This window comes from Leopardus geoffroyi, chromosome D3, assembly GCF_018350155.1.
Source record: "Leopardus geoffroyi isolate Oge1 chromosome D3, O.geoffroyi_Oge1_pat1.0, whole genome shotgun sequence".
Classification (NCBI taxonomy): Eukaryota; Metazoa; Chordata; class Mammalia; order Carnivora; family Felidae; genus Leopardus; species Leopardus geoffroyi.
Window position 1 is genome coordinate 370,063 of NC_059339.1, and position 68,290 is coordinate 438,352.

Below are 68,290 nucleotides of genomic sequence, written 5' to 3' on the forward strand. Positions count from 1 at the left end.
TGAGGACATAGGAGCTATGGAGACACCACCAAAGGTTAAACTACTAGCAAAAACAGAAGCAGAACTGATATTAGCAAAGGAGAAGGGAGACGGGGCACCCAAGGAGAGCCTGCAGAGCCGGGTCGTGGTAGCTCAAGCGCAACAGCAGCAGTAATCAAAGAGAGGAAGGCACAGAGGAAGCGTTCCTTCCCAGTTCTGCTGCTGAGAATGAGTGAGGAAGCCCGGCTCTCTTATGAGCATTTACAGCCAGGAAGAGAGGGCGGAAGAAAGAGGACAAGGATGTCCACAGGATGCTACAACACGGGGGAAAGAAAGCTTAAACCCTCAGAGTGCAAGAGACTTTCAGTCGTTACAATATCGGCAGGAAAGAACAGGTAAATTTGGGAAACTCTGTATGACTCCGAAGGGAAGAGTAAGGAGCCAGGACATGTAAGGTGACAAAATCACTTAATGACACAGGTGAGTCCGTGGTAGGTTTTGGAATCCTTTTAAGAAAAGCGCCCAAGAAAGCGACAGTTGTAATCAAGGTGACCAGTTTGAGAAAAGGAAGCACTGAAATAACGCAACACAAGGATGCTGAGCAAAGGACGAAAAGACTGAGGGCTTTATCTGTGGAAGGAAGAGAGGAAGTACACATAAGGAGAGCAGAGGGCACGAAGTCACACAAAAGGAGAGGAGAGAGGACTGCTCAGAGGCTGGGATGGCTGAGGCGGCCCTGGACCATGGGGGGAAGGAAACTAACCCAGAAAGCATCTGAGCAGAGTGCAGATAGGAAGGGCGTGCCTGCCCCTCAGAGCTAAGAGACAAAAACCCACGCGTGGACAGAGCGATGGTCCCTTCCTTTCCTAGGAGCTAGCTTGTGGGCCCATCCCGAGTGCCCCCCATGGTTCAAGGGCTTCAAAGGAAAGTTTTTGCACAACACGGCCCAAGTGCAAGCTGTGCTTCACACGCCCACCCACATCTTCCTGGTTCCCACTCACCCACCTGGACAGCTCTGACGGGAAACTTTGGCATTTATTATCCATGGCTCCTCTCCTTGCTCCAACTTGAAGATTAAATCAGGTTTGGTACCATGATACCCTGTTGATGGAAAATCACAGAGGATGTGGGCCGAGCCGCTAGGAATTCAGGGGTCTGGAACTACAAAGTGAAACTGCTCACTTGCACTTGGGGGGAAGATTACAATTAGGAGATGAGGGCCAAATAGGGACTAGGAGCCTTTGACCTCCAAAGTTCAAGTCCATAACCATTAAGTACTTTAGAGACCTCAGGGTGGATAAAGAAAAGACAAAAGGACGGCAATTTATAATTCGTGATCGGAGTTCAACAAAGAAGGTGCACTTACCCACAGACACCAGGTGGCTATAGTTCTCCAGTATCACATCCCTGTACAGGTACTTCTGCGCAGAATCCAGTAACTGCCACTCATCCCAGGTGAACTCCATAGATATATCCTTGAATGACAACAACCCCTGTAATAATATACATCCCATTCAATCGGATGCCACTGTATTAGGTGATGTGGACAGATGTACAGGAGCTGGGAAAGGAGAAATGTTCCTCCATAGACTGACCGCCTCCTGTGCCCAGTTCAGCACAGGCTTTTAGAATAAAACCAAACCAAAACAAAACAATTTTTGAGCTTCCATGTTCAAAATACTGTTTTTGATCCTGAAAATATCAGGATGAACACAACCAGCTTCCGCCTTCAAGAAGCTTTCAGTCTTGTAGAGGGAGATAAACATCTATACATGCATATGAAACAGGTGTTTCAAATCTTTGATAAAAAAAAATTATCCAGGATACATTTGGCCCAGGAATGGAGAGAACAATTCTAAACACGTGGGAAGGGCTACCCTCCAAAGTAGCTGTCATCTTCACAGCTACTCAACCCATCTTGAGTCTCAGAGGGAGTGAGAGCCTGGCACCATAAAAAAATTAAATAAATAAATACATAAATACATACATAAATAAATTAAAAAACAAGGGGCCCAGCAGCACGTGGGTGGCTCCATTGGTTAAGCATCCAACTTCAGCGGCTCAGGTCGTGATTTCACAGTTTGTGAGTTCGAGCCCCATGTCGCACTCTCTGCTGACCGCCCAGAGCCTGGATCCTGCTTCAGATTTGGTCTCCCTCTCTCTCCGCCCCTCCCCCATTCGTGCTCTGTCTCAAAAAAAAAAAAAAAAAATTAAAAATTTTTTTGATTAAAAAAAGAAGGGATCCATTACTGAGGCCAAGCAGGGTTCCCTCCAGCAGACTCTGGGCCTGGAGCTCGTATTGCAGAGCTGAAGACGATGGAGAGCCACTGTGGGTGGGTGTGGGCTGGCAGTTCTGTGTGAGCCGTAAGCGCGAACTACCCAGTAGGCTCGTAATAAATCCTTTCATGGGACCAAAAAAGTACTGGTCGTTCAACAAGCATTTATGAGTCACCGACAGTGCCAGGATTGTCCCAGGTGCTGGGGGCTCAGCAATGCACATTGGGTTTCTGTTCCTTCAGTGGGAGGTGACAGTAAACCTGTAACTACCCACCAAGCAGGTGGGGACAGCGCTCTGCCAAGACTCAAGCAGGGTAAGGGGACAGAGTTCAGGAAGCAGGCATAGGAAGATGGAGTGATCAGGGAGCCCTCCGGTGAGGCAACATTTGGCAGAAACCCAAGCGATGTAGGAAGGAACGTCAAGATTTCTGCAGGAAGAGCCCTCCAGGCTACATGAAAACTGAGACACAGTCCTGCATGGCTCAAAGGGAACGGTAGGGTCTTGGGGTTCCATTCCAAGAGAGGAGGGGCCGTCGGAAGGCCTCAGACAAGAGCAGAGTGATCTGACCCACACCTGACAGCATTCTCCCTGCCACGGAGGAGGGAGGGCCCTGGATCTGGGAGCGATGAAGGTAGCTGGTGCCAGAGTGAGAGCACTGGAGTAATAAGCAGTGGCTGGGTTCTGGGCATCAAGTGAGAACAGAGCCAGATGACATCCTGGCGGGTATGACATGGCCAACAGAGACGGGTGCTGAGGAGGACGGCAAGGACGCGGCCCTTTAACAAGGCGAGGATGCCTGAGGGAGAAGAAATGAGGGGAACGAGAGGCTGGAGAAGCAGCCGGACACAATTCCCTGGAGCAGGCCACCGGGGGAAGGGCGGGAAGGAAGAGGCAGTGTGGATGTCCACTGAGCCCAGTCAGAAGGAACTGGTCTGTGTTCAGGGATTTCGGTAAACCAGGAATCTGGTACATTGCACTCTGGGAATTCCTAAAGACGAGGATTCTGGAGCACTCTGCAAAGGCAGTGGAGAAGTGACACCTAAAGATTCCTGAACTTGATCCCCCTTGACAGGATCCCAACCCAACAGCGCTGCCTGCAGGAAGACCCTGCAGTGGGAAGAGACCGTGAATTCTGGGGGAACTTGCAGAGGTGAGTGAGAGAGAATCGCTTCACAACATGGAAATACAGGGCGGGGCCCGTCTCAGGCTCCAAGCAACCGCGTTGGTGCTGGGCACCGACCACATGACAACAGGAGCTTCTCTGGTCTCAGCACTGATCTTCCCAACCCAGGAGGAGCCTCCACAGGAAGTGGGAGTAAAGAGATGAGCCCTCCCATCTCTCCTCCACAGCCTAAGTCGGGCGAGAAGAGGAGGCGGGAATAGAGCATAGACTGGACTCTCCAATGTCTGAAAGTGACCAGAGAATCATGAACGCTCGCCGACACAACCGCCGGAGCCACGGACAGGGAGAGATGACAGGCATATCTGAGGTTGTGATGGAGAAAAATGAGGCCGTGACTTCCTGCATCCAGATCAAGCCCAGGCCACTCATCAAGCCAGCAACTTTATGACGGAGGAGAAACCAAAGCAACGCACACCAAAGTGACTGTGTAAAAGCTACGGCAGGGCCACAAGAGTGAACAGGGACCAAAATGGCTGAGTGTGGACACAGGATGGAAGAAAAAAGGTGCAGAGCAGAGAGTGGAGGCTTATTTTAAGCTTTTTACTATATTTTGAGCTTGATGAGAATAAAAATAAAATACAAAGAAACTATTTTAAAAAGCTTTTATTGGCCAAGCCTGGTCAAGAAACGCAGGAATTAAAAAAAAGAAAACGATTATGACCAGGACAGAGTCCGTAACTCTGAGATTGTTAAATTCATGAGATTATTATACAGAGGCAATTCTACCATAATGTGACAGGTACGCTGCAAAAAATCATCACTATGCAAAGTCACACAGCAAACTCACAGGGCTTATGGGGAGAATGGGGTTGGGGCACAACACCTTTGTCAGCAACACATAAAAACGAACACCAGGAACCTACCAAAAACAGAAGTTTTATGAAATATATAAAATATGTAAAATTACATTTATGAAATATATAAAAATATTTCTTTTATTTAAGAAATATATAAAATGACAGTATAGCACTTCACTTTGCAAGACCTGGTGTTTGGATGTCAGAGGGGCTGCAGCTGATCATAAAATAGTGGAAAGAGGCCTGTCTGAAGTCAGACAGAAAGTTCACGCTGTTCCCTATGGTACCAACTGTGTTGAATTCACGTTTCTAAAGCAAACATGGTGGCAGACCTAACTATGTTTACAAATTTGTTCCAATAAATTTGAAAACTTAAGAAACAAAAATCCGCTAAGAAAGTAAAAGTAATCTGTAAACTAACATGGATTTAAGTAATTGTTTTAAAAAAGTAAAAGTAACCAAAATTGGCCCAGAAATAATTTAAAAAGCAAGCTTGACTAATCAATGGTCACAAAATAAGTAGTGGCACGCTGGCTGGCTCAGTCAGAAGAGCATGCGACTCTTGATCTGAGGGTTAGGAGTTCGAGCCCCATGTTGGGTACAGAGGTTACATTAAAATCTTTAAAAAAAAAAAAATTAAAATAAATAAAAAACCAAATAAATAAGTAGCAATCAAAGGCATATCCTCTTGGGGCACCTGGGTGGCTCAGTTGGTTAAGTGTCTGGCTTCAGCCCAGGTCATGATCTCATGGTTTGTGGGTTCAAGCCCTGCATTGGGGTCTGTGCTGACAGCTCAGAGCCTAAAGCCTGCTTCGGATTCTGTGTCTCCCTCTCTCTCTGTTCTTCCCCTGCTTGCATTCTGTCTCTCTCAAAAAATAAAAAATAAAACACACTAAAAAAATAAAACAAACAAACAAAAAAAAACCCCAAAAAACCCCACAAAGGTATACCCTCTCCAGAAAGGCAATGGACCCACACTACATTTAAGTAAGTTCTACCAACATGGAAAGAACATAAAATTCCCAAAATGTCTAACTGATATTGAGCCAGGAAACCATGGGATGCCACACAGTATATCACACAAACTTACACAAAACCCCACAGACAAAACCAGGCAAGTACAGCACAGACTGTAGTGTTAACTCATTTATTATTAACTCTGATCAAAATATCTGGATAAAAATACTAGTGAAGTAACAAGGCCTGTACACACACACATAGCACTAGGACGAGGAAATTTATCCAAAAAATTAAGGGACAATCCAAAATTAACAAAAAACCCACAAAAATCTATCCGTGAAGTCACACTAGTATATTCATGGAGAACAGCCAACCAATCATTTTAATAGATGAAACAAAGTAATGTGGTAGAATTCAACACTTAAAATTCAGAATTCAGCTAAAGGTAGAAAGGAATTTTACTCTGACACATAACCCCAGACACTTTACTTAGAATTCCAATTACATTAAGTTTAAAAAAAAAAAAAGGCAAGATTTACGGTGCAACAGAAAAAAAAGAAGTGGCCCCTGGTGGGGGGGGAGGGGGCAGTGGTGATAGGAAACACAACGGAACCTGCTAGGGGGTCGGAAATCTTTATTTTGATTTTGATTTGTCTTCAGTGTATGCTTCAGTCTTGTGATTTGTAAAAATATCTGGTCATTCAAATGTTCAAAACATATTTCTCACGTGTATTTGGTCTTCATCCAAGGATTCCTGGCTCACAGCTCCTAAAACCCTTGGAAATTCCCTGATAAGTGTGATTAAGGTATCTTTTGTTATGCTAATGCGGCAACTTTAGGAAACCCTTAGGTAATCTACAGATGGGCAGCTGGTTGATGGAAGAGTGCCCCCCCACTTCTGCCCAGTCTCCAAGGAGGGGAGAAGGGCTAGAGGTTGAATCAATCACCAGCAGTCAATGATTTAATCAATCACACCGATGCAGCAAAGCCTCCCTAAAAACCAAAAGGCCTGGATTCGGAGAGCTTCAGATTGAAGACGTGGAGAGGGGAGACTGGCACACCTGGGAGGGCGCGGAGGCTCCAAGCCCCTTCCCCATGTGCGCTTCTAACTCTGGCTGTTGACTTGGTGTTCTTTACCATATCCTTTAATAGACGGGTGAATGTAAATTAAGTGTTTCCCTGAGTTCTGTGAGCTATTCCAGCAAATTAACTGAACCTAAGGAGCAAGTCTTTGAAACTTCCCATCTGTAACCCTGGTAACAACAGCCTGGGCCTTGAAACCTGTGGCTGAGCTTGGGGGAAGAAGGGCAGTCTGGTGGGACTGAGCCCTCAGCTTGTGAAATCCAGCGCCATCTCTGGGCAGACAGTGCTGGAATTAAGTTGAATTCTCAGACAACCTGCTGGTGTCCAAGAGTTGCTTGCTGTTGTATGTAGGGGAACTGCACCCCCACCCCTCTCGTTGGAATTGGGTCCAGAAACCTAAAAGAATATAAATAGTCTATTTAAGATTTATGCATTTTACTATCATTAAGTTAGAACTCAATTAAAGAAAAAAAAAGTCAGAAGTCACATAGGGATAAATATGTATAAAACCATTACAGACACAACTATAAATATATTTTTTAATGGAAAAAAACAGAAATAATGTTATATAGAGTGAAACCCATTTAAATAATAACCCACACAAATAAACCAAATGTTTTAAGGATATAAACAGCTATACACAAAGGTATGTACAAAGATCTAGAAGAATATACACCAAATTGATTACCTCTAAGGAGAGAAAGGGGATTAGGATGGGAAGATGATTATAAGAAACTGAATTGTGCATTTTTTTTTAATTATTAAAAATAAGTTTACTTATTTTTGAGAGAGAGGGAAAGAGCGCGTGCGAGAATGCAGAGAGAGCAGGAGACACAGAATCTGAAGCAGGGTCCAGGCTCTGAGCTGTCAGCACAGAGCCTGATGCAGGGCTCCAACCCATGGGCTGTGAGATCATGACCTGAGCCGAAGTCGGACACTCAACCGACTGAGCCACCCAGGCGCCCTGTGACTGCACTGTGTTTTAAGAGAATGTAGAAGTACCATATCTGTCACCAAAAATTAATGATAGGAACATCCATACATGTGCAGAGTTGTTCACTGTTTCAAAGTCTGTAAGAGCAACACGCTCAACAACCTAAATTTCCATCAATAAGAGAATAGCTAAATGAGAATATGGTACGTCCATTCCATAGTGACGTTTTTTCAAATTGGAATATAATTATACACAGTGTGATGCAATTCATATAGAAACAAAACTTTTCAAATGTTGAATTAAGCACACCTGACATTCCACCCCATCACCCATAAAAATCATAATTTTAATCAACTATTTTTAAAAATTTAAACATACTTGTCTCTCAAAAGAATAAAGAAACACAACAATCTATATGTATTGCCATAAAGAATTCTAAAACAAATGTAGGGGAAATGGCAAACTGCACCATTTACAGAAGAGAAGAAAAACATAAAACCACGTTTCCAGTAGAAAAGGTCTGGGGGCACCTGGGTGGCTCAGTCAGTTGAGTGTCCAACTTCGGCTCAGGTCATGATCTCATGCTTCAGGAGTTCGAGCGAGCCCCAATTCGGGCTCACTGCTGTCTTTGGATCCTCTGTCTCCCTCTCTGCACCTCCCCTACTCATGCGCGCTCTCTCTCTCTCTCAAAAATAAAAAAAGCATTTAAAAAAAAAAAAGGTGGGGCGCCTGGGTGGCGCAGTCGGTTAAGCGTCCGACTTCAGCCAGGTCACGATCTCGCGGTCCGTGAGTTCGAGCCCCGCGTCAGGCTCTGGGCTGATGGCTCAGAGCCTGGAGCCTGTTTCCTATTCTGTGTCTCCCTCTCTCTCTGCCCCTCCCCGTTCATGCTCTGTCTCTCTCTGTCCCAAAAATAAATAAACGTTGAAAAAAAAAAATTAAAAAAAAAAAAAAAAAAAAAAGGAAAGGAAAGGAAAGGAAAGGAAAGGAAAGGAAAGGAAAGGAAAGGCAAGGCAAGGCAAGGCAAGGCAAGGCAAGGCAAGGCAAGGCAAGGCAAGGCCAGGCAAGGCCAGGCAAGGCAAGGCCATGTCTGGATGGGAAGCCCCCAATCTGACTACCTTTTATAAAGCTTTTTAAATTTTATTTTAGGTAGGCTCCACACCACTATGGGGCCTGACTCGACCCTGAGATCGGGCACCCGCTACTGACTACCTCTTGACAGAAGAGGAAGCCAAAGGGGGGTTGGCTGTGTCTTACAATCCCATTTTCTAAAAGGATGCAATCAAAAATTGTTTAATATGGGGGCGCCTGGGTGGCGCAGTCGGTTGAGCGTCCGACTTCAGCCAGGTCACGATCTCGCGGTCCGTGAGTTCGAGCCCCGCGTCGGGCTCTGGGCTGATGGCTCAGAGCCTGGAGCCTGTTTCCGATTCTGTGTCTCCCTCTCTCTGCCCCTCCCCCGTTCATGCTCTGTCTCTCTCTGTCCCAAAAATAAATAAATGTTGGAAAAAAAAAAATTAAAAAAAAAAAAAAAAGGATAAAAATATCCTGGGGATCCTGGGGCACCTGGCTGGCTTAGTCTAGATCTAAGGGTTGTGAGTTTGAGCCCTACATTGGGTGTAGAGAGTACTTAAAAAAATAATAATAATAAATAAAGTAAAATATCCTTACTTTTAAGGTCAAGTGTATCACTCAGGCCACCTCAGTGAACTCCCTTCTTACTGGCACCCAAACTCTTGTCACACACGAAGTGTCACACCACCTAAGAAAGGTCTCTGCTGTCAGTAATTTTCCTTACGCTCCACTGTCCACGATCTTATGTGATCCACTTTACAACACTCCCACTACCTCTCAGGAAGTGACCATTCCAACGTTCTCTCTGGTAGGGAAAAACTGCTTAGGATTTATAAATATCCAAGTCCAAAAGATACCATTTGTCTCATGAAATACTGCTCTGAAGTCTTTCATTTCACGGCTTTTATGAAGCTCTCTTTTCTCAAATTCACAGGGAAACAGCCACTCTCCCAAACTTCCACCTCTCTTGCTCCCTGGCCCTTCTGCACTACAGTCCTTCCTGGTCTTTGCCACAAACCCTCCATTTGGCCCTTTGAAGGGCTCTGTGACATCATATCCTGAGCTCCAACTAACATAGGGACCTTTAATCCGGACATTTCCAATTGAGAACTCCCACTCGAGCTACAGATTCAACTGTAGGCACCACATGTTCAACACCTACAAAGCTACACTCTTTTCCTGGATGTCGCTTATGACGTTCCCAAGACTGGAAGCATCACCACCCTGTCAAGAGGTCAGAAGTTCAGCAATCACTGTCAAGTCCCCTCTCGCTCCCTCCATCAATCACTTGGCTAGTCACCAGCCAGATCCACTGGCCCTCCCCAGCTCCAAAACTGCTCCCTCCTGCTCCCTTAACAAGGACCCTCATTTCCCCCAAAGTTCAGGGTCTGCGGCTGGCAATAAAGCATAACTTTCAAAGGAGAGGACCACCGGACACAAAATGCCAGAAAACAGGGAACGTTTCTAGACACCAGAGACACGGGGAGAAGGGGGCGGGGAGGGGTGAAGCGCGGGAACACGCGAGCTCGGGCCCCGGTTGTGGCCATAAGATGAACATGCCCATCCTCAGTGCCGAGTCATCTTTTTAAAAACGAGAAAGTCCCTACTTACCCAACACGAAGCTGTCCGGAACCCGGCGGCCATCCCGTGCTGTTTCGTGCAGACTGCGGAGCAGAGAACCGAACCGTGAGGGTCTCCCTGCTGGTCTCACCCGCGCCCACCCAGGACGGACCTCCCGCCCCACAGAGGGTGGGTCCGCGGGCACCCGTCACCTACCCGTCCGAGGCCTCGGGCCCCGGGCAGAAGAAGTCGGAGAGGAGTTTGTACGGTGACGCGGCCCTGACACGGGAACCCCCGAGGCCGGCCTGGCTCCGACCACGCCCCAGACCGACCGTAGGGCTTAGCTGGCCAAGCTCCCGGTCTGCACAGGACGTGCCGGGCAGGGCTAAGTCTGTGCTTTCGCGGGTCCAGGGCCCCGGGAACTCGCAACTCCCGGGCCCGCTCCGGTCCACCAACACCGAGCCGGAAACAGCCCTGCAGGAGAGTACCCGACTACAGCCGCGGGTGCGGCGCAGCGGAAGTACGTCATGCGTCGATGCACCTGAAGGAACGGCCCCGAAGAAAACTACATCTCCCAGAATCCTCTGCGGAGGGTCCCTGTTCACTGGCCCGGCCTCCAGCAGAAGGTGGCTGTGCAGAGCGGACCAAGCCTGGTGGGTTAGTGTCGGTCCCCTCTGCGTTCCGGCCTCAGTGCAGGGACCGACTGGCTGAGGTCTGCTGTCAAACAAGACAGGGTTCAGATCCCAACGCGTAGCAGAGAAGGACACTTTGTAAGGCCACCAGCTGCCGTTCCCAGCGTTATAAAACAAGTCTTGAATAGCAGCGCACTGAATAACACAGTAACTCCATACAAGAGAAACTACAGTAGGTGAAAAGAAATAAATAGAAGGGCACCAAGAATAGACACGAATAGATTCCTGGTCCAAGATCAAACAATTATCTCATAACAATACAGTAAAACTATAATGGGGCTCCTGGCTGGCTCCTGGTGGAGCAGGCGACTCTTGATCTCGGGGTTGTGAGTGCGACCCCCACGTTGGGTATAGAGATCACTAAAAAAAATTTTTTTAAACCCCCCAAAACTATGAATAGCATATTTTTAAGTTTATTTTACTTATTTTGAGAAAGAGAGCATGGGAAAGGCAGAGAGAGGGGGAGAGAGAATCCCGAGTCCGATGCAAGGCTCAAACTCACAAACTGAGCTCATGACCTGAGCTGAAATCCAGAGTCCATAGCCTAACCGACTGAGCCACCTAGGTGTCCCTGAACAGCATAATTTTAAAAGGCCTTTCTGCCTGAAAATCTTTTTTTTTTTTTTTTAAGAAAAGCTTTCTATTCAACAAATATTTGAATGAAATAGGGAAGTAAAGACAAAAATGTAGGCACATAATTATGAATAAGGAGACCTGGATTAGCAAGAGACTAAAGTCCCTATGGAAAGATCAAGGAAGACTGTAGGATTAGAGCCTGTGCATTTACATTTACTTACATGACATAAAATGGCAATCCAGATTGGAGGATTGGAGGCCAGCCTAAGAAAGGTTTTACGTGGTGGTAAAAATTTACATCAATCAGAGAACTAGGCAGAGAATATATTTTTGAGACTTGCTAAAAATATAATCTGCTTGGCAGTTTTATGAGTCTATAACTGAGTAGCTCTGGACTCAGATAGAAAGGGAAGATTAAATTGGAGGTAAGTGGAATAAAGAAAAAAGTTCAGGACTTGTATTTCTATCAGTTGAGACTTTTTTGGTATGTTGAGTTTTGTCTTAATTGTTTTCATTTCAATCCTTGTAAATCTATTGAGACTAACTTTGTGGTCCAATATAGAACTTATCTGGGACAGTGTGCCATGTGCACATAAAGATTAGCATGCTTAACAGTCTTTAGATAGTGTTGTTAAAGAAAAATCAAACCAACTAAAATTTAAAGATCTAATGGCTTTATTAATCAATTCATGAATCAGGCAACATTCCATCTAACAGGTAGAGGGAGCTTCAAATGGCTACCGAAAGGAAAAGGTTTTAAAGGGCAGGACAGGGGCGCCTGGGTGGCACAGTCGGTTAAGCGTCTGACTTCAGCCAGGTCACGATCTCGTGGTCTGTGAGTTCGAGCCCCGCGTCAGGCTCTGGGCTGATGGCTCAGAGCCTGGAGCCTGTTTCCGATTCTGTGTCTCCCTCTCTCTCTGCCCCTCCCCCGTTCATGCTCTGTCTCTCTCTGTCCCAAAAATAAATAAATGTTGAAAAAAAATTAAAAAAAAAAAAAGGGCAGGACAAAGAGGTCATAAACAAACAAAAAAGATTATTTTAGGTAAGGTCACCTTCATTTGAGGACAAAGGATGTTTAGTGTGGATTACCTCCTCTTCCTTTGGGGGATGAAAAGGGCTATGTGACAGATTATCTTATTGGTGCTGACCTATTAGGATTACATTTCTAGGAAGTTGGGTCTGTATTAGGTTAGGTATTACAAGTGCCCCCACTTTGGGCCTGTGGTTTTCTAACAGTGTGTTCTCTAGATGTCCGTTACTTTCTGTCTTTTAGTTCTTGCCAGTGTTGTCTGGTTGTTTGCCTTTACTTTTAATATATCCTTTGCTTTTTTTTTCGGCTTATTTACTTGTTCTTTCACCAGGTTTTTGAGACTTTAATTTGCCTTTTTGGTGTTGTTATAATTACTCAAGATCGTGAGATTTTCTGTCATTGCTGCTTTGTTTCTCCCATAAATGCTTACAGAATGTGGCTCTGTCTCCTTCTCTCTCTGCCTCTCCCCTGCTCACACTCTCTCAAAATAAATAAACTTTAAAAAGTGCTCTTATTTGTTTTTGTTCCCAAATCTGGAAACAATGGGCTCTTATTAGATATTGGATTGGTTGGTTAATTTATATGAAACACACCTAGAATAATTATTTCTTCATTTTTGGAATTGTCTTTTACATCACCATTTCTTCTTCTTTTCTTTCCTCCTCCTCCTCCTTTTTGGGTAGGCTCCACGCCCAACATGACAGTTGAACTCAACAAGCCTGATTTCAAGAATCACGTGCTCCACAGACTGAGCCAGCCAGGCGCCCCCGTAATAGTTTCTTCTCAGTCTTAGCTTTTCTACATCTTCCTATTACTGTGCTCTTGTAGAATATCTACTATCTAAGTCTATTCCCTTAAGGGACTCAGCAAAGAATGAGACAAATTTATTTTTCTAAGATTTATAAGCTACTAGGACAGTAAGTCTACACATGCAGTAGGTTGAATTTTGCAGGAAACAGACTTTATAATAAACGGGTGGTGTATTAGGGACGGCTCTCAGGAACGACCACCGTGTGGGAATGAGGGAAGCAGGACCGGACAGAGGGGTAAAGTTGAACGGTGATGCTTGCACAACACAGGCCTCAACTAATTTCACAGAATCTCTGAAACTGGTTGTTCAGAGATGAAGAAAATTGAGGTAAAGGGGTGGGGACTTTGTAACCTTATATTGACCAGTTTTTGGATATGGGCTGACCCCAAGGAGGTGACTCTTGGGTGAGGCAGCCCCCTTCAGCTGAGGGCAGACACTTAAGTGACTGAGCCACACAGGCATCCCCATATCTGAGAGTTCTTACTTGAGAGAAATTTTATGAGCATTTTAAATGTGAAAAAAACTGTAGCTATAACACAGTTCTTTTTTTTTTTTTTCTAAGTTTACTTATTGTGTGAGAGAGAGAGAGAGAGACAGAGGCAGAGAGAGAACCCCAACCGCACTCTGCAATGTCAGTGCAGAGCCCAAACGGGGCTTCAACTTAGGAACCGTGAAATCACGACCTGAGCTGAAATCAAGAGTTGGACGCTTAACCGACTGAGCCACCCAGGCTCCTCTGTATGAGTAAATTCTTTAAAAATACACATTCCAGGGGCGCCTGGGTGGCTCGGTCGGTTAAGCGTCCGACTTCAGCCCGGGTCACGATCTCGTGGTCCGTGAGTTCGAGCCCCGCGTCGGGCTCTGGGCTCATGGCTCAGAGCCTGGAGCCTGCTTCCGATTCTGTGTCTCCCTCTCTCTCTGCCCCTCCCTCGTTCATGCTCTGTCTCTCTCTCTGTCTCAAAAATAAATAAATGTTAAAAAAAAATAAAAAAAATACACATTCCAGATTGAATTTCATTGAATGATTTTTCAGTATCCATTGAGATGATGATGCACGTTTCCCCCTTTAATCTTTAATAATTACATTACTAATTACATTAGTTTATAAAGTCCTGCAATGCCTTCTACTTAGTTGTGATATGTATTTTTTTTAACATTTTATTTATTTTTGATAGAGACATAGCACAAGTGGCGGGAGAGGCAGAGAGAGACGGAAACACAGAATCCAAAGTAGGCTCCAGGCTCTGAGCTGTCAGCAGAGCCCAACGTGGGGCTCGAACTCAAGACCCGCAAGATCATGACCTGAGCCAAGTCGGAAACTCAACTGACTGAGCCACCCAGGCGCCCTGATATGTATTTTTAATATCGCTTGATTTCATTTGCTATTTTTTCATAATTTTCACAAAAATATCAGAATTGAGATTGCTTTATAGTTTGTTTTTTTTTTTTTAATTTTTTTTTCAACGTTTATTTATTTTTGGGACAGAGAGAGACAGAGCATGAACGGGGGAGGGGCAGAGAGAGAGGGAGACACAGAATCGGAAACAGGCTCCAGGCTCTGAGCCATCAGCCCAGAGCCTGACGCGGGGCTCGAACTCACAGACCGCGAGATCGTGACCTGGCTGAAGTCGGACGCTTAACCGACTGCGCCACCCAGGCGCCCCAATTTTTTGGTTTTTTTTAACCTTTGTCTCGTTATGGCATAAATATTTTGCTACCTTTGTGTTAAGAAGAACTTCCCTTCTATCTAGATTTTTCTGGAAATTGGCAAGAACTATGTCCTTTGATAGTGCGGAGGATTCAGATTCACCCATTAAAACATCTGAGCCGGGAGCTGAAAGCATTTTAACACTGGCTTTAGTTCTACATGGATATTATTTTAAAATAAGCTAGTTACCTAACTATTCCTTTAAACGTGTACTTCATTGGTTTCCAAATTTATTAACATACTACAGAGAATTGAGTAAAATATTCTTTTACAAGTATTTAATTTTTTCAGTTTATTTATTTTTTATTTTTTTCCAATTTTTTTTAAATTTTATTTTTGGGAGAGAGAGAGAGAGAGGCAAAGAGAGAGGGAGACACAAAATCCAAAGCAGGCTACAGGCTCCGAGTCTCAACAGAGCATGACTTGTGGCTCAAATCCATAAACCACGAGATCATGACCTGAGCTGAAGTCAGAAACTTAACCAACTGAGCCACCCAGACGTGCCTAGTTTATTTTAAGTAATCTCTATACCCAATGTGGGGCTTGAACTCACGACCCCAAGATCAAGAGTGACACCCTCCTCCAACTGAGCCAGCTAGGCGCCCCTTAAATTTGTTTTTTATGGCTGTTTCTATTTTCTCTTTACCAGCTGTTTTTGCTGTTCCTCCCCATTTTTTGATAAAAATTTCTAGTATGATTTTATATTTTATTTTAAAAACGTGGCTTTTCAAGTTTTTGCTGTTTTAATTCCTTAACTTCTGTTTCAAAAAAAATTTTTTTTAATGTTTATTTATTTTTGAGAGAGATAGAGACCGAGTGCAAGTGAGGGAGGGGCAGAGAGAGAGGGAGACACAGAATCCAAAGCAGCTCCAGGCTCCGAGCTGTCAGCACAGAGCCCGCCACCGGGCTCGAACTCACGAACCGTGAGATCATGACCTGAGCCGAAGTCGGGCGCTCAACCGACTGAGCCCCTAACTTCTGCTTTTATATTCGTTAATTTCTTCCTCTTTCCACAGTTAAAGTTTCTTTCTCCCTAAAGCCTTCATTTCATTTATTTTCATTACTTTGGTCAGTGCTGAGTTGGATGCACTAGAATTTACCTGATTCACTTATTTTGACTTTGCAAATGACTTCGCTTTAGCATCAGAAATGTAAAGGATACAGAAGTTTCCTCCTGGTGACACATTTATGTTCACCCACAGGCCTATTTTGAGGAGAGCGGCTCCGCCTGACGTTTCTGACCCAGAAACCCTCAGGCAGCGCGGGAGAGGAGGTCCATGGAAACCTCCGACCTGCCAATCCGGGGAGGTGCGCCGCAGAGCCGTCTGGGAGATGTAGTTCTAGGGAGGGCGGCACTCTGGGAAATGTAGTTCTGCGCGCACACTTCCGAGGTGGGCCGCGTGAGTCCCGGCGCAGCGGCCCGAAGCTTGAGGTGGGGGGTAGGGGCGACGCGGCGAGGCTGCGGGGACCGGGGGGGGGGGCCTTGATGTCCGCGGGGGCCCCGCGGTGAACCCTGACGCGCGCACGAACTGGCTCCGGAGCCGGGTGCGACGAGGACCCGGGGCGGGGGCGGGGGGGGGGGGAGGTTGTGGGGGCCGGCCACGCAGCGCAGGCGCCGGTTCCGGTCCGGGTGGGGCGTGGCGTGGGGGCGGTGCGGTGCGGTTCTGGGGCAGCTTTGGGGGCCTGGGGGCGCGTAGGGATGGGTCGGGTGTGGCGGGCGGCGACTGTGGGTGTCAGGAGGGAGATTTGGGGGTCTGGCGGAGCCGCCTGTGGTGGTGGGTGACGAGGAGGCTGTGAGGGAGATGGTGGAGCCGGCCAATTCGTGGGGCGCTCGCGGGCCAAGGGATTGGAGTGTCTGTGATAAATCAGTGAGCCGGGGTTCGCGGCGGACGAGTGGTTGTGGAGCCGGCGGAGGGAATTAAGTGGGTGATGGGGCCCTTTGGCGCGAGTCATAGTGGGAGCGGCTTTGGGCGGGAGGCCGAGACTCGTGGGCTTGGCAGTTCTGGGCATGAGGGGCAGGGATCGGGAGAGAGGAAGTCCCTGAAGCTGCCCCAGTGTGGAGACGCTGGACGGCGAGTGTGTGCCGTCGGGGATGCAGCCGAAGGGTGGTTTTCCGGGGTAATTAGGACTCTGCTCGTCAGTGATTTAGATGCCTCCGGGTCGGCAAGTGGGCCCAGTGTGGATGAACCATAAGATCTTCGTGGAGGTCTGTTTGGGGGAGCTCAGAATTGGCGGCCCGAGGATTTCTTCGACTGGAAGGCCTGTTGGTTTGTGACAGTGCTGGGTTGTACTGAGCCCTGGGCTCCCGGGAAGCAGGAAGGTTAAGACGTCTCCCCCCCCCCCCCCCCCCCCCCCCCCCCCGTCTCCTGTTCCAGGAAGCATGTGTTCTGCGTAACACATGCCCCCTTGTTGGCCGATGACGCGGCCGGAGAGCAATCCTCCCAACTCCCATCCTTTGCCCCATCAGCGATTAGCCGGACTGTCGTCCCCACTGAACGGTCAGGAGAAGATGATTGTTACTGAGACGTGGGACTTAAGCCTCCTTCTCCCCCACCTCCCCACCCCCGCCCCAGGCCCTGAACTTTGATTCACTCCCTGCTTGAGCTGCTTTGCGCCCCCTCCTTCCCGAGAACTGTCCTCCTCTGATCTACTCTCTGATCATCCTGCCCTTTCCTTCCACGCTCCTGGTTCTTCTGACCTTGTATGTCCCTTTCCGTGGAAGGAACCACGTAGGTCTTTGCCCTGCGTAGATGCTGGCAACTCTTCCGGCCACAGCGTTCTCCCTATTGTAGCATGCCCCCGCCTCCTGCAGGAACTGTGGAATAAGATATTTCTTTACATTCTATTTGGCAGTTCAGCGGTAGCTGTTTCGATGGAGGGGGAGGACCGGGGTGGCCTGTGCCGCTGAGTGGTCTGGGCCTGTGTTTGGGAGATTTTGTGGTTGAGGCATCAGGGACTGGGGCACTGCGTGTCAGTGACAAGGTCTGGATACGAGTTGGTGGGTGGCCTGTGGGGGTTGTGAGCGAGCAGACAGTGCGGGTAGTAACTGGAATCATTGGAGGTAGCGTGTTAGGGCAGGGCGGAGCTGGCGGCCCGTTCAGGTGACGATTGTGAGGATCTGTAGGGGTGCTAGTGAATGGTGGGTGAGCGTGGGGTAGATTAGAAAGTGGGGTGTCATGGAAGTGAGTGATTGGGTCCCCGTATGATTACGGATTGGGCATCCCCTGGGTTCAGTTCTGTGAGAACCGGTGATTGGGGCACTGTCAAGGTGAGTGGATGGGCAACTGAAGGAGGGAGGGCTTGGAATTCTGTAGGGGTCCTTTGGGACTCAGTGTTGAGGATTGCACTGACTCCATTCCTAGTCAATGAACAGACTCTGCTGAGATTACTGGATGGGAGCGTAGGGGAGCCAGTGACGGTTTCTCGGTGTTAGTGTTTAGAAGCCTGTGGGAATCAGTGATGAGGGGCTGTGCCGTCATAATCAGTCAAGGGACCTATAGGAATGACCATGCGGGGTGCTTGGGGCTGAGCGAGGGAGAGCCTGGAATGATCAGGAATAAAGGGTCCTAAGGGTATCTGATTGGGGGCGGGGCTGTGGAGAGACTTTGGATTTCATTGATTGATGCACTTCTGTGCGTTGGTTTTGTCACTTGGGGGTTGGTGATTGGGGGCTTTGTAGAGCAGTCACTGGAGACCTACCATATGGGTAATTGAAGGTCCTGGAGGGGCGGCCTGTGGAATCAATAATGAGGGTCCTAGTGGGATGATGGGCTAGTGGGATAAGTGGGAGTGGGGCTTATGGGGCTCAGTGGTTGTGCGGTCTGAAATTTGTGAGGTCCCTGTTGTGTTCAGTGAAATGGGGGCTGGAGAACTCTCAGGTGGGTGGGTGGGGAACTGGGAGCCTTGTGAATGCTAAAGGTTGGTCCGTGGGGTGGGGTGGCTGGGGGTTCAGTCATTCAAGGTCTGTTGGACCTCGTGTGTGATTGAGGCCATCTTTGGTGATTATTGGCCTGTGTGGTTGTGTTTGTGGGTGTGGGTAGTCTCAATGAGTGCTGACCATGCGTTGGCTCAGGCAAGACTCTCACAGAGTGACTTCTGTTAAACGACCGTATTCTCTTTTGTTCTTTGGTCTTTCTCACCCAGCACATCACTTTGTTGGTCAGTGACGGCTCCTTTTACTGAAATATTTCCTCACTTAAACGTTCTCAGCTGGTTCAGCCTCATTGCCCTCCTCTATCCCCGAACCGCCTTCAGCTCTCTCTAGCTCCAGCCGTTTGAGTGTGGTGCTCCCTGATGGGCATGCTCTTCCCACAGGCGTCCACAGTGGGTTCCATCCTCTGTTCAGGACTCAGCTAAAAGTCATTTCCAGGATGCCTTTTCTGGCCATGGGAAGGAGCACCCTCCACCCACCCCTTCCTCTGTCACATTTAAAATTTCCCGTGAGCACTCTTTTAGTCTGACGTTACTTTATTGTTTTCCATCTTAGAATGCATTTCTTAGAGGACAGGGACCCTGTCTGTCTTGGGACCTTAAGTCGTCTCTCCCGTGTGTTCAGAACAGGGCCTGGTTGTGAGCGGCATTCAGCAAACTGCTGCTCTCCTGGCCCGTAAACAAGGCTGTGCATATGTGTGTGAGTGTGTGTGTACATGAGAGCGCTGAATGTACATGTGCGTGTGAGGGCGGGGTGCAGGAGTATGTCGGGATCCTGAAGGAGGAAACGAGAGTGGCAGTTTGGGATGTTAGCATAGTCGGCACATTCCCTTTTCCAGAGGTGAGAGAAGATCGTGCATCAACCCCAAAGGGGTCCAAGCTAAACAGAGGCTCCTGGGGCAGGTGGGCCTTTGATCTCAGGGACCTCAGGTTCGGATGGCAACAACTCTCTTTTTTCACTCAGGGCTTCCCAGACTGTTGAGACCCCTGTGTCCAGGAGAGCTCCCTGGGCATCTTGGAAAGAGGCATTTCACCTTTGAATGTTGCTCTCTGCTCTCCTAGAACCTTTGCTCAGAGACTCGCCCTCCAGCCCTACACTCTTCACACTGGACTAAACAGAGTCCAGTTTCCCTGGGGGGATCTGACTTTTATGTATGTACACCACAAGTGGGCAAAACCCCTGTCATTCTTCTCCCTTCCCACTTTTAGGAATTTTTCCTGCTCTGGATGCCCTTGCTCTGCCCTCTACCACTGTTTTGGGTCAATATTCAAAATCCAGCCTGTCTTTCGACTCTTTCTTGACTGCCCCGCAAGATCCTCCTTATATTGTTGATGTGGGAACCTGTCTCCATTACTGGCCCAAGTCGTCCCTCCGTTCTCTTCATCATAAAGTGGGAGACTTTCAAGGCCCTCAGGAGATGATGTCAGAAGGTGATGTACAGGGTCAGGTCAAGGCTATGTTTCTTTTCTCCTGCCTGCTCACTGTCTGCACAGGGCATGGGCTTTGCTGACCAAGCAGCATCTGGTGATGAGAGCAGCTTTGTCTCGTCTGTTTCCAGCCCTTGGCCCAACTTGGGGTGGGTAGTAACTGCCTCGGGGAGGGGGGCTGGTCTGGCCCCACTCTTGTTAGTTGCCCTGGGGCAAAACCTGGCAGTTCGCTAACATCCAAGCATAACTTCCTATCTTCGTTTGCAGCAGATTTGTCTCTATGTCCGTTGGGACGTTGAAGACACCCTCACCTCTTCTTTAATAGAACAGTGCCTTTAAATAAAGAGCTCTTGCCCTAAACCTTCCACAGGTACTATATTATCTCTTTGTTCCGTTTATTTGCTGGAAAAGTGCCCACTGACCAGTCCACCGTGTCCAGTCTTCTTAGGTAGCCTGTCAGCCTGTGGAGACCAAGCTGGGAGCACCGGGAGCTTAGGTGCTCAGCAAACACCCTAGACCACAGGTAGAGACCACAAGTGCCAGACAGACCTCTCTTGGCAGGGCTGCTGCGAAAGGTGCGATTTGTCCCTCTTGTCCCCAAGTTTACTGGGTACTGTGATTTTTGAACATTTCCTTTTAGGTGTATTCTTAGGAAGGAAATGACATCTCTTTGTGACCTCACGCTGTGGAGTCCCCGGCTCTGATCTTGTATCTGGTTGAATGTAAGTGACCTGGTCCATGAGCAGTGAAGGAATTCAAAGTGTAAGTATGTGTACACATCAAGATGTATTTTTTGTTTATTATACTTAGCTGAAATCTTGGTTCATTTGTTCCAATAATTCTGCCTGAGATATCTGTTAGGTGGTTTGTGATCTCTTAAAAAGCTTTTACAATAGTGGTTGTACTCAGTTATCTGGTTATTTGGTCTGTTGGGGAAATAATTCAAACCCAAATCTGCCAACCCCCAAATCTCACAAAAGCAGAAGAAAAAGAAAAGCAGTTAAACTGGAATGCAGGGAGCTTCACAGACAACCGGCTACAGAGATTGCAAAGGCAGAAAGAAATCTCCCTCTTTTCTCCAGCCAGGCCGGAAGAACCCATGTCCACGCGGTCTCAAGATAAACGATAACGTGTCGCACGTGGTTCATGCTACTTACCTGGCACTTGGGGTGGCTGTTTGTGTTAGCCAATCACCTTTATCCAAAGGGAAGATACACCTCTGTGTTGGTGACAGGACTGCAGCGGGACATCAGCTGCCAAAGTCAGGCACTTGGCCAGGCCCCTGCCCTTCCTGAGATTGGGAAATAGGGGTGTATCTTCCCGATGATTTCAAAGAGATAGCTCCTAGGTTCTTAAGAAAGATGTTTTGAGGTGGGAAGCTGGACGAAGCTTACTTAGCTTTAGAAGAGATTTATACGTATCTCAAGGGAACAGAGAATGTACGGTTGTGGGTTTTCAAAAGTAAATACTTTGCGAAGGGGAGTCAGGGGAGTCTTTTTCCCTTTTTTTGCGTGAGGGAGAATTAATTTTTTTTTTCTTAGTTTTAGTTTGTATTTGCCTTTACTGGCCTCTGAGCTCATGCATATTCCTCTAGAGTGTTAGCTGCTCTCCTGCACTCTGGGTAATTTGCACTAGGGGAGGGCGGAGGCTGCACCTTTGAAGGGGAGGAGAGGGGAGGGGCGCCAGGGCCGACAACGTGGACCCTGCAGAACACACGGTGCTGTCCCACCACCCCCTCAAGCATCTCCTGCCGTCAAGGGTCGGAGACCCTGAGCAGCAGGTGTGGACAGCGTCCTTGTACGGAGGGCTGTGGGAGGTGACGAAGGGCAGCCCTTGTCATCTCTGCGGCCCCTTCACTCTGCCGGGATTTTGATCTTGGAAGTGTGGCCCGGGCTGTCCCTGCTGGCTTCCGAGGGGAAGGGCAGGCGGTTTTGTCCTGGCGCGCACCGAGAGGCACCACGGGGAAGGTTCCTCACGCCTCTCCTCGCTGTCGTGGATGTGGCTCCCCCCCGCCCCGCCTCAGACCCACACGGGAGCCTTAGTCTTCCCCCAGGGCCTCTCTTCTTACTGTTTCTGTTAGTTTCTCTGATCTAGGCTTTGTTTTCAGTGCAGGGCTGGTTTTGGAGTAGAAAGCCAGCACCCCAGGCTGCTTCACCGTCTTGGTCTAACAGGCATTTTCCCTTTACCATCCTGCCTAGAGATAAGTTGCATTTTACTCTGTAGCACCTGTGTCCCCAGGAAATACTGCTGCAGAGTGAGCGAGCCAAGGTTATGTTCCTGAACTTTGTTGACCTCTGCAGAGCATTTGGTGGGGTGACGCTCCTCTGGGGATGTTTGGCCGAACCAGTGAGACACGTGGCTTTCACGTGGCGTTCTCGGGTGCGGGCCAGGGCTGCAAGTGTGCTGTGTGGCGCAGACCCGGCCCAGATGCAGTCTGGCCCAGCCGAGACTTCCGCCCTGTTTCTTACCCACTAAACCCGATGGGCGTTGTCGGGAAGAGAGATCCGAGATAGGGTCCCGAATCAATGACATCATCTAAAATGAAATTCCACTGCATCTCCAGGGCATGGCTCTGAGGAACAAGATAACTCATGTGAGATAAAAAAGAAGAGGCCTCAGGACTAGGGGTGCATTCTCAGCGTACAGACATTTGACCAGAGGCCTCTCTCCAGAGCATCAGAACAGAGCAGATTTTCCAAGCAGCTGAAAATGATCAAGTCACAGGTGAGTTACTTGTTTATTATCTGGCAGTTTTTATATGCAGACATGAGAGGTTTGCAGGAAAGCTCTAAATACATTTGAGTCATAATCAGAAAATACAAACTTGGGAAAGAAGATGTCAGAGAAGAACGAAGGGGACAAAAGTCTTAGAGTTGAAGCATGGATGTGCAAGAAGGCGAGCTGCCCGCTGTCCTCGGATGTTCCCAGAAGTGGAGACAGGAAGGGAAGCGGGAATAGTTACGTGGTCTCCTCTGACGACAAGCAGACTAGTTACTCAGCAGAAGCAAGCCTTGCTGACGATGCGGAGCCCAAAATATTTGGACAGCTATTGATGGGGATGAGAGAGTGGACACAGTCCTAAATAGCAGCCCTATAATAAACATATTTCGCAGTGCTAAGAAATTACAGAGTTCCTCAGTGTGAGCTAAGGGCACAAATTTGAAGGAAAGCTCAGAACAGAGTTTGTTTCAGGACTGAATCAGTGGGCCCCGATACCCATCTCACCTGTGTTCCAGTTTTAGGAAAGAAACCTAAATCATCCGGCAGAATTGACCACTACAAAACTTTCAGATGGTCCCCATATTCTCTCAGTTGGAATTTTGGGACATTTTGGATAGAAATATCTTTGCTTCTGTTGGCAAAAGCTGGGCGTGGGTGTATCTGCCTTTAGCTCTTTTTACTTTCTTGACTCAAGGAATGGAGAGTGTCACGAAGGTTGGGGTACACAGGTCAGAGGTGCAACCCTAGAGGACACGTGTGGTTTTTCTGGAAACAAAGGATTTACGGAGGGTACCTCAAGCAGGGCCGGCCCCCAGTGTGGCTTTCCACTGTGGGCCCTTCTGCCCTGGGTTTCTAGTCAAGTCTGAATAATGTAGTTTAGTCCTTGGCTTTAGAGGAAGTGCTTGGGGCATTTACTTCCAAATCGCTGTGTCCACGACCCCAGTTTATTAGTCCACTCTTTGTTAGATGTGGGCAACTTCTGGGGATGCTCTTCCTGGAAAGTACAGGAACTGAGGCTGCCGTCTGCTGTCTCCAGTCAGCCCTGTCGGGAAGGCATCTGTGTTGGCTCAGCAGTCAGTCTAAATCCAGAGAATTCGCACGAGCTTGGAGAGGCAGCACTGGGAGGTGTGTCTTTTGCTTTTTGTTTTTTCCAGGAGGAGGGGGAAGCTTTTAGGAGCAAGTCCAGAGAACAAACGTCTTTCATGTACTTCTCTACCCCCATGCTTCCCCAGGTGCTAGGTTGATTTTGTTTTTGTTTTTCTGTTGTATCAGTGTACCCCATTTAGTAATCAAAACTTTATTTATTTTAAATTATTTTTAATTTTTATTCTAGAGAGAGAGCGTGCACAAGCAGGGGAGAGTGGCAGAGAGCAGAGAGAGAGAGAGAGAGAAAGGGAGAGCAAATCCCAAGCAGGCTCCACACTCAATGCAGAGCCCAGTGCTGGGGCTTGATCCCATGATCATGAGATCCTGTCCTAAGCTGAAGTCTGAGCCACCCAGGCACTCCCACAACTTTTTAAAAGCTCATCTGTTTTCGTCCAGACGCTTTGTCTGGAAAGGGTGTATGTGAGAGGTACAGATATTTTTATCTAACTCAACCGGAAAGATGCATCGTGTTTAAGAATCGGCTAGCAAAACCTCCAGAATTTTCAAAAGATTTTGAAACAGTTTTATATAATCTCACATTCGTCAAATCTTCAGGAAGAGGTCATAGGGGATGGAAGCCTTTTGCTGTGTCCCCCATGGAGCCTGAGGTCTCAGTAACTGCGGAAGATGGGTGTGTCTGTGAGGACAGCCTGGTCTTCACATGGCAGCAAAGAGAAGTGTCTTTTGGGGACTTGCTGCACTGAGGCCCCAGGATGCCCGTCTGAGCTGTGTAATCTGGGCTGGGGCTATCTTGACCCCTCCCGTCGGTCACATAAGTCTGTCCTTACGTGTCCACTGAGACAACTGCATGGCTCATCTGGGGCCGTCCTCAGATGCAGTGAATCCAGGGAACCGCAGAAAGGAACAAATGTGGTCTTGTAGTGCCTGGATGGTGTGGTCCAAGTCAGTGGAACCCATGGGGACGCTAAACCAAACTTGAAGAGGGTGTCAGCTGCAGTCAGAGTCCAGTGAGACCCTCTGGCCGGGGCAGAGGGCCCGATGAGAGCTACCTGTCAATGTCGTGGCCCTCGGCACAGGAACTTGTGTCTGGGCAGTTTCTAGCCATGGCCAGCGTGTGGAAGGCCAGACGTGACGTCCAGGCCGTTCCAGCCTCTTCTGATGGCACGGGCGGCACGTGCACAGGCCCCACTGAGGACGGAATCTGAGTCTCCACGGGCCAGCGTCTTCTGGGTCCTGGTGGCAATCAGTCACATACTCGAGGGCTTTGTGGTGGAGGCAGGTTTGGTCTCCACGTTGGGTTGACGGGGCACGTCTGTTGGTGAGCGTGGGGGCCTTGCTCCTGAGCATCCACACGGGTAACGACAAGCTCACCGGGAGCGTATCCAGATGTCTCGGCCCTTGGGAGGGCTCCTCGTGATCAGGACGTGTATAAATTAACATGACCAGCATCCTAGTCGGCATTTAGAACAGCTCCAGCCTCCACAGAAATTCCCCGTCTCACCTCCATGCGTCCCTAACCCCAGCAGCAACTCATCTGTTCTCTGTCACTGCAGTTTTGCCTTTTCCAGAATGTCATAGAATGGACTCATTAGCGTATAACCTTTTGATACTGCCTTTTTTCACTTGTCTCTTTGAGATTCATCGCCCTTGTTTGAATCAGTAGTTGGCTCCTTTTCCTGCTGAGTGCGGTCACTGGGTCGCACCCCCTTGTACGAACCTGCCAGTTTGCTTACCCTTTCACTTCTGAAGGGCTGCTTGGTTCCTTCCAGATTTTAGCAATTGTGTTCATGTGCATACAGATTTGAACGTAAATCTTGAGGTGAGCAGAAGTTTTGAGTGTCCTTGGGCACGTACCTGGGAGTAGTAAGTCTCTGTTCAACTCCAAAACATCTTCCAGAGTCACTGCCCTTTTGGCGTTCCCAACTTCACGGCAGGAGAGCTGTTGCCCTGCCTCCTCACTGGCATTTGTCACTTTTTGTGTGGGGTGTTTTGTTTTTGTTTTGTTTTTGTTTTGTTTTTAGCAATTCTAATAGGTATGTAGTGTCCCATTATAGTTTTAATTTGTATTTCCCTATTGACAAATGATGTTGAACATGTTTTCATATGTTTTTTATCTGTACATCTTCTTCGGTTAAGTGCTTGTTAAGATCTTTTGTCTATTTTTTGGTTAGCTGACTTTTTTTTAAATAAGAGTTTTTTTTTTTTAAGTTTCTCATTTTAATTTCAGTATAGTTAACAGAGTGTTAGATTAGTTTCAGGTGTACGATACAGCGATTCAGCTGTCCCATATGTCACCTGGCACTCATCATGAATGTGCTCTTAATCCCCATCACCTGTTTCCCCCTTGCCCCCCCTCCTGCCTCCCCTCTGGTGACCATCACTGTGTTCTCTACAGTTAACAGTGTTTCTTGGTTTGCCTTTCTGTCTATCTCTCTCTCTCTTTCTCTTTGCTTTGCTCGTTTGTTTCGTTTCTTAAAATCCACATATGAGTGAAATCAGACGGTATTTATCTTTCTCTGACTTGACTTACTTAGCTTTGTCCACATTGTTGCAAATGGAAAGATTTCATTCTTTTGCATGGCTGAATAATATTCCATTGTACGTATACCACGTCTTCTGTATCTTTTCATCTGCTGATGGACACTTGGGCTGCTTCCACATCTTGGCTAGTGTAGATAATGCTGCTATAAACGGGGTGCGTGTATCCCTTTGAATTCGTGTTTTTGTATTTTTTGGGTAGATACCCAGTAGTGCAATTATTGGATTGTAGGGTAGCTCTATTTTTAACTTCTCAAGGAACCTCCATACTATTTTCCACAGGGTCTGTACCAGTTGGCATTCCCACCAGCAGTGTAAGAGGGTTCCCTTTTCTCTGCACCCTTGCCAACACCTGTTGTTTCTTGTGTTGTTAATTTTAGCCATTCCCTGATTGCATTTCCCTGGCGATGAGTGATGTTGAGCATCTTTTCCTGTGTTGGCCATCCACATGTCTTTGGGAAAATGTCTGTTTATATCTATTGCCCATTTTTAATTGGATTACATTTTGAGGGGTGTTGGCGTTGTATCAGTTCTTTATATATTTTGGATACTAACCATTTATTAGATATGTCATTTGCAAATATCTTCTCCTATTCTGCTGGTTGCCTTTTACCTTTGTTGATGGTTTCCTTTGCTGTGCAGAAGGTTTTTTATCTTGATGAGGTCCCAGTAGTTCGTTTTTGCTTTTATTTCCCTTGTTTCAAGAGACACCCATTTTTTAATTGTATTTTCTTATTGTTGAGTTTCACGAATTATTTATTCTGAATACACGCGCTCTGTCAGATAAGTGGTTTTCAAATATTTTGTCATAGTCTGTGCCTTGTCTTTTCTTAACAGCGTCTTTCATATAGGAAAAAATTTCAATTTTGAAAAAGTCCATTTCGTTGATTTTTTTCTTAAGTTGACCATGCATTCAGTGTTGTGCCTAAAATCTCATTGCCAAGGAGCGCCTGGGTGGTTCAGTAAGTTAAGTGTCCAGCTCTTGGTTTTGGCTCAGGTCATGATCTCGTGCTTCGTGAGATTGAGCTCCACATTGGGCTCTGCTCTGACAGTGCAGCGTCTGCTTGGGATTCTCTCTCTGTCCCTACCCGGCTCACATGCTCTTTCTCTCTCAAAATAAACTGAAAAAAAAAAAATTTTTTTTTTTTTTTAATTTTTTTTTTTTCAACGTTTATTTATTTTTGGGACAGAGAGAGACAGAGCATGAACGGGGGAGGGACAGAGAGAGAGGGAGACACAGAATCGGAAACAGGCTCCAGGCTCTGAGCCATCAGCCCAGAGCCCGACGCGGGGCTCGAACTCACGGACCGCGAGATCGTGACCTGGCTGAAGTCGGACGCTTAACCGACTGCGCCACCCAGGCGCCCCAAAAAATTTTTTTTTAATGTTTATTTATTTTTGAATGACAGAGAGAGCACGAGCAAGGGAAGGGCAGAGAGAGAGGGAGACACAGAATCTGAAGCAGGCTCCAGGCTCTGAACTGTCAGCACAGAGCCTTACGTAGGACTCAAACTCATGGACTGTGAGATCATGATATGAGCCAAAGTTGGACAGTTAACCGACTGAGCCACCCAGGTGTCCCTCCCCGCCCCCCCCATTCTTATTTTAATCTCATTGCCAAAACGAAGATCACACGGGTTTTTTCCTAGAGCTTTATGATTTTTTCCCCCCATTTAGGCCTGTGATCCATTTTGAATTCATTTTTATATGGTATGAGGTATGTGTTGAGGTTTATTCTTTTGCTTATGGGTTCTAGCATCATTTGTTGAAAAAACTCCTTTCTTCATGGCATTCATTTTGTAAAAAATGAACCAAGCATGTTTAGGGGGGTCTATTTTTAGGCTGTCTGTTCTGGTTCATTCAACTTTTGTCTCATACTACCATTGTCTTCATCACTGGGGCATTATGGGAAGTCTTAAACTCAGATAACGTGAATCCTGCAACATTGTTGTTCTTCCACATCATTTCGTTTTTGTTATTGTAGTTCCTTTGCCTTTTGTCCCAAAACCCTGTATCTACTTGTTTCATGACTTTTGTAACACCTTATTTCCTGGCCTGAAAAGACCAAAAAGTATTTAAGAACATGGTTTTTATTCTACTCATATTTATATTTCTAACACTTTTTCCAGTTTGGGGAGCTTTAATGCTCAAAACATGTGTTCAAGAAGATATGTGAAGGAGCCAGTTAATTGTTACTACTTGGGTGCAAAACCACCTGGAGGGAGAAGAGTGTTTTAAATATGTAGATAATGCGGGGGGCGGGGGGACACCTAGCTGGCTCGGTGGATTAAACGTCTGACTTCAGCTCAGGTCACGATCTCACGGTTGGTGGGTTCAACACCCACGTCAGGCTCTGTGCTGACAGCTCGGAGCCTGGAGCCTGCTTCGGATTCTGAGTCTCCCTCTCTCTCTGCCCCTGCCCTGCTCATGCTCTGTCTCTCTCTCTCAAAATAAATAAATGTTAAAATAATGATAATAATAAATATGTAGGTTCGGTTTTGGTTTTGACAGTAACCAAAAAACATTACTGTCATTTTGCACGTAGAAGCCAGGCATGCTGAGGGTCTTACACTGCGTGGGCCTCAGCTAAGAATTGTTCCGAAATACCCAGTGGTACCTTCTTTGAGAAGCACAGTGACTTTAAATACAACCTGTTCCAAATTCTTTTGTAATGGATCGATGGATGGATAGACAAGTAAATTCATAATGATAAATATTTTAACATTTTGTCTCTCAAAGTATAGTGCATGGTTAGGATGTTATGTTAGTTCTCGATTGCCGTGTAACAAGTTACCACAACCTCCGTGGCTAATAACATCAATGTTTATCTCAGTTTCTCTGGGTTAGAAATTTGCCAGCTGCGCTCACATTTGGTTCCCAGTCGGGGTCTCCTACAAGCCTGTGCTCAAGAGGTTAGGAAGGGCTGAGGTCCTTTCAGGGTGCAACAGGGAGGTACTCCCCTTCCAAGCTCATTCACGTGGGAGTGGGCAGGCCTCAGTGCCTGGCCACATGGGCTTCTCCACAGGCCTGCCTCAAGGCATGGCAGCTGGATTCCCCCTGAGAGCAAGGAGGGTTCTCCAGATGGAAGTGACCTTCTTTTGTGACCTGATCTCAGCAGTGACATCGCATCATTATTATGTTCAGCGGAGGTGAGCCCGTGAGTGCAGCCCACACTCAGGAGGGAAGTGTGACACACATGCACCAGGACCAGGAGCTAGGGGTCCCTGCGGCTGCCTGGCACCGTGGAGAAGAAAGCATGTATTCTGCATGGAGCCCATTCAGGTTTAACAGCAAATCCGCTTTTCTAGATCTCATTTGAGGATGTGGCTGTGGACTTCACGTGGGAGGAGTGGCGGCTACTTAATCCTACGCAGAAGAACTTGTACAGAGACGTGATGCTGGAGAACTATAGCAACCTAGTGTTCTTGGGTAAGAGTGTTCTTGTGGAAACAGCGTGAGTCTAGTAACTGTGGCATCTGGAAGATGTTTACTAATGTTGGATTTGAGTTACAGATTTCAAGGATCACTTGATACGCAATCACAAGATTTTGGTTCACTTGGTTTATTTTCTAGCCTTCGTGGTAAATATTCTTCATGTTTAAGAGTCCGTCAGCCCAAGCAGTTGGGTCCAAGTTGTCTGTTTTTCTAATTAACAGGTTATCAAATTATCAAGCCTCATGGGATTTTCAAGCTGGAGCAGGAAGAGCCATGGCTAATAGATGAAGTTCTAAGTCAGAACTTTTCAGGTGAGAGGTAATCAGGTGTGTGACAGACAGTGAAGGTTTAATAAGGTTTTTGATGTCAGGTTATAATGTTTTGAAAAGTTAGTTTGAAATGTTATTTATAAAACTGGTTGAAATTCCTAAATCTTTAGAGTTGGCTCAGGACTGGTGCCCTGAGTTCCTTCTGGGTTTTCATGTGCTCTCTGTCCCGGTCTCCACATCAGGATGTGTCCTTTTTGCACAGAGCTGATAGCGGCACGTACCCCCTTTCCTATACAGCAGCATAAGTTGGGGGCTAGCACTTAGGGCCTTGCTTTTGGGCCGGGCTCTTCTTCCCAGCTCCTCGGTCTCCTTTCCCTTCTCTCCCGCACTTCTAGCCTGCAGGGCTAGGCTTCTTTACTCATAACTCCTCATGAATTCATAAATTTTTCCTGTTAAAGGAACACTGAGTCAGTCCCTCTAACTTGTCCCTCTAATTGGTCAGATTTCTGTTTTAAACCCAGAGAGAGCAGACAGTGAGTCTAAGGATACAGAATGAAAAGCTAACACCGTGAACCTGGTCAGGGGGCTCTGTCTCTTTCCCTGTTCTATGCAGACTGACCCTGTGCGGTCAGCTCCGTGGTGCTTTTTGGTGCCTTTGATGTTCGTCTTCTCCAAGCTCCTCGTTCAACCCATCGTCTGCTGGGCTCAAGACCCCCATGTGCCATGTGATCTTTTAACTACATTTATATTGAAGAACTCATGGGATAGCAGCATTTTATTCAGTTTTGGTGTGTATTTTCTTGGCCCAGAAGTCAGGGTCAGCTGCATTAGAACTAGTTTCTTCCTCCACGCATTTCATACATTTTTCTCTGCACGTGGGCCATTGATTATCATATCTTTTCCTCACGTAGACAGTGTCCCTCTCTTCAGGTGGCCCCTTTTTTTTTACCTCCAGAGACTGTTGACTCCCAGCCTTTCTGAAGTCTCTGCCCACTTAGTATTGTATTGTAGGAATCTTGGCCCTGGTCAGACGTTATCTGGAATTTTTAAACAATTAGATCTTACAGGTTTTTTTCCCCACGTAGAAAGATGGCAAATAACGTATTCTTCTCTGTTGTCTGTAGGATTTATGGTGTGTACTGATTAAATGTTTCATTAATTGACTGTTATGGGGCCAGGTAAGGCAGGACCTTTCTTGTTTATCAAATATTTCTTTAGTGCAAAGGTTTTCATCTAAGCAAGTGTCTCTGCTCACCTTAAGAAATATTTCAAATTATGGATCTCTGGGTACCCTTCACATGGATTATTAGGTCTGGATATATGTAGCTTAGAAACCACCACCTGTGAAGATAGGTTTTATGTTCACCTGCTAGTTTAGAACAGCTGCTGTTATGAAGAATGAGAGGAATTGAGAGAAGTAGCCATGAAATAGCCTCACAGGACCAGAGAATTTTAATATAGAAGAAAGTGCAAACTGTATTTATTCAATAGTTCGGTATCAAACACGAAGCATTTGTATTAAAATGCAAAGTTAATGATCAAGATTAATGGCACGGAAGGGCACTGCTTTAGAAGTCCAGTTATGGGGCGCCTGGGTGGCTCAGTCGGTTAAGCATCCGATTTCAGCTCAGGTCATGATCTCCCGGTCCGTGAGTTCAAGCCCTGCATCGGGCTCTGTGCTGACCGCTCAGAGCCTGGAGCCTGTTTCGGATTCTGTGTCTCCCTCTCTCTCTGACCCTCCCCCGTTCATGCTCTGTCTCTCTCTGTCTCAAAAATAAATAAATGTTAAAAAAAATAAAAAATAATAAAAAAGAAGTCCAGTTCTGAGTGAACAGTACTGATCTTGCGTGCGTTGAGCACTTGCTGTGTGCTGTGTCGTGGGGATACAGCAGTGAAAAATACGAGCCTTTTCCCTGCCCCCAGGGTTTACATTCCCGTCAGGGACACAGAAGTAAGGTGATTACCTGTTTGGTGAGAACCAGGAAGGAAATAAACAGGGTATCAGTACGCTCTTGAAATGATGTTTATGCTTAAATGAGCCAGGCTTGCTGAAAGCTGGGAAAAGCGTGTCAAATAAAACAGCAAATGAAAAGGTCCCTAAGGCAGAAAAGGCCTTTGGGATGGAAGGGATGGGAAGGCATTCACTGTGGCTGAGCAGTAGTGAGGAAGAGCCTGTGAGAGGAAGTCAGAGAGGTTGGAAGAGACCAGGACATGCAAGGCACGTGAGTCAGGATGAAAGCTTGTATTTACCAAAGGGTTTTTAAGCAAAGGGGTAAAAAACCTGATCACCTTTTCTTTTTTCCTTTCTTTTTTTAAGTTTATTTATTTTTGAGAGAGAGAGAGACAGAGCATGAGTGGGGGAGGGGCAGAGAGAGAGGGAGATACAGAATCCGAAGCAGGCTCCAGGCTCCCAGCTGTCAGCACAGAGCCCGACACAGGGCTCGAACCCACAAACCGCGAGATCATGGTCTGAGCCGAAGTCGGACGCTTAACCGACTGAGCCACCCAGGTGTCCCTACTCTTTCTTTTTTTTTAATGTTTGTTTATTTTTGAGAGACAGAAAGAGACAGTGTGAGTGGGGGAGGGGCAGAGAGAGAGGGAGACACAGAATCCCAAGCAGGCGCCAGGCTCCGAGCCATTAGCACGGAGCCCGACACAGGGCTCGAACCCACAGACTGTGAGATCATGACCTGAGCTGAAGTTGGGACGTTTAATCGACTGAGCCACTCAGTGAGTAGTATTAATACGTCCACTCACTCAACCTCAACACACTGAATCCTTTTATTCTCCATACCAGCAGCTCTAGTTGGTCCTTGTTCGGACATTCTGATATGTCTGAGGATTAGATTAGGCTCTACCTCCCCAACCCCCTTCCCTCCAAAAAATCCTGCAGAAGAGAAGTAGCTGCCTTGTATTTGAAGTCTTGGCAGATCTTTTATCTTTCAGGGTATATTGGGAATATTACCTCACCATTGCTAATAAATGATATCATAAAGCAAACAAACATTCATTTAAAAATAATCCAATAAATGGTCGTGTTGTAGAAATCACAAACAATTGTACTTGGTGAAAAAAAGCCTGTCCTAATGTTAAAAGAATTCTTGTGGTTTGGAATAATTTTCATTGATAGGATTACATGTAGATTCATTACGTAGATTATATACATTCAGTTAAAATGTCAAAAATCCTAAATAAAAGTGTTGATGCTGAGCTCTGGAGAACTCTTTGATAACCCCAAGAGATAGTTTCAGTGATGGTGAAGTTAGTGATATCAGTGATTCAGGTGATGGTCTTGAATGAGAATGTTCTTTAAATGTAACACTAGTACAGGAACCTACTGTTTCTCATGTTTAAATTCCGGTTTGTTAACAGTGTATGTGAACATTTTTCATGTCCCATAAGGAGAGATTGTATTTGGGAGATTTTTTTTTTTTTTAAACTGGAATCCTAGGCTCCATTTCAGAAGTTTTGTTCAATAAGCATAATCATTGGGGGATTTACACAGTATGATTCATTTTTTTCCTTTTTAGAAGAAGTCTGGCTAGATAACAATCTCAAAATGTGGCACCAGGATAATCAAGACGAGCTTAGAAGTATGGAGAGAGGCGATGAATGTGATGTTTTTAGGAAAATATTTCATTCAAGCATTAACTTTGTTCATTTAGCAATGAGACCCCATAAATGTGGCACAGGTGAAAAACATTTGAAACATCGTTTTGAGTTTCTTATTTCAAAAAATAACCTTGGAAGAAAGAAACTTGATGAGCTCAGTAAGAAATTTTTATTCTACATCAAACCTGATAGAACCCGTGGTGGAATAAAATACTGTGATTGCAATACATGTAGAAAGGCCAGCAGTAGAGAGTCGTGGCTCATTGCAGACCATATTACACATACTGGAGTCTATTTATGCATGGAGTGTGGCAGAGTTTTTAATAAGAAGTCACAGCTTATTATACATCAGAGGACTCATACAGGAGAGAAGCCCTATGGATGCAGTGAATGTGGAAAAGCCTTCTCACAGAAGTCATTGCTCACTATTCATCAAAGGACTCATTCAGGAGAAAAACCATATGGGTGTGGTGAGTGTCAGAAGGCTTTCAGTAGGAAGTCATTACTCATTTTACATCAGAGAACTCATACGGGAGAGAAGCCCTACGGATGCAGCGAATGTGGAAAAGCTTTCAGCAGGAAGTCACAGCTTAAAAGACATCAGAGGACGCATACTGTCGAGAAACCGTATGGCTGCAGTGACTGTGGGAAAGCTTTCTCCCAGAAATTGAAGCTCATTACACATCAGAGAACACATACAGGAGAGAAACCCTATAAATGTGGTGATTGTGGGAAAGCCTTCTTTTGGAAGTCCCAGCTCATCACTCATCAGAGGACTCATACGGGGAAGAAACCGTATGCATGTAATGAGTGTACCAAAGCCTTCAGCAGGAACTCACTCCTCATTAGGCATCAGAGGATCCACACAGGAGAGAAACCCTACGAATGCAGGGAGTGTGGCGAAGCCTTTGTCCGAAAACCACAGCTCGTGAAGCATCAAGTAACTCATACAGGAGAGAAGAACTATCGGTGCAGTGACTGTGAAGAAGCATTCTTTAAGAAGTCAGAGCTAATCAGACATCAAAAAACCCATTTAGGGAGAAACCCTATGGATGTGTTGAATGTGGAAAAACCTTCTTTGGGAAGTCACAGCTCCTGACGCATCAGAGAACTCACACTGGAGAGAAGCCTTATGAGTGCAGTGAGTGTGGGAGAGCCTTCACCCAGAAGTCAAGCCTGATATCACATCAGAGGACGCACACAGGAGAGAAGCCCTATGAGTGCAGGGACTGTGGGAAAACCTTCAGCGAGAAGTCAAGCCTCGTTCATCATCAGAGAACCCATACTGGAGAAAAACCCTTTGAATGTAGCGAGTGCAGGAAAGCTTTTGCCTGGAAGCCACAGCTTCTAAGGCACCAGAGAATTCATACAGGGGAGAAACCTTACGAGTGCAGTGAATGTGGGAAAGCCTTTGTTCAGAAAGTGCAGCTCATTAAGCATCAAAGAAATCACACAGGAGAGAAAACCTATGGGTGCAGCGAGTGTGCGAAAGCTTTCTTTGAGAAGGCACAGCTCATTATACATCAGAGAATTCACACAGGAGAAAGACCCTATAAATGTAGTGAATGTGGGAAGTCTTTCACTAGAAAGTCACACCTTATGAGGCATCAGAGAATTCACACAGGAGACAAATACTATGGATGCAGTGAGTGTGGGACTGCCTTCAGCAGGAAGTCACAGCTCATGGCTCATCAGAGGACTCATGTAGTCTAGAAACCGCACGAGTGCCGTGAATATGGGAAATCTGTCAGACTGATAGGAGAAATGCTGTCAGTGCACTGAGAATGCAGGTCCCACCCAGCGGAGTTCAGAAAGGAGGGAGGTACTTTTACGTAGACAGCGTAAGAGCCTTCTCCTGAAACACACAGCTTGTTACACGTTAATGACTTGTTGGTGTGGAAGTCTTATCAGTATCCTAGAAGTGCAGAACCTGGTAGTCAGGAGTGGCAGCTTCTCGTCAGAGGACCTAGACATGAGGAGAAACTCAATCGTTGTAAAAATTGAGTGGGGGGTTTCGTCAAGAAAGGATAATTCGTGGTACACTAGAGAAGACATATGCAAAGGAAATACTGAGCATCTTGAATTAGAGATTTCAGTATGAAGGAGAAGTCCTAATAGTTTTGAAGAATTCTGGTAAGCATGATTCTGTCGAAATAATCCTATAGAGTTGTGTTGTATATAAGTTACAAACGTAGTTAATTTTAAGTGGTAGCTGTGTTTTAAGTGTGAAGATATGCTTTCTGCTGTGGTGATGCGGCAAGGGCCAGATTAATCCCCTGCCTTGAACAGCTAGAAACTGTCAAATGTATATGAAATAACAGTTTCGAGACCTATGACAGGCGGAAGTGTGTGATCCCTGGCAGAAGGTGTAGAGAGTGAGGTGAGCCCATAAGAGCCCAGCCCGGTGCCTGGTGGCAGTTCCCAGGCTGCAGATCAAGGAAAGGAACAAATGTGGTCTTGCTGGATCAAAGAGAATTGCTGAATTGGCGTTTGGGGAGGCCAGAGTAGCTAGAGTTTGCAGGGAGTTGTACTGGAGAGGAGGGAGCTTCCCAGAGAGAGGGCTGCAGAAATCTACAAGGAGTCCACTTAGTCTTTTGGCTTAGTACTGATTTGCACATGTGTGACCAGAAATTTCCTGAGTCCAGGAAAAGTGCTGGAAAGCAGTCCGCCAAACAGTTCCCAGAAATCAATGTAGGGCTGGGAATAAAATTCCCACCACCTGAAATGGCAAGGACTTTTAACGCATGGGGCATCAGGTAGGATTCCCAGCAGAGTATTATCTTAGTAGTGAAGTAATTAATCCTAGATCGAAAGCTAGTCTGGACCCACAATGTCTGGCATCCAAAAACATAGCTGGCATACACAGAACCCATGAGAATATGACTTGTAACCAGGAGAAAAATCAGTCACTAGAAAGATACAGAAAAAATGGAAGCAGTTGGCATTAAATAAGGATATTCAAATAGCTTTTATAGATATATGGGAAAACAGGAATGTGACAGATGAATTGGAAGATGTATTTTTAAAAGCCTGAGTGGAACTTCTCAGGATGAAAACAACAATATCTGAAAATTAAAACAAAACAACAACAACAAAAAAAAAACAACTTTGGATGGAATTAAGAGCAGATTAGACATAGAAGATCAATGAACTTGAGTGAAAATAAAAACTGTCCAACTGATGGACACAGAAAAAAAAAGACTCCAAGAAAAGACAATAGGGAGTTGGTTACAGCGAGGCACGTGTATTCGCATGGAGTCCTAGAAGGACAGGGCACAGAAGAGGCCTAAGAAAGTATTTGAGTAAATAACAGATGAAATTTTTACACATATGATGAAAAATGTAACTCCACATATTCAAGAAGTTCAAAGAACCTCAAGATCATGAAGAAAATCCTGCTGATGGACATCATAGTCAAACGGATAAAACCCAATGATAAAGAGAACAGTTGTAAAGCACCTGGAGAAAGACAGAATACTTGCACAGAACAGAGGACCGCACACACTTGTGGTCAGAAACTACTCGAGCTGGAACACAACGGAGTGAGGGACAACTTTACATAAAACCCCCACCACCTGCCGTTTGTCTATTTCCCATCAAAAACATCTTTCAAAAATGATAGCACAAAAAAAAAGTTTCTCAGAGAAACAAAATGAAAGAGACTTTATCTATAGACCTTATTTCAGGAAACACTAAAGCAAGTTTTGGTGCAGCAAGAAAATCCTAGGTGGAAATGAGGATCTACAGGAAGAAAAGAGGAGCTGTGGAAGTGGTGAATATGTGGGTAAATATAAAAGATCTCTTTCCTCATTTAAGAGTCTTTTAAAATGGTAATTGACTGCTTAAAGCCAAATAATGTATTGTGGGTTATGATGTCTTTAGAAGTAAAGCGTATCTCAACGACAACACTGAAGTGTGAATCTTCAGAACTAGTTAAATAGACTGCATCCTCTGAGTCAGAAACCTGCTTCCCCAGGGCTCAGGGCAACTTGTGTGTGTAGCAGCCACACAGTAGAATGGCACATGTGACGGACGTGTGTATGTGCTGCTCGTTCTCCACATCCCCCCCCCCCCTTCCCGGCTCTGCACCCCCAGGGGCTGTCCCCTAGGGACGGCCTCACCAGGGATCGTGCTTAGGTTTGAACACAGGAGGTACTCAGTCAGCGGGCGGGAGGAGAGAGGTTGGAACACTTAACCCCACGCCCCTGCCTGGACCTCGGTGTGAGTGGTGGGTGTGAGTGGTGTCTGTGCCCGAAGGGCTGCAGCACACCCTCCCCCCCTCCCCCTGCTGCCCTCCTGGGGCCATAGACCATTTTTCGGTTAACGCTTCCTTCTCCTTGCTCTTCACAATTTGGGGTGTTAACTATTTCTGGGTGCTTACCTACCTCTGGTTGGTTTGGGTTTCCTTAATTCAGAACACATACCTGGACATGGGTCCTCTAGTGAATGTTCTTAGGCTAATATTTTGAGTGTAGCACTTGTTTTCTGTGCCAGGTGTTAAACGAGCATTTAACACAATTCTGAGAATCAGTTACTGGGACAGAATCAGTTACTGGGACATGTGCCTCGTCGGGCATAGACTGACATCTATCAAGATTTCCCACACTAAATATCAGTATTTTCTCTCTGTTTTTAACCAGTTCAGTAGAAATTATAACAAGTAACAAAATTCTTTGTGTTTTTTTGTTTTGCTGCAAATCTGAGTGGCTCCATAGGTTGTTGTCTGCTACATATCCAGTGGTCTTGCACTTACACTAACTCTTGAAACCAAAACATTTGTGAAGTCTTATGCTACCTCTCGATTAGCCAAGCAATTTACAACAAAAAGAAAAAAAAATGTCACTTATGTTCAATATGTGTGGACAAGGAAAAAGATAGTTTCTGAGTAAGGCAGAAGGGAATGGTGCTTCATACTTCCTAGCTTGTCATTTAGAAGCACTGTGCTGTGCAGTTAAAATGTCCTCATTCCATAGTCTGTTGCTTTTTGTTACATATAATCTAGGTGATCTGTAACCCCCACACAAGACTTCCATGTCAGTGGGTCAGCATTACTACAGAGAATCACTTCAGGGGCTCCACCCCAGTGCCTGTCACACACTACCCAGCCTCGTGAAGTGTAATAAGTTAGGATGAAATACACCACCAAAGAGGCCCAACATAGCAGCACCGTCCTGCCATTTGTCGAAAACCTCTTAAGACTTCATTTCACCTTTCTGTACCCTCTCTCACCCAGTCTGGTAACCACTTTTGAAGGGAAATATTGCACCAGGCTGCACAGCTGTATTTTCTTTTTCTTTTTTTTTTAATTTTTTTAGTGTTTATTTCTGAGAGAGAGACAAAGCATGAGTGGGGAGGGGCAGAGAGAGAGGGAGGCACAGAATCCGAAGCAGGCTCCAGGCTCCGAGCTGTCAGCACAGAGCCCGACACAGGGCTCGAACCCACAAGCCGTGAGATCATGACCTGAGCCGAAGTCGGACGCTCAACCGACTGAGCCACCCACGCGCCCCTGTATTTTCTCTCCCATTTGTGTCTGCATTTCGATCTGCATTTTGAAGAAGCTTTTCACGCAGGTGTTCCTTTTTGTACAACCCCAACGGCACCGTTCACACCGTAGTCTGTGCCAGTAAACTTGTGTACAACTCTGATCCTGTCTTTAAGGAATTAGCTAGCAAATGAAATAAATATTTCAAGGCTTGGGCACAACTGGACTAGCACTGTGACAGTCAGCTGTGGCAGTGTCTGCAACGTGCCGTGTGCCCTCTAGGTGGCAGCACATAAGCCTAACAGCTTTTCCCTGCCCACCCCTTTGTCATGCTGAAGGGTCGGGCCACACTCACTCTCATTATCTTAGAAAACTTCATCTCATCATGTCTGTCTGCAGCATAGACACAGGCAGTGTAACATCCTGTGACCAGCTCACAAGCATGACCAGTGGCTAAGTTACGAGGCGCCTCCCAGCGTGGCTCACCCCACCTGTGGACTCGGTGGTGCCATCTGGTAACTTTATTTTCTTTGTAACTTAGGTCACAGTGACTACCCACTGAATCCAGGTAGTCTGGACATCTTGTCATTGAGCCTATTCCTTTCAGATGCTAAGATTACATAAACCAGGGAACACCAACTTTATTGAATAACTAAGTCATTATACATAGATATTTTACAACACCTAAATCATTAAAAGTGCCCAACAAATAGTGTAGCTATAGAAGCAGCCACTGGTAAGATAAGAGAGAAATACAAATGAAGTGACATTTGTAATTAGATTCTCATTTAAAGCATTGCTATGATTCCTAGCATTACAATTATTGACAAAAAACCCACATCAAGCTGAGATTCCCAAGAAGATGGGGAAGCAGATTAACTTCTAGCATTTGTTAGCGGTTATGTTAAGGAAGCATATTAAACTACCACTGCAGCCACAGGAATGGCTGTGTGGCTTTATCTCCAAACCATGGTGGCCACAGGGCCGCTCTCAGTGCATGAACAAGTCCTATATACTTATTCTGTTGTACGTGTTTGTACAGAGCAGAATGTGTCAGGCAATGACATCTGAGATCTGGGCCAGCTGTGCCTCACACACAAGGACAGGGCAGACAGCTAATGAACAAGGTCAGCTGTAGTCCCTTTGGTGAGAAGCAGTCTGTAAGTTGCTGGCATGTGTTTCCACTGCCTGGTGCGCCTGGAGAGCAAAGGCGCCTGTGGGAGCTGTGGGAGCTCAGACTGGTGCGCACACATCTCTCTGCTGTGCTTGAAAAGAAAATCTCTGTACCTGTATGTTTACTGAGTAAACTGTTGAATGAATTAATATGTGTGAGCGTGATCATTGGGAACAATGAACTCTAGCTTCCATTCAACTAGGTAACCCAAACCAAATCTGAGCTGTCGCCAGTTTCCAACATGTTTATCATTCAAATACTCCTGAAACATCAAGAGACCAGCCCTCGTTTACTTGTCGGCAGTGTTAAGAGTTAATGCTCTGCCCAGCCCTTGGCTCACCTCGCTTTTTTCCCCCCATGCTAAACTGGGGGCTCCCCTAATCCTTCGAATCTTAAAAGAGTAGGATACTTACAGTTTAGTGAGCACAACTTCTAAAAAGAGATGAGGCACACTGTAAAAAGATTTACTCACATCTACCCTGTGCTTTCTGTGTCAGATATCACCTGATCCGAATCCCCACAAAACCACAAAGTGCAGGACCAGACCTGGATTCCACACCCCAATGTCCAGCGCTCAGACCATGGGAGACGCACTTGTCCTTGGATTCCTTTACAGTCTTTTCCTCAACGGTTTAATTTAATTAATTGATTTTATTTTTATTTTTGAGAGAGAGAGTGTGAGCAGGGGAGGGGGGAGAGCAAGAGAGGGAGAAGAATTCCAAGCATGTTCTGCGCTGACAGCAGTGAGCCCCATGCAGGGATCCAACTCACCAACTGTGAGATCATGACCTGAGCTGAATTCGGTCAGACACTCAACGGACTGAGCCACCCAGGCACCAATTTTTTTTTTTAAGATTTTAGTTGTTTTTTAATTTTGAGAGAGCGCACGCACGCACGCGCAAGCAGGGGACGGGCAGAGGGAGAGAATCCCAAGCAGGTTCCACGCTCAGTGCAGAGCCCAATGTGGGGGCTTGATCTCAGGGCCCTGGGGTCATGACCTGAGCTGGTATCAAGAGTGGAAGGCTTAATGGGCTGAGCCCCAGGCGCCCTTTAATATTATATTTTTGCTCTCTACACCGAAGTGGGGCTCAGCCCACAACCCTGAGATCCGGAGAGGCATGTTCCACCGACTGAGCCAGCTGGGCACCCCAGACTGCTTTCCGGTCTGCAAGTCCTCCGAGCACAATCAGGCCCCTACTTTCATTAGTACCGGAGTTTGTTAAGTTGCGTGCCTCTCGCTGACTGAAAGGCTCTCCTATGGAAGGAACGAGAAACCACCAACTCCCGCATTTGTTCACCAGCGCGTGTACACTCGGCCGACGCCCCGCAACCAGGCAACCGGTGAAAAGCATGGGAGTTTATATGGCCAGGCGGCCGCGGAGCCCTCTGGAAGATGTAGTTCTGGGGCGAGCGGCACTCTGGGAAATGTAGTGCTGCGCGCACGCTTCCGCGGTGGGCCGGGCGAACCGTGGTACTACTGGCCGGAGGGGGAGGCCGTGTGGGGAGCGAGCGGGCTGCGGGGCTGGGGCGGCCTCGGTGTCCGCGCGGGCCCCGCGGTGTCCCCGGTGCGCGTTCTGCGGGTCAGGGCAGCGTGTGGGGCCAGTGGGGTCTGGGGCGGCGGGGCAGAGCGAGCGGGTCAGGCGGGATCGGAGCAGGGGACTCCGGGGATGGGTGACTGGGCCTGCGCGGAGGGCGCTGGAGGGAGCGGGGCTGAGAGCGGCTGGGGGCCGACGCCTGCTGAAGGGGCCGTGGGGCTCGGTGACGGTAGTGAGGTGAGTGAGCGGGGGCCTGTCCGGACGAGTGTTGGGGCGGGGGCGGGGCTGGCGGGGTGCGGGGGGCGAGGGGTGGTTGTGGACCTGTTAGGGCGGCGTTCGGGGGTCTGCAGAAAGTGGTGGGACAGAATTAGAGATTTAAAGCATTCGTGCCTTAAAGTCACCTTCGGGGAGTGAAAGATGGGGCCGCAGGCCTGAGCTGGTCTCAAGGTGTCAGTGATGTGGGCTGGGGGCGCCTTCGGGGTGTCAGTGATTGGGGCAGCTGTGGAGTGCAGAAATCAGGTGCCTGGTGGGGTTACTGAAGGGCAAATAGAATTTGCTGATTGGAGGGAGCGTGAAGTTGAATATTTTCGGGGTGATAGATTGGGGTCTTGTGTGGTTTGGGGATTGCTGGGGTTTGCAAGAGCTCTGTGAGTGGGGGGACATTACTGGAGGGGGATTTTTCTCATTAACCTGTTACTTTGCCTTCGGGTTGAGTAGTTTGGGAGGCCAGTGGAGGTGTGGGGGGCGCTGTGTGTGTCACTAATTATAGGCTCACGGAGGAAGTGAGCCTAGGATGTCAGTTTACATCAGTGACTGGGGAATCCAGAGATCAGGATTAGGATGCCTGATGGGTGAGGAATTGGGGACAGTAGGAATGATTGAGCCATTAGGAAGGCCTGGGTATCAATCAGAAGAGTATTGGGGCACCTGGCTGGCTTAGTCGCTGGCGTGTGCGATTATTGAACTCGGGGTTGTGAGTTCAAGCCCCAGGTTGGGCGCAGAGTTTGCCTTTAAAAACAAAAAAGAAAAGGGAGAAAGAGTAGTGATTGTGGAACCATGGGTTAGTGACTGATGGTGGTACTATGGGGTTGGTGACTTGGTAGCCTGGAGGTGGAGGCAGAGACTGGTAGACATTTGGCTGGGAGTAACTGGGGGGCTGTGGGAATGACTGGGGACACGGTAGATTTGGACAACTGAGGCGACAGTTTGTGGGGACAGTCGGAGGAGTCATCGGGAAGCCTGTGGGAGTTAGTAAGTTGGGGGGTGAATGAGGGACTTATTGGTGTAAGTGATAGGGTTGTGGGAGTTAGTGGTGGGCCGAATGTGTCTGGTGACTGGGACTCACAGGGCTTGTTGGGAGTATGATTGGTGGAGGAAGTGGTGAATGGGCTTTTGCAAATGGTTGATTAGTGAGGTGTGGAATTGACTGGGAGGTCTTTGAGGCTGCTGATTGGGTGGACTTGGGGTCAGGGCTCGAAGACGAGGGATGCCTGGATGTCAGGTGTTGGTTGAAAATTGATTGAGTTTTTATACGATATAATCACAGGTCTACAGTTATATTTATTGGTCTGAAAGTGGGTTTACTATATAGCATAAAAGGCAATTCAAAAATGTAAGACTGTAAGATCAGTTTTGTAACAATGTCAGATGGTTTCTAACACCCTATGCGAGAGGTACCTTTGAAGTAGTGGGGTTATGGGTAATAATTGTTAGTTGATATGTATTTTCTGATTTCTCTATAATCATGTCCTATAATAGTAAGAGCGCTAACTAGCATTTACTAAATATGTATGTGCCAGTTACAGTTCTAAGGTACTTACATGTATTAACTAATTTAGAACTCTCAAAGAACGTTATGACCTTAAAATGAATTGTTTGTTGTATTTTGAGGAGAAACTCAGCTGAATTATTCATTTCATGAATGGTTGGATTCACTTTCCTCTTTTATTCATGCCTTTATTTAAAAATGAAATTGATGTTCATGGGGTGCCTGGGTGGCTCCGTGGGTTAAGCATCTGACTTCAGCTCAGGTCATGATCTCGTGATTCGTGGGTTCCAGCCCCACATCGGGCTCTGTGCTGACAGCTCAGAGCCTGGAGCCTGCTTCGGATTCTGTGTCTCCTCTCTCTCTGCCCCTCTGCCACTCATACTCTGTGTGTGTGTCTCTTTCTCTCAAAAATAAACAAACATTGGGGCGCCTGGGTGGCTCAGTTGGTTAAGCGTCCGACTTCGGCTCAGGTCATGATCTCGCGGTTCGTGAGTTCAAGCCCCGCGTCGGGCTCTGTGCTGGTGGCTCAGAGCCTGGAGCCCGTTTCGGATTCTGTGTCTCCCTCTCTCTCTGACCCTCCCCTGTTCATGCTCTGTCTCTCTCTGTCTCAAAAATAAATAAAGGTTAAAAAAAAAATTAAAAAAAAAAATAAACAAACATTGAAAACATTTTTTAAATGAAATTGATGTTCTTATTTCCTGTTCACTATATATTTTACACACACACACACACACACAGACACACACACACACACACACACACACCATTGCTGCCTCCCTTCCTTTCAGAGACAATGAATGCTTGGTTAAATGCTATCAATGCTGTGGGGTTCCTTCTGCATACGCTGCTATTTGAGTCCTTGTTAGATCTGTTTACTGTCTTTTTTTTAAAGTTTGTTTATTGGGGAACCTGGGTGGCTTAGTCAGTTAAGCATCTGACTTCAGCTCAGGTCATGATCTCACGGTTCGTGAGTTTGAGCCCCACATCGGGCTCTGTGCTGACAACTTGGAGCCTGAAGCCTGCTTCAGATTCTGTGTCTCCCTCTCTCTCTCCTCCCCTGCTTGCGCTCTGTCTCTCTCTCCCTCAAAAATAAATAAAACATTAAAAAAAATAAAATTAAATTTAAAAAGTTTATTTATTTTGAGAGAGAGAGAGCACGAGCAGGGGAAGGGCAGAGGGATAGAGAATCCCAAGCAGGTTCCACTCTTTGTGGAACCCAACGCGGGGTTCGATCCCACGAACTGTGAAATTATGACCTGAGCCAAAATTAAGAGTTGGATGCTTAACTGACTGAGTCACCCAGGAGCCTAGAGTCTTTTTTTTTTTTCATTTAAGTTTATTTAAATTCTAGTTAGTTAACATATATGGTAAAGTTGGCTTCGGGTGTAGAATTTAGTGCTTCATCGCTTAGATACCACACCCAATGCTCATCACAAGTGTCCTCCTTAATACTCATCACCCATTTAAAGTCTGTTTAGAGTCTATAGAAAACACAGTTTGAGCTTTATTTTATTTTTTATTTTTTTTCAACGTTTATTTATTTTTTTGGGGACAGAGAGAGACAGAGCATGAACGGGGGAGGGGCAGAGAGAGAGGGAGACACAGAATCGGAAACAGGCTCCAGGCTCTGAGCCATCAGCCCAGAGCCCGACGCGGGGCTCGAACTCACGGACCGTGAGATCGTGACCTGGCTGAAGTCGGACGCTTAACCGACTGCGCCACCCAGGTGCCCCAGTTTGAGCTTTAAATGAAGGTGAGTTTTCAGCAAAAGAGGGAGATTTGCATCTACTAAAGAGACTTTGTTAACTGATTCAACAGATTCCGGTTTCCATGAAGTAATTGGCTTATTTGAGATAAAGAAGTCCCAGAGGTGAATCCTTGGTGAAGAGAGTCCTGACCAGAGGAGTTAAGAAGGATAGAGCAGAGCCTAAAGTTACTGGCCATTTCCCAAGTGTGGCAGAAAATGACTAAGTCCCAGGTAAGTAATTCATTTATTTCCTCAGTTATGGTTCCGTACAATTCACCCATTTAAAGTGAACAATTTACTGTTTTTTAGTAAGTTTAGAGACTTCTGCAACCATCTAATTGTTCATCCTCCTAAAAGAGCACCCCGTTAGCAGGTGTTCCCCATTTCTCCCTGCCCCAGCTCTAGGCGAGCACAGTATGCTCTCTGTGCCTCTGGATTTGCCCCTTCTACCCATTTCATATCAATGGAATCACGCCTGTTCTTTTGCGACTGGCTTCTTTCATGTAGCTCACTTTCAGGAGGGGACATATATTAATACTGTGTTGTCTTTTGTTGTGGAATAATAATCTGTTGTGTGACTATACCACATTTTATCAGTTCCTTATTTGCTAAACATTTGGGTTATTTCCACATTTTGGCTATTATGGCTGATGCTACCGTGAACATTGGTGCATATGTTTTCTGTTCTCTTGGGATACATACCTAGGAGTGCAATGGCTGGTTCATGTCGTAACTGTATTTAACATTTCGAGAAACTGATAAACTGTGTTTTTCAAGTTGCTGATTCATTTTACAATCCCACCAGCAATATATAAGGGCTTCCATTTCTCCACCTCCTCATCAACACTGTTGCTGTCTCACTGTGGCCACTCTAGTGGGTGTGAAATGGTACCTTGCGGTTTTCATTGCATTTTCTTCTGTATCCACTGATGTGTCTGGGCGTAAAATTTTTATTCACATTTTTTTTAAGGTTTATTCATTTTTTGAGAGAGAGAGAGCAAGCGAGCACGAATGGGGAAGGAGCAGAAGGAAAGGGAGGCACAGGATCTGAAGCAGGCTCCAGGCTCTGAGCTGTCAGCACAGAGCCCTACGCGGGGCTCGAACCCACGAACCATGACATCATGACCTGAGCTGAAGTCAGATACTTAACCAACTGGGCTACCCAGGCACCCTGTCACTTTTTTTTTTTTTTAATTCACATTTTTTTATTGCTTTCAGTTGGAAAAGGTTTTGCCTGCCTTCAACTTTGGGCAATTTTCCTGTTTTGCTTCCCTGATTATTTCCTCCCCTTTATTCTCCATTTTCTCCAGTTTTGGAATGCTTGACGGATATTCTCTTCTGGATCTATGCTCTGAGTTTAAAAACTTTTCTTTAATATATTTGACTTCTTTTCTTCTCATCTTGATTCTTGCAGAATTCATCAGTGTGGTAATTCACACTGCAAATGTCCTCTTCCATTAGATACATTCTGCTGTTTGGCCAGTGTATCGAGATTTTTTTCCATTCAAGTTTTTAAATTTTATTTTTAATTTCATGTATGTATTTATTTATTTTTTTAGAGAGATAGAGTGAGCGAGCGTGAGCAAGGAGGTGGGGCACAAAGGGAGAGAAAATCCCAAGCAGGTTCCACATTCAGTGCGGAGCCAGACTTGGGGCTTGATCCCACAACCCTGGGATCATGACCTGAGCTGATATCAAGACTTGGACGTGCACCCAGCCGAACCACCCAGGCGCCCCTTCCATTCAAGTTTTAATAACAACTTTTTTAATGATTCCTTCCAATGTTTCAGTGTGATGGTTGAAGAGAAGGGCCTAAAATGTGTGTGTTGTTTGCATTAAGATATTTGTTTCAGGGGCGCCTGGGTGGCGCAGTCGGTTAAGCGTTCGACTTCAGCCAGGTCACGATCTCGCGGTCCGTGAGTTCGAGCCCCGTGTCGGGCTCTGGGCTGATGGCTCAGAGCCTGGAGCCTGTTTCCGATTCTGTGTCTCCCTCTCTCTCTGCCCCTCCCCCGTTCATGCTCTGTCTCTCTCTGTCCCAAAAATAAATAAAAAACGTTAAAAGAAAAAAAAATTTAAAAAAAGATATTTGTTTCAAAATTAAATATACTATTTTTGTAGGGATAATAACCTATATAGGACGTGAAATCCAGATCTTGTGTTTGGCATAAAATCACTCTTTTGTTTTGTTTTGTTTTGTTTTGTTTTTTTAATTACCAGTAATGTGTTGGAGTCAGCTCATACCAACTTGCAAAACTTAAATTCTGAGTTTTGTCAACCAGTTATTAAACTTTGATAGCTTGAAATCAGCCATGGTAGGAATATTTTCAACACAGATTAGCAAATGCTACAAATTAGGACTGTTGTTTTTCCAGAGAACTGACTTCTTAGCATAAGTCTGGATCACATTGAATATCTAATCAACCTCAGAAGTCATTCACGAGTTTAACAGCTTCACACATCAGATTGCCTAATCTGGCTGGCATCATAGACTCAATTAGATTACCAACATGGTACAGGGAATCATTGAACCAGTGAACTGAATGAATATATGCCCCAATTCATATCTTGTATGAAAAGAGCCACATCTGCATGGCTGAGACATGTCTAAAATTGACTGTCCTAAGATCCATGTAAGGCTTCTCCAGTAGAGTGCCCCAGTACTGTGGGGCTTTTGGTCTGTTTTGTTTTTGTTAGAATTAAATCCAAAATATGTTCACTGTGATTTATTCTTTGACCCTGAATCATGTAAAGTGTGCTGCTTAATTTACAAATGCTTGAGGTGAGGAGTTCTCTACATACCTTTTTGTTATTATGTTCTGATTGTATTTTTTTATGGTCAGAGGACGTCTCCTTATGATATCAATTCTTTGGGACTTATTTTATGGTCCAGCATATGGTGTATCTTTGGGAATAATCCATGTGAATCAAGGAGAATGTGTTGTTGGATGGAATGTTCAATAAATAAATGTCAATTAGGTTAAATCAGTTGATAGCATGTTCAATTCTATACTCTTACTGAGTTTTGTCTACTGGTTCAATCAATTATTGAGAGCCGGTGAAAACCTCCAGTTTTTTTTGAGGATTTGTACAAGAGTTTATGTACAATAAATGCCCAGACATAGAATTTCTGGGTCAAAGGCCATGCAAGTTTTACATATTAATAGAGATTACAAAATTGCCTTCTAAAAGTGTATTCAAATTTGTTTTCTCAACAGTGTTTTGCTGACTCTTCCCCACATCCTTACCAACACTGAGTTGTATCACCTTTTTTTTTTTTTTTTTTAAGTAGGCTCCATGCCCAGCATGGAGCCCAACACAGGGCTTGAACTCATGACCCTAGATCAAGACCTGAGCTCATGACGTGAACTGAGGTCAAGAGTCAGACGCTTAACCAACTGAGCCACCCAGGCGCCCCCATGTCAACTCTTTATCCTTGCCAACCTGATAGATGAAAAATGACATTTCCTTGTATTTTTAGCTTGCATTCTTTTAATTATTGCTGATAATGTTTTCTTTTTTTTGATTATGATAAGATAGACATAAACATGTTCATAATATTGTGCAACCATCACTACCATCCACATCCATAACTTTTTTCGCCTTATGCAATTGAAACTACACCCATTTATTTATGTCAGTATTTTCTTCATGTATTTTGAAGCTCTGTTATTTTCTTATTTTTGTTAAAACAATTTTTTTAGGGGCGCCTGGGTGGCGCAGTCGGTTAAGCGTCCGACTTCAGCCAGGTCACGATCTCGCGGTCCGTGAGTTCGAGCCCCGCGTCGGGCTCTGGGCTGATGGCTCGGAGCCTGGAGCCTGTTTCTGATTCTGTGTCTCCCTCTCTCTCTGACCCTCCCCCGTTCATGCTCTGTCTCTCTCTGTCCCAAAAATAAATAAACGTTGAAAAAAAAAATTTAAAAAAAAAAAAAAAAAAAAACAAACAATTTTTTTAATGTTTATTTATTTTTGAGAGAGAGTCAGTGCACAGGGGGCAGAGAGAGAGGGAGACACAGAATCTGAAGCAAGTAATCTCTGTCAGCTGTCAGCACAGAGCCTGATGTGGGGCTTGAACCCACAAACTGTGAGATCATGACCTGAGTTGAAGTCGGAAGCTTAACCAACTGAGCCACCCAGGCGCCCCCATGTCAACTCTTTATCCTTGCCAACCTGATAGATGAAAAATGACATTTCCTTGTATTTTTAACTTGCATTCTTTTAATTATTGCTGATAATGTTTTCTTTTTTTTGATTATGATAAGATAGACATAAACATGTTCATAATATTGTGCAACCATCACTACCATCCACATCCATAACTTTTTTCGCCTTATGCAATTGAAACTACACCCATTTATTTATGTCAGTATTTTCTTCATGTATTTTGAAGCTCTGTTATTTTCTTATTTTTATTAAAACAATTTTTTTAATGTTTATTTTTGAGAGAGAGTCAGTGCACAGGGGGCAGAGAGAGAGGGAGACACAGAATCTGAAGCAAGTAATCTCTGTCAGCTGTCAGCGCAGAGCCTGATGTGGGGCTTGAACCCACAAACTGTGAGATCATGACCTGAGTTGAAGTCGGAAGCTTAACCAACTGAGCCACCCAGGTGCCCCTCTGTTACTTTTTCTTCAATATTTGTTCATTTTTGAGAGAGAGAGAGAGAGAGAGCGTGTGTGCAAGCCTATGAGCAGGGGAAGGGCAGAAAGAGAGGGGGACAGAGGATCTGAAATGGGCTCCATGCTGACAGCAGAGAGCCTGACGCAGGGCTTGAACCCACGAGTTGAGAGATCATGATCTGAGTGGAATTGGACACTTAACCGACTGAGCCACCCAGCCGCCAGTTGGAGCTTTGTTTTTAAATGTTTGCACGTTTAGGATTATTATGTTTTCTTGATGAATTGACCCTTCTGTTGTTATGAAATGTCCTTTTTTATCTCTAGCAATACCCCTTATCTTGAAGCTTACTTTGTTTAATATTAATGTAGCTACACTAGTTTCCATATGAATGTCTGAGTGCTATTACCTTTTCCTGTATTTTACGTCTAACTTATTGGTACCTCTGTAATTGTGTCTTGAGCACCTGGGTGGCTCAGTTGGTTAAGTCACCGACTTCGGCTCAGGTCACGAGCTCACGATTCGTGGATTCGAGCCCCGCGACGGGCTCTGTGCTGACAGCTGAGCCTGGAGCCTGCTTCAGAATCTGTGTCTCCCTCTCTCTGCCCTTCCCCTGCTCACACTCTGTCTTTCTCTGTCTCTCAAAATTAAATAAATTTTAAAAAATCATAATTAAGTGTGTCTTTTGTAAGTATCCTATAGGTAGGTCTTACTTTTTCCAGTCTGATAATGTCTCTTTTCTGTGGAATGTTTATTTAGTCCGTTAACATTTTAAGTAATTATTGACATATTTGGGTTGAAGTATACCATCTTGCTATTTGTTTTCTGTTTGTACTGTTTGTTCTTTGTTTCTTTTCCCTGCCTTCTTTTGGAGCGTTTGTGTGGTGGTCCCTGTTCTCGGGTGTTGGAGGACATGTGCTTCTGCGCGGCTCTGCCCTCCTGCTTTCCACAGCCTGAGTCCCCAGGCACAGGAACGAAGCACTTTCTTCTGGGCTTCCTCCCAACTTCTTCTCACCATGCGATGGGCCCACCCTCCTTGACGAGGCCTTCGGTGTTGGCGGACACATGCTGTGCTGTCTCCATGCAGCCACCCTTTGAAAGGGTTGTTTTGGGTTTTTTTCCTGAAAAACATGCTAGATTTTTTTGTTTGTTTGAACATTTTGGACATTCCATTATACGTTGGCTTGCGTTGTTTCTGGTGAGAGGTCAGTTGTCCCATCCCTCTTATGTTGATCCCTGGAATGTACTGTGTCTTACCCTCTGGCTGATTTTAAGATTTTATTTTTAGTTTTGGGCAATTTGGCTCTGATGAGCCTCGGTCTGGTTTTCTTTATATGTATCCTGATTGGGATACTTTGAGTTTCTTGTGTCTGTGGAATGTTTTTCTTCACATTTGGAACATTTCCAGCCATTATTTACTCAGATATTTTTTCTGCCCTATTTTCTTTCTTCTGACCCTCTAATTATGGTGTATAAGATGTTTTTATATTGTCCTACAGGTCACTGACACTTGATACATTGTTTCCAGTACTGTATACTTTGTATGTTGTTGTTTTTTTTAACTTTATTTTATTTAGTTTGAGACAGAGAGAGCAAGTGTAGGGGAAGGGCAGAGAGAGGGAGAGGGAATCCCGAGCAGGCTCCATACTGTCAGCACAGAGCCCAATGCGGGGCTCGATCTCATGAACTGTGACATCATGACCTGAGCCGAAATCAAGAGTCAGGCGCTTAACCGCCTGAGCCACCCAGGTGCCCCTGTATGGTTTTTATTAATCGATTTTCAAGTTCATGAATCTTTTCCTTCATAACATCAGATCTGCTGTTAAGTCCATTTGATAAGTACTTAATATCAGCTGTTCAGTCTAGAGTTTCTATTTGGTTCTTTTTTAAAAAATTAATTTCCTTTTCTCTCCTGAAATATTCCATCCCTTCACTTATCATATCCATATTTCCTCTAAGTTATTCAACATATTTAGTATGGTTATTTTAGAGTCTGTCTCTTAATTCACATAACTTAGGCATCTGTAGATCTCCTTCTGTTGGCTGGTTTTACTTTCTGTGGCCGTAGTTCTTGGTCACATTTTTACACTTCTTTGTATATATATTTTACTGCATTCTAGATGTTGTAAATAAAAAATGGTGGAAACTGAAGTATAACTTGCTTCATTTTGTTCACTTTCCAGAGTATATAGACTCTTTCCTTTAGAAAGTAGGGTGGAGGTTTATCATTCTGGTTTTTTCTAGAAGTGAGTTGAATTAGTTCACAATTTATTTTATTTATTTGTTTACTTTTTTAACGTTTTTATTTTATTTTTTGAGAGACAGAGACGGACAGAGTGCCAGTTGGGGAGGGGCAGAGAAAGAGGGAGACACAGAATCCGAAGCAGGCTCCAGGCTCTGAGCCATCAGCACAGAGCCTGACATGGGGGTCGAACCCACGAACTGTGAGATCATGACCTGAGCCAAAGTCAGACACTCAACGGACTGAGCCAGCCAGGCACCCCTGTTCATTTATTTATTTAACGTTTATTCATTTGAGAGAGACAGAGTGTGAGTGGGGGAGGGGCAGAGAGAGAGGGAGACACCAGAATCCGAAACAGGTTCCAGGCTCTGAGCTGTCAGCACAGAGCCCGACGCGGGGCTCAAACCCACGGACAACGAGATTATGACCTGAGCCGAAGTCAGACACTGAACCCCCTGAGCCACCCGGGTGTCTGTCAGATTTGCTGTTTTAAACACCAATGTATTTATTGCCTGGCGGACATGTACAAGAAAGGCTCTAAGGCAGGAGCAGAAGGTGAATATTTTAGGCTTTTCCGGCCACACATCCCTGGCGCAACTGCTCACCTCCCCTGCGGTCCTGCAAGAGAGTCATGGATCGTACGTGAACAGATGGCTGGAAGCTGGCTTTCAAGAAGCTTTATTTTAGCATCTAAGTGCTGACTGGGCTTGGCAATTTGCAGCCCCTGCTCTAAGGTGCGAGCCGGGTGGGCAGCACTGCTGGTGCACGGAAGGTGACTGTCCCCAGTGCTGGCACATAGAAGGTGACTCTGTCCCCGGTGCTGGCACACAGGTGACTGTCCCCACTGCTGACACACAGAAGGTGACTGTCCCCAGTGCTGGCAGACAGGTGACTGTCCCCACTGCTGACACACAGAAGGTGACTCTGTCCCCGGTGCTGGCAGACAGGTGACTGTCCCCAGTGCTGGCACACAGAAGGTGACTCTGTCCCCGGTGCTGGCAGACAGGTGACTGTCCCCAGTGCTGGCACACAGAAGGTGACTCTGTCCCCGGTGCTGGCACACAGGTGACTGTCCCCAGTGCTGGCACACAGAAGGTGACTCTGTCCCCGGTGCTGGCACACAGGTGACTGTCCCCACTGCTGACACACAGAAGGTGACTGTCCCCAGTGCTGGCACACAGGTGACTGTCCCCACTGCTGACACACAGAAGGTGACTCTGTCCCCGGTGCTGGCAGACAGGTGACTGTCCCCAGTGCTGGCACACAGAAGGTGACTCTGTCCCCGGTGCTGGCACACAGGTGACTGTCCCCACTGCTGACACACAGAAGGTGACTGTCCCCAGTGCTGGCACACAGGTGACTGTCCCCACTGCTGACACACAGAAGGTGACTCTGTCCCCGGTGCTGGCAGACAGGTGACTGTCCCCAGGGCTGGCACACAGAAGGTGACTCTGTCCCCAGTGCTGGCAGACAGGTGACTGTCCCCAGTGCTGGCACATAGAAGGTGACTCTGTCCCCGGTGCTGGCACACAGGTGACTGTCCCCACTGCTGACACACAGAAGGTGACTCTGTCCCCGGTGCTGGCAGACAGGTGACTGTCCCCAGTGCTGGCACATAGAAGGTGACTCTGTCCCCAGTGCTGGCACACAGGTGACTGTCTCCACTGCTGACACACAGAAGGTGACTGTCCCCAGTGCTGGCAGACAGGTGACTGTCCCTACTGCTGACACACAGAAGGTGACTCTGTCCCCGGTGCTGGCAGACAGGTGACTGTCCCCACTGCTGACACACAGAAGGTGACTGTCCCCAGTGCTGGCACACAGGTGACTGTCCCCACTGCTGACACACAGAAGGTGACTCTGTCCCCGGTGCTGGCAGACAGGTGACTGTCCCCAGTGCTGGCACACAGAAGGTGACTCTGTCCCCGGTGCTGGCACACAGGTGACTGTCCCCACTGCTGACACACAGAAGGTGACTGTCCCCAGTGCTGGCACACAGGTGACTGTCCCCACTGCTGACACACAGAAGGTGACTCTGTCCCCGGTGCTGGCAGACAGGTGACTGTCCCCAGGGCTGGCACACAGAAGGTGACTCTGTCCCCGGTGCTGGCACACAGGTGACTGTCCCCACTGCTGACACACAGAAGGTGACTGTCCCCAGTGCTGGCACACAGGTGACTGTCCCCACTGCTGACACTCAGAAGGTGACTCTGTCCCCGGTGCTGGCAGACAGGTGACTGTCCCCAGTGCTGGCACATAGAAGGTGACTCTGTCCCCAGTGCTGGCACACAGGTGACTGTCTCCACTGCTGACACACAGAAGGTGACTGTCCCCAGTGCTGGCAGACAGGTGACTGTCCCTACTGCTGACACACAGAAGGTGACTCTGTCCCCGGTGCTGGCAGACAGGTGACTGTCCCCAGTGCTGGCACATAGAAGGTGACTCTGTCCCCGGTGCTGGCACACAGGTGACTGTCCCCACTGCTGACACACAGAAGGTGACTGTCCCCAGTGCTGGCACACAGGTGACTGTCCCCACTGCTGACACACAGAAGGTGACTCTGTCCCCGGTGCTGGCAGACAGGTGACTGTCCCCACTGCTGACACACAGAAGGTGACTCTGTCCCCGGTGCTGGCAGACAGGTGACTGTCCCCACTGCTGACACACAGAAGGTGACTCTGTCCCCGGTGCTGGCAGACAGGTGACTGTCCCCACTGCTGACACACAGAAGGTGACTCTGTCCCCGGTGCTGGCAGACAGGTGACTGTCCCCAGTGCTGGCACACAGAAGGTGACTCTGTCCCCGGTGCTGGCAGACAGGTGACTGTCCCCAGTGCTGGCACATAGAAGGTGACTCTGTCCCCAGTGCTGGCACACAGGTGACTGTCCCCACTGCTGACACACAGAAGGTGACTGTCCCCAGTGCTGGCAGACAGGTGACTGTCCCCACTGCTGACACTCAGAAGGTGACTCTGTCCCTGGTGCTGGCAGACAGGTGACTGTCCCCAGGGCTGGCACACAGAAGGTGACTCTGTCCCCAGTGCTGGCACACAGGTGACTGTCCCCACTGCTGACACACAGAAAGTGACTGTCCCCGGTGCTGGCACACAGGTGACTGTCCCCAGTGCTGGCACACAGAAGGTACTCTGAACCAGCCACACCCACAGTGCATTCATCCATGTTCTTGGCTTGTCTGGATATTGAAAAGTTTTCACTTTTGCCGATCTAAGGGGTAAATGATAACCGCTTACAGTTGTGTTTAAACCACGTATGTTCTCTGGCCCCAGCGTCTGTGGTAACTTGACCTGGCGACAAGATTGAGGGCCCTGTGAGGACAGTGAATCCCGTTCACCTTCGTGTTGATGACACCAGAGTGGAACCTCACACACTTGTGGGTCGATAAACATTCTAGGTCATACTATCTTACTTAAAACACTACAGGATTTTTAAGACTTCTGTTTCTCCAGTAGGGTATAATGCAAATCTAGGCATATGATAAAAAGCCTGTGTACTGAATCCTGATAAGAATGGTCAAAATCAGTGTATCAGAGATGACCTCATTTACAAACAGTGGGAGCTCTGATAATAAGGCCATAGAACTTTCTCCTGCAAGACACCCGGAAGTAGACGGTCCTGGGCTGGCACAGCTCATGACCGGTATCACAAAGGACAAAATGTTTCCAGGTTTCTGCTCTGCCAAACTTCACTCACATTGTCTCACGGCCCAAGGTGGCTGCAGCAGCTCTGAGGGCAACGTCTGCGGTAACAGCAGGAAGAAAGGTAGAGGGGGCAGAGGGCAAAATCAGTATCTCTTTTACCCAAAAACGGCAGCTTCCCCGCGGATGGCCCTCACACACCTCCTAGGTCCCAGCTCCAGCACACGGTCACGTGACTGACTCTAGCTGTAAGCGAGTCACGTGACTGACTCTAGCTGTAAGAGAGACAAGGACAGAGGGAACCGGCATCCGGCCCAGAGCAATTGCGATTCGTTACTGGGAACTGGGCACTTTTGCGTGACGGCTCCTGGGGGCTCCCACTCCAGGGCCTTGCCGCCTTTCCTTTATTATGGTATCCATTTCTTCAGGTTCAGTAGGGACATGCTCTTTCAGGGGTCATTGGCATTGGAGGATGTGGCCGTGAACTTCACACGGGACGAGTGGCAGCTCCTGGACTCTGCTCAGAAGAACTTGTACAGAAATGTGATGCTGGAGAATGTGAGCAGTCTCGTGTCCCTGGGTAAGGACATCTTGTGCGGACTCAGGCTCTGCCCGGGCACTTGCCATTTCCTCTTCGCTTACTATCAACGGGGGCCTTTGAAGTGTGCAATGACTTAGGCTTTAGCTTAAGAATTCACGAAACCTCAGCACTTTTTTGTGTTGAGTGCACACTCACATCCCAGATGGAAGGCCTCCCTGCACAGCCTCTGAAACTAAGCATTTATTTATTCTTAGAAGTCTGAAGCCCAATAAATTAGGCTCAAGTCATGTGTGATTTTTCATACACAGGGTTTCAACTTATCAAACCAGATGTGATCTTCAAACTGGAGCGAGAGCAGCCTTGGGTAATAGGCGAAGAGGTCCCAAGTCAGAGCTTGTCGGGTGAGTCACCTGTGAGAAGGTGGAATTTTAATGCCAGTTTAGGGGCGCCGGGGTGGCTCAGTCGGTTAAGCGTCCGACTTCAGCTCAGGTCACGATATCATGGTTCGTGGGTTCAAGCCCTGCGTTGGGCTCTGTGCTGACAGCTGGGAGCCTGGAGCCTGCTTCGGATTCTGTGCCTCCCTCTCTGTCTGACCCTCCCCTGCTCATGCTCTGTCTCTCTCTGTCTCAAAAATAAATAAAAAAAAAAAAAATTAAAAAAATTTTAATAAAAAAATACATGTCAGTTTACAGTGGACGTAAAGACAGTGAGGGATGGGCACCTTTGAAATGCTGTTTAGATAAGTCTCCAATCACTAAACCTTTAGAAGGGACTCAGAACCACGGATATGAGCCTCTCAGATACCCAGATCTTATATAGATCACTTGTCTGTATGAGGATAATCTGTCCATCTTTGCTTTGATTTTAGAGTGAGCTGTGCTCCTCTGGTCTGTACTAAGGAGCCCAACCCTTCTCACCTCAGACCGTGTGTGTTCTTTTTCCCTCTCCCCGCCACAAACGTATCCTGCTGATAGACCCCTTGTCTTTTCACTGGTACCGAGAATTCATTGTGTTTTTTTCTTCTCATCATTCTAATTCCCTCCTATTTTCTTTCCCTTTTTATTGTTAAATGCCTCAGATTACTATTATATACCTGTGGTCATTCCTTCTATTCTCTACTTGATTTCTTTTATGGAAGTTTACTCCTTCTATGCCTATAACCAAAGGAATAACTTTGGTGTCATCATTTCCTACCTTGTAGTGCAACTTTTTCATGCAGATTGTGCTCAGATAAAACCCTACCTTTGCTTAGGACAGATTATTATATCATGGCCTTTAGCAGCCTATTTAGTCAAAGGTTTTTTTTTCCCCCCTTTTCCTTATCTACTATTAGTTTTCTACCTCAGTTTCCATGAGAGCACTTTATTTAATTTTAATTCCCAAACATGTATAGTTGTGCATGATGTTTTCTGCACTTCTAGTTATTGAATCCACAAAATATGTTTGTCATTCTCCTTTCTAGAATACTGGAAAGCTGACGATTACAAAGCTTGGCACCAAGAACTCCAAGACAGCATTAAAAAATCGGAACAAGCCCATGAAACTAATGCCAGTGGAAAAACATTCCAATCCAGCATGAACCTTGCACCGTTAAAGCAAAAGTCCAGTAAGCATGTCTCAAATGGAAAACGTCTGAAACGCTCGTTAGGTTTATTTACTGAGGCTGGAAACCGTGGAAGAAGGAAACCTGGTAAATTCAATGGATATGAGAAATCCTTTTTCTATACCGAACATGGAAAAACTCACGTTGGAGCAAAAGGCTACGAATGTAATGATTGTGGAAAAGTCACCAGCAAGAAGTCACGACTCATTGTACATCAGAGAACACACACAGGAGAGAAACCATTTAAATGTAGTGAATGTGGCAAAGCCTTTTCCCAGAAGTCACACCTTGTGACACATCAGACGGTTCACACAGGAGAAAAACGTTATGGATGTGAGTGTGGGAAGGCCTTCTCTAGAAAGTCTCATCTCGTTACACACCAGAGAACTCACACAGGAGAGAAACCTTATGAATGCGGTGAGTGCAGCAAAGTCTTTTCTCAGACGTCACAGCTCATTATTCATCAGCGAAGTCATACAGGAGAGAGACCGTATGCATGCGGTGAATGTGGGAAAGGCTTTAGTGGGAAGTCGCAACTTATTACTCATAAGAGAACCCATATAGACGAAAAGCCCAATAAATGCGATGAATGTGGGAAAGCCTTCAGAGAGAAGCCAAGTCTCCATAAGCATCAGAGAATTCATTCAGGAGACAAACCATATGGGTGCGGCGAATGTGGGAAAGCCTTCAGTGGGAAGTCACTCCTCCTCAGACACGAGAAAACTCATTCAGGAGAAAAGCCCTATGGATGTAAGGAATGCACGAAGGCATTTATTTGGAAGTCACAGCTCATCATACATCAGAGGACTCACACAGGAGAGAAGCCCTATGGATGTAGCACTTGTGGGAAAGCTTTTTCCCAGAAATCACACCTCGTGATACATCAGAGAACTCACACAGAAGAGAAACCCTAGAAATAGAGCGAGTGTGAGACACTTTTAAGAAAATAATCGCCCTTCTCTCTATACCATAAAACACATTTATAAAAATCCTGCGAATGCCATGAGTGTAGGACGGTCATTGGCAGGAAGTTCTACTTCCTTGAACGTCAGAATGCCAAATCGGAGAGTAAGCCTATGTGTGCAGTGAATGTGGCAAAGGCAGTAGAGACAAGCGCTCAGCAAATGGTCTAGTCTCATCATAAATCAAGTTATTCATATCGAGGACAAAAATAATGACTTCAATGAATATAGGAAAATTTGTCCATAGCAATGTCAAAAAAAAAAATCAATTTCCAAGTACAGTATTGCATCTTTAAAAAAAAAGATTATAGGGGCGCCTGGGTGGCGCAGTCGGTTGGGCGTCCGACTTCAGCCAGGTCACGATCTCGCGGTCCGTGAGTTCGAGCCCCGCGTCGGGCTCTGGGCTGATGGCTCAGAGCCTGGAGCCTGTTTCCGATTCTGTGTCTCCCTCTCTCTCTGCCCCTCCCCCGTTCATGTTCTGTCTCTCTCTGTCCCAAAAAAAATAAATAAACGTTGAAAAAAAAATTTTTAAAAAAAATAATAAAAAAAAAAGATTATATATTCTATTTTAAGTGATAAGCTTATGAAGCTTTAAAGGTATGTATGTCTGTGTATGAGTATGTTCAGTAATCTTGACAGCCAAGTAGAAAGCCTATTGCTTCAGACAAATATAGGGCTTATATTCCTGAGTATGGCTACACCTTGTGAATTTATATAGTTTCATAGCATATGTGCAATTAATCTGTGAATATAGTATATGTCGTGTTTATAGCACAGCATCTCTCAAGGGTGCTGCACAATGTATATCGTTTGTCTTGTACCGTAATAGAAGGTAAGCCAGACCGAATGATTTTGTTATTATTTAACAAATAGTTTCAGTTATATTGCTACAACTTTTTGGCACATGCAAATGAGTTTGGGAACACTTACCATGCTCTGTGTTCAATAACAGAAGCTGGAATTTTTCAATAAAATCTCCTGCCTCTTCTGAGTCGCCAGTTACATCCAGATTGTTCACATTAAACATGCAAAGGCAAGAATACAAGTTAACGTCTAAGTGAGCAAAAGAAAAACTCTGAACTGCATTGCTCGTCATCTAAACAGATGAGAAGTGGAGCTGGCAAAAATAAAATACCCACAAGGGGCTCCTGGGTGGCTCAGTCGGTTGGGCGTCCGGATTCAGCTCAGGTCATGATCTTGCAGTTCGTGGGTTTGAGCCCCGCGTCGGGGTCTGTGCTCACAGCTCAGAGCCTGGAACCTGCTTCAGATTCTGTGTCTCCCTCTCTCTCTGCCCCTCCCCCGCTCATGCTCTGTCTCTCTCTCAAAAATAAATAAACATTTTAAAAAATTTAATAAAATAAAATACCCACAAAACATATCCTCCTGTTATTTTTCACGGGCATTTTTTCTTCCTCTTCTTTAATGTTTATTTTTGAAAGAGAGTGCGCGTACGCGTTGGGGAGGAGCAGAGAGATAGGAGGACAGAGGATCTGAGCCGTCAGCACAGAGCCCGACACGGGGCTCGAACTCATGAACTGCGAGATCTTGACCTGAGCTGAAGTCGGACGCTCAACCAGCCGAGCCACCCAGACGCCCCTTAGGTGCCCCAAATCTTTAAACAATGTATTTGAAAATGCCAAAAGCCTGTCTTGAATGTTGGTGAAATTCAGAGCTTTGTATCACTCCCTATATGTGTGATTTTCTTGCGTTGCTACCTTGTCTCTGTTGAAACCATCTACTATGCATGTTCCCTCTACCTCTGTTGAGAATTTTTAGTAATTCCTCTCCTTGGTAATGCCTGACAATGTCAGAATCCTTTCCTGAATGATTGTAACATTTAGAACTACAGAAAAATGACTGTTTTCATCAGACAAAGGGATACTCGTGGACAACGGTCTTGAGATTTCACATCCAAGAGCAAATGTTATTTGCATATGGGGCTGTATCAAAATTAAGAGTTAGGGCCTAGGTTAACACAGTATTGCTTTGGGGGATGACCTTGACCCCAAATTTCTCATGCAGCCCATATGGGGAGCTCTTCATTATTCTGAAGTGTCTCGTGGAATTTGTCGTCTGGCTTACCGGTCAGGGTCCAGTCTTGAAAACAGCTGCCGTAAGAAAAGCAGCTGGAATCTGGCTGGGAGCTGCTGAGAGAGGCGGCGGGGAGATGAGATGTCACGTGCGGTTTCTGCTCTCTGTCCTTGCACCTTGGGCTCCTGTCAAACGTCACAATTACAGGTCCTTGACGCCGTTTGAGCGTCTTGTGCCAGGGAATCGACAGAGAAGGAGGTTACCATTACCGCTGGAGTGTTTGATCTGCAGAATTAAGGAATTGCTGGTACACATTTGGGGCCAGGTGACTCCGTATGGAGCCTGACAGATTCGCTGACAAGCCTCGTAGTACTTCCCTGTGAGTTCCCGTGGGAGGCTAAAGCACCCATTAGGACAGGACTACTAGAAATTCAGTCTTCAGTGATGAAGAAAGAACCTTGACCCACCAGTAGCTTGCTGATGGCAAGCATAACGTGGAACGGGGGCGGAGAAAAAATTTTTTTGATATCAGCCAGCGTTTTATGGTGAATACCTGGCAACTGTACCTGCTGTGTATATTTTTGTTATGTTTCAACAAATTTTCCTTCCCTATTTTTTATTTTGATATGGAACATTGATTGGCGAGGTTTTGTTTTAGGATTCAGTTCATAGATGATGAGATCAAGCAAAGTCACGTTGTGCTTAGAGACCCTAGACTTGAGATACAAACGAGGACCTCTAGGACTTTGTATTTTCTCTTGTTGGGGAGAGGATGAGAGTGTCACTGTGGGGTTCGCCCATTCATGATAGGCAGGACAGCATTGTCACCTTACTGTCACATGTGTATCACGGGAGGATGAGAAGGAAGGGTGACAAATAACAGAGTGGGTGGACCGTGCTGACCCTGGACCTGCCTGGTCCTCAGACCCATTCCTTCCTCTACCTTCCCTGCTCTGCTCCCAGGGCTGGGGAAGCCTGGCCCACAGGGGTATCCCAGTCTCCTGTATCAAGTGCTTCTAGATGAATTTGGGGAAACTGAGGGGAAACTGAAGGGTGTGAGATTAGTAAACAAAAACAAAATATTTCTTCCGTCTGGGCCTCAGGTAACCTCTCCAGCAATGGCTGTGTCTCCTCTGTCACTCCAGCTGTTCCTAAGTAGACATGCTGTGGTTACAGCTTCCGCTGGTTGACCCTGGACCGGGGATCCGGTAAACACCTCCTCCTTTTGTCCCCCTGCTGAGTGACGGTCACGGATTCCTGCTTCTGCACCTTGGCTTTCGCATCTGGGACGCCTCCCCACCCTCTCCGGCACCTCATCCCTCCTATCACCTGTGTCACCAACTTCCCACGTTAAGTTCCCTGTTTTACTTACAGTAGCTTTTATTTTTAGATTGGACCCTTGGCATTACAAGTGCGGGAGGGACAGTTCTTGATTCGGGGCATACAGAGCTTCCTACAAGACAGCCTCCCAACCTTGCAGAGTATGTGAGTTCCTAGAATTATAATAAACAAATACTGGAAAAAATTCAAAACAGCTAGTGAGCGGCTAAGGAAAACATGCTATGTCCATACAATAAAATACCTTTTTGCGATAAAAAGACGCACGACGTAGCTGCCGCAAGAAAGGAACCAGTCACGAAAGACTAGACTGGATTTTCTATTTACATGAAAATGTCCAGACTTGTGGTTGCCTTAGGCCGGGCTTACAAGTGGGGACTAACTGCCAACGGAAGCGGGGGGGGGGGGGGAACATCTGGCAGTGATGACACTGGACTTTAATGAGGGACACGTACCTACCGATTCACGGAGAGTCGCTGAACTGAACACCTAAGTGGGCAAATTCAATGGCATGTGAATGATGCCTCAGTAACGCTGTTTAAAAATGGATAGAGCTAAAGGGAGAAGTAGAAAAATGCACAATCATAATTGGAGAGTTTAACTAACTCCCTTCTATTATTAGCAAATAGAACAAGCACACATAAAAAGTCCAGAAGGATATAAAGTATTGGAGAAATCCAAGGGGCGCCCGGGTGGCTCCGTCGTTTAAGGGTCTGACTTCGGCTCAGGTCGTGATCTCATGGTCCGTGGGTTGGAGCCCCATGTCCAGCTCTGTGCGGACAGCTCAGAGCCTGGAGCCTGCTTCGGATTCTGTGTCTCCTCTCTCTCTGCCCCTCACGCACTCACGCTCTGTCTCTCTCTCTCTCAAAAATAAATAAAGATTAAAGAAAAAGTACTGGAGAAATCTTATGAATGATTCAGATATTGGAATGGACAGATAATAACTTTGAAATAACTATTATTAATAAGTAGGAAAAGATAGGGGGTGCCTGGGTGGATCAATCGGTTGAGCATCTGACTCTTGACTCTGGCTGAGGTCATGATCCAGGGTTGTGGGATTGAGCCCTGGTTTGTGCTCCACACTGAGCGTGGAGCCTGCTTGGGATTCTTTCTTCTCTTTCTTAAAAATATCAAAAAAATAAGTAGAGGGGCGCCTGGTGCCTCAGTCATGATCTCACAGTTGATGAGTTGGAGGCCTGCATCAGGTGAGCTCAAGCCCCGCTTCTCCCTCCCTCTCCCTCTCTTTCTCCCCCTCTCTCTCTCTCTCTCTCTCTCTCTGCCCCTTGTGGGATTCTCTCTCTCTCTTTCCCTGTCTGCCCCTCGTTCACTTGTGCCCTCTCTCTCTCAAGAAAAAAATAATAAGTAGAAGAAGATAGAGGAAAAGATAGATATCATGGATGAAAAGATGTAGAACTAATAACAAAGTGAAGTTATAAAAAATCAGTGGATAATACTAAAACTAAAAATACAACGTCAGAGATTATGAACTCATTGCATGGGATTTACAGCGGAGGAGACACACCAGAAGACGGTATTAATGAATTTAAAGTTAGGTCAATTGAAATATGTTAAGAAAATGAAAAAAAGGGGGGGGGGCCTGGGTGGTTCAATCGGTTAAATGTCTGACTCTTGGTTTCTGTTCAGGTCATGATCTCATGGTTGGTGGGTTCAAGACCTGCATCAGGCTCTGCACTGATGATGCACAGCCTGCTTGGGATCCTCTCTCTCTCCCTCTCTCTCTGTTCCTCCCCCGCTTTGCTCGCGCACTCTCTCAAAATAAGTAAACTTTAAAAAGCAAAAAGAGGGGCGCCTGGGTGGCTCGGTCGGTTAAGCGTCCGACTTCAGCCAGGTCACGATCTCGCGGTCCGTGAGTTCGAGCCCCGCGTCGGGCTCTGGGCCGATGGCTCAGAGCCTGGAGCCTGTTTCCGGTTCTGTGTCTCCCTCTCTCTCTGCCCCTCCCCTGTTCATGCTCTGTCTCTCTCTGTCTCAAAGATAAATAAACCTTAAAAAAAAATAAAAAAAAAATGAAAAGCAAAAAGAAAATGAAAAAAGGAGAGGCACCTGGGTAGATCAGTCGCTTAAGCATCTGGTTCTTGATTTCAGCTCAGGTCACAATCTCACGGTTCGTGGAATCTTTTTTCCCTTCTCCTCTCCCCACTCATGCTCTCTCTCTCTCAAAATAAATAAGTTAAAAGAAAAAAGAGAAGCTAAGGATTAGAGAAAATATTCACAAATCACATTTCTAAGAAAGAATTTATATCCAATATCCAGAATATATAAAGAACTCTCAAAACTCAAAAATAAGGACACAGCAACTCAATTTAAAAAAAATTTTAATGGCACAAAAACAGACACATAGACCAATGGAATAGAATAGAAACCCCAAAACTAGACCCACAAACGTATGGCCAACTCATCTTTGACAAAGCAGGAAAGAACATCCAATGGAAAAAAGACAGCCTCTTTAACAAATGGTGCTGGGAGAACTGGACAGCAACATGCAGAAGGTTGAAACTAGACCACTTTCTCACACCATTCACAAAAATAAACTCAAAATGGATAAAGGACCTGAATGTGAGACAGGAAACCATCAAAACCTTAGAGGAGAAAGCAGGAGAAGACCTCTCTGACCTCAGCCGTAGCAATCTCTTACTCGACACATCCCCAAAGGCAAGGGAATTAAAAGCAAAAGTGAATTACTGGGACCCTATGAAGGCAAAAAGCTTCTGCACAGCAAAGGAAACAACCAACAAAACTAAAAGGCAACCAACGGAATGGGAAAAGATATTTGCAAATGACATATCGGACAAAGGGCTAGTATCCAAAATCTATAAAGAGCTCACCAAACTCCACACCCGAAAAACAAATAACCCAGTGAAGAAATGGGCAGAAAACATGAATAGACACTTCTCTAAAGAAGACATCCGGATGGCCAACAGGCACATGAAAAGATGTTCAGCGTCGCTCCTTATCAGGGAAATACAAATCAAAACCACACTCAGGTATCACCTCACGCCAGTCAGAGTGGCCAAAATGAACAAATCAGGAGACTATAGATGCTGGCGAGGATGTGGAGAAACGGGAACTCTCTTCACTGTTGGTGGGAATGCAAATTGGTGCAGCCGCTCTGGAAAGCAGTGTGGAGGTTCCTCAGAAAATTAAAAATAGACCTACCCTATGACTCAGCAATAGCACTGCTAGGAATTTATCCAAGGGATACAGGAGTACTGATGCATAGGGGCACTTGTACCCCAATGTTCATAGCAGCACTCTCAACAATAGCCAAATTATGGAAAGAGCCTAAATGTCCATCAATTGATGAATGGATAAAGAAATTGTGGTTTATATACACAATGGAGAACTATGTGGCAATGAGAAAAAATGAAATATGGCCTTTTGTAGCAACGTGGATGGAACTGGAGAGTGTGATGCTAAGTGAAATAAGCCATACAGAGAAAGACAGATACCATATGGTTTCACTCTTATGTGGATCCTGAGAAACTTAACAGGAACCCATGGGGGTAGGGAAGGAAAAAAAAAAAAAAGAGGTTAGAGTGGGAGAGAGCCAAAGCATAAGAGACTGTTAAAAACTGAGAACAAACTGAGGGTTGATGGGGGGTGGGAGGGAGGAGAGGGTGGGTGATGGGTATTGAGGAGGGCACCTTTTGGGATGAGCACTGGGTGTTGTATGGAAACCAATTTGACAATAAATTTCATATAATAAAAAAAAATTTTTTTAATGTTTATTTATTTTTGAGACAGAAAGAGGGTGGGGCAGAGAAAGGGAGACTCAGAATCTGAAGCAGGCTCCAGGCTCTGAGCTGTCCGCACAGAGCCCGGCACGGGGCTTGAACCCACAAACTGTGAGATCATGACCTGAGCTGAATTCGGATGCTTCACTGACTGAGCCACCTAGGCACCCCACAACTCAAATTTTTTAATGGGCAAAATAGTTGAACACTTCAGAGAAAGTTTATGTATATTAAATAAACACAAGAGAATATGACTCACATCATTACTAGGGAATTTAATGCCACAATGAGATTATCACTCATTAGAAACCTATCAGAAATGCTACCTATTAGAATACCCACCTATTAGAAATGCTAACAACAAACAGAAGAAGTGACTGATGATATTGAGTGCTGGTGAAGAGATATATGGAGCTACTGGAACTCCCACATTGCTGGTAGGGAGGCAAGATAATATAGTCTGGAAGGCAACTTGGCCCAGAGGGATGACTTAGGGGTAGCCCTTCATGACCCTGAGGGTTCGCCAAGGGATTCTTAGGAGAAAGAGAAACAGAGGAAAAAACAAATTGGACTTCATCCAAATTAAAACCTTTTGTGCTTCAAAAGACAAGAAAGTTTAAAGATACCCCACAGAAGAGGAGGAAAATATTTGTAAATCGTATGTGATATATACATATATACGTGTGTGTGTGTATATATATATATATATATATAGAGAGAGAGAGAGAGAGAGAGAGAGAGAGAACTCACATATACAGATATATGAAGAACTCTTACAACTCAATAAATAAGAGAAGGAGCCCAGGTTCTGGCAGAGGAAACCTTATTGCTAATAGAAGTGCGGTGTATAGGGGCGCCTGAGTGGTGCAGTTGGTTGAGCGTCCGACTTCAGCCAGGTCACTATCTCGCGGTCCGTGAGTTCGAGCCCCGCGTCAGGCTCTGGGCTGATGGCTCAGAGCCTGGAGCCTGTTTCCGATTCTGTGTCTCCCTCTCTCTCTGCCCCTCCCCCGTTCATGCTCTGTCTCTCTCTGTCCCCCAAAAAATAAATAAACGTTGAAAAAAAATTAAAAAAAAGAAGTGCAGTATATATTGTCAGTTTGAGGGACTGCACCCCTGAGAAAGGCTCATAAGTTGTGTTGCCTGGATAGAAACAAACGTAATCAAATCTCATAAAGACACATGAAAAACTCTTCAGTAAAAATGTTTATATGAAGCATTTAATGTTTCACATAGTAATGACTATTTCATATAGTAATGGCTATAGATTTGATCTATTTTGAGGGCTATTGTTTCATAGTTTTTAACTCATCTAAATATCTCAGCGTGTGTGTTTATGACATATATACGCTATGTTCTTCAAGGTATATATGTATACATAAGTAAACAAGTAAATTGTGTATTTTACACATAAAATAATTATTTATAAATAGACAATTATGTGTAAAGAATTCAAATATTTCATCATGAAAACTCCCGATCATAAAATGGGAATGATGAACGTTTACGTGTCACACTCTGGTGGAGGTACAAGTTACGAAAGATGATTCATGGCTTGTCCCACTGCGGTTTACGGCCACATCAGTAGTGTTCTCATGTATACGGTAGGCACGTTCAAAGTTGTGTGTGGGTGCCGTGTGCTGGATCCCTGGCGAGGTGCCCTTGTCAATCGCTGTCTTGAGAACGTAGAGACCCTGACCTCCCTCTATATTCCCATCAGGCAGGACATGTAGAAAAACGTGCTCAGCGTTCCAGGTCAGGGACTCCGGGGGTGACCAAGCTGGAGCGTCTCCCTTGTAAGCAAAGGTGTCCTTGCACGCTGGCCATGCAAGGAGGGGAAGGGCCCAGGTAGTTGTTGGGTTAGTTGCTCTAACAGCTTGCTGCACGGAGATCCCAGCGGCGATACTTTGTCCATTTGGTCACTGCCGGCCTCCCTGCACACAGGTCCCCCCAGGAAGCCTGTCTCCCCGTCGTTCTCTCTAGGTCCTTTCTTTGGTCTCACCGGACCGTCACCCACCACTGGCTTCGAGTCAGCTGGGGTGAGGCCACACGCTTTGTCAATATGAAACTTGTGCATTAATTAGAACTTGCGACGTAGTACCGGACTCCTAAAGCCATCGGGAAGATAGTCTCCTGCTTTTGAAATCAGTTT

General features: G+C 46.1%; 3 protein-coding genes and 1 long non-coding RNA gene across 7 annotated transcripts in view; 3 read left to right on the top strand and 1 right to left on the bottom strand.

The window, feature by feature from the left end:
* The window catches only part of LOC123588428 (zinc finger protein 26), a 15,804-nt gene extending 5,680 nt beyond the window's left edge, over positions 1-10,124 (bottom strand). For 2 of the 4 annotated variants that reach the window (XM_045459369.1, XM_045459368.1), the window contains exons 1-4: positions 10,059-10,124; positions 9,894-9,946; positions 1,346-1,472; positions 985-1,080 (exon numbers count right to left, since the gene is read on the bottom strand). In XM_045459369.1, coding sequence (XP_045315325.1) covers positions 985-1,080; positions 1,346-1,472; positions 9,894-9,926 — 256 coding nt within the window. In that variant the 5' untranslated portion in view covers positions 9,927-9,946; positions 10,059-10,124. Of the gene's footprint in view, positions 1-984; positions 1,081-1,345; positions 1,473-8,879; positions 8,971-9,893; positions 9,947-10,058 lie in introns of all 4 variants that reach the window. The other 2 variants (XM_045459371.1, XM_045459370.1) reach the window with 2 other exon arrangements.
* Positions 10,125-16,225: 6,101 nt separating this feature from the next.
* LOC123588463 lies at positions 16,226-36,777 on the top strand. The gene is made up of 3 exons (XR_006707856.1): positions 16,226-19,933; positions 20,761-20,762; positions 36,675-36,777. It is a non-coding gene; the product is annotated as an uncharacterized LOC123588463 (long non-coding RNA).
* On the top strand, positions 20,175-37,605 carry LOC123588461 (zinc finger protein 605-like). The gene is given in 7 exon segments (XM_045459485.1): positions 20,175-20,540; positions 20,658-20,777; positions 22,581-22,741; positions 29,692-29,812; positions 30,040-30,129; positions 33,618-34,736; positions 34,739-37,605. Coding segments are annotated over 5 exon segments (2,019 nt in total). The 5' UTR covers positions 20,175-20,540; positions 20,658-20,777; positions 22,581-22,726; the 3' UTR covers positions 35,413-37,605.
* A 4,166-nt stretch (positions 37,606-41,771) lies between these two features.
* LOC123588462 (zinc finger protein 84-like) lies at positions 41,772-59,324 on the top strand. The gene is made up of 5 exons (XM_045459486.1): positions 41,772-41,826; positions 45,477-45,636; positions 56,368-56,494; positions 56,764-56,856; positions 57,918-59,324. The coding sequence occupies exons 2-5, from the start codon at positions 45,622-45,624 to the stop codon at positions 58,970-58,972; spliced, it is 1,290 nt and encodes a 429-aa protein (XP_045315442.1). The 5' UTR covers positions 41,772-41,826; positions 45,477-45,621; the 3' UTR covers positions 58,973-59,324.
* The last annotated feature ends 8,966 nt before the right edge of the window (positions 59,325-68,290 follow it).

Excerpts from the sequence above, each read along its gene's own strand:
- LOC123588462 (XM_045459486.1), top strand. Across the intron at positions 56,495-56,763 it reads GAGCAGTCTCGTGTCCCTGG|GGTTTCAACTTATCAAACCA; the intron begins GTAAGGACATCT and ends TTTCATACACAG. Across the intron at positions 56,857-57,917 it reads CCCAAGTCAGAGCTTGTCGG|AATACTGGAAAGCTGACGAT; the intron begins GTGAGTCACCTG and ends TCTCCTTTCTAG.